This window comes from Amblyomma mixtum, chromosome 10, assembly GCF_055824585.1.
Source record: "Amblyomma mixtum isolate Tamu chromosome 10, ASM5582458v1, whole genome shotgun sequence".
NCBI classification, from domain to species: domain Eukaryota; kingdom Metazoa; phylum Arthropoda; class Arachnida; order Ixodida; family Ixodidae; genus Amblyomma; species Amblyomma mixtum.
Window position 1 is genome coordinate 13092749 of NC_143021.1, and position 71459 is coordinate 13164207.

The window sequence follows — 71459 nt, forward strand, 5'->3', positions numbered from 1 at the left end:
TTGCCTCACTTGAGAGAGAAAGAAAACTTCGCATTGCGTCCCAGGTCCGGATCGCTGGTGAAGGTGGGTGGGTTGAGGCTGCAGGTCAGCGTTGAGGGATGGATGCCCATCACGTCGGTGACGAAGGTCACCAAGAATGGTCGTAATGTTAGGCGTTGTGCGGCAGGGGAAGCGGCCCAGCTCTCCCTGCAGTATGCTTCGGAAGGGGGGGAGGAGGTATGTCGTGCGGTGACTGTCTGCCGCTTGAAACAGACTAAAAAACTACGGGGGAAACTTCAGCTCCATCTTACGGGTATGACACCGTGGCGATAATGATTATTTGCTCTCAATTAGAACCCATTTCTATTTACATATACTGATTAGCATACACCGGAAAGCACGGCAGAACACTTGACACACTACAGGACACACATGATCTCCTCTTAAGCAAGTCGAACGATCGTACCTCAATTGCCTAGGGCTAGTGTTTAAGACTCGCAACCAGGTAAAGGGTTGGGTTCCCAGCTAATTACCCCAATGTTAGTTTCAGCGTGATTGGTTTTCATAACATGCTTACATGTCATAATGACATTTCAGTCATGCTATCACCTCATAGTCACAATTTAACTAGAGTTTCAATCAATCTAGTTCCAAAGCTCAATATGTGACGCCGCAATCCTCTCGACCGATCCTCAATTAGTGCGACAACGCGCATGCATCTATATCCAAACGTTCTCTCTAACGCAGTTGCGTTAATACGCATGCATACTGTCAAGGTACATGACACGTACCTCACAGCTGATGTTGTCAGAGGGATTGAGTATGTTGTACTTGTAGAGATCACAAGATAGGTAATATATTTAATTGGTGCTGTCTGATGGAGGCATTGATCTAGTGAAATGCAGGCCAACGTCCGGCACTGTTCTACCTCATTCCGCACACGTTCTCTGTGGCCAATTTTAATAGGATCCGCTGTTTGTGTCGCGTGCTTAGAACGTTGGAGCAAGATGTCGAGCTAATCCTCCTCTAACGTTTTGAATTTGGTGAGTACGCAACCTAATATTGTGTCGTGTGAGCTTTAAGGATTGACTTGATTGTTGCCTAAGGCTCTACTAGCATTGCGAATGCTTCCGTGAGTTTCTCCGCCGCAGCGCTACTAATTATCAAAAACAAACGTCAGCATTCGTCGCTCGCTTTCGTACACCTCACGAGTCGTGAGAGCGCATCGAAACAGGAATCCTGATATGAGTTGCCACCACTTATCGCTAAGTTCCGTATCGCGGAGATAGGAGAAGGCGAGAAGCCTCCTTCCGAGGTATCCGGTCCAGAGTGGAAAAGCAGCATCTTCTATAGAGCTATGAGACACCTTTCCCCTCATAGGTGGAGTGAGAATTCAGGCACCCCCGCCAGCGTCATGTTCTGAGCAGCCCAGAAGGTGATGTAAATTGCCACACGCACCTCACACGGAACACGACCGAAACAATAGCAGCCCTGTTTTGTGTATCGAAACCAAGCCAAGGGAATCCAAGCCAAGCCCGTTCGTAAGGCGGCGTCTGCTCCGTTTAACACCCTGGCCGCAGTGGGCCGGTAGGGAGGAGACCATAGAGCTCCAAAAAGGTTCGTCACCGTACCTATGGAGTACCACGCGGCAACGTCAGGTCCTTTTTTTTGCATACTCAGCAGACAAATTGTTAGGCGAGGCTGTCAGAAACATAATTGCCCCATACGCCTATATGCGAAAGCCCCGTATGATAGCGGACATCGAATTATCGACTTAGTGGCTTCTGTAGTAATCGCATAGTATTCTGAAAAAATCCTTCCTAGGCAAAGCCATGCTGTAGAATTGGAAGTGATGGCTTCGAGTCGGTAAGTATCAGCATTAGCTGAGCTGGAGAAAATGTAAATTTCCTCGATCCCCCTTTTCCGGTCACTGTATGCAGACACAACTCTGGTAAGCAGGGAAGCACAGGCAGAGTTCAAACCAGGTTTGTCATAGGCGGTTCCGCCTGCTCCTCCAATCATGTTCATGGAGCCATTCCTCGCGTCCTGGAAAAGTATATTTCAACCCCATTTATAAATGCTCAAGCACACCTGGAACGTGCTCCCGCCGCAAGTGTACTCCGCTTTGTTCCCATTTGCGGATGTTCGAAATGCAGTCAAGCGGTGCCTTCGCCTTGGGAAGTGTAGGCCCAGCCTACGAAGAGAGCTGAGAATATCATAGTCATCTGCAATTCGCCTTACTAAGAAACTGAAGGAAATAATTACAAAGCATAAGTAATCTAGACAATCAAAGCAGAACGGTGGGTCTACAACTTAATATGCCGAATACTAAAGTAACCTTCAACATTCTCGAAGGGAACAATTTTTTTGATTAAGTAGCAAAGGTTTAGAATTGGTAAGGGAATACGGGAGGGGTAAGGGATTAGAAAGGGCAGGTTCATGGAGTAAAATAGCCAGGAGAAAAGATTGCGGGGGAGCGCAAGTATCATCATGCGATGACAGTGCGATGGCATTCGGTCTTTTTGCTCGAAAGGCTAAGGCTGCCGGCTTGGCGCATTGATCATCGGAAGCAGATTGCCATTGGCTGATTTGGCCCTCCATCTTCTACTGTAGTCACGCGCCGAGATGTTCCCGTGGATTTCGCATTTCTCTGCATGCGTCAGAACCTCCTCCGTTCGTGGTAGCCGCCCTCTTGGTCAGGGGTCTCAAACTCGTAATCCTATGCGGGCCGCACTGAGAAAATTCCGTCCCCCGCCGGCCAGAAGCCGGAAAATAAGAAAAATAGGGGCAGGGGGTGATCAATGACAATCTAGTTTTTTGGAGGGGTGTCACGAGCGTCAATCTTGCAGTGTGTTAAATAAAATAAACTGCGACTCTAAGTGTTCTTGCCAAGAAGAGGTTTTATTTGTATTGCGAAAGCAATACTGCTCGCAGTTTGAGCCCTTCAGCGTCGTCCCGGCGGTGTAAACACGTTTGACCTTTAGCACGACCTCCGCTGTGACGTCATGCCAGACGGAGAGAGAGAGAGCCCCAACTCGTGTCGTCCCGGTCGTCCCTGCGTAACCACGGTGCGCCGAGCAACAGCTGCGCGCCGCTGCCACGAGGAGGCGCTTGCTATGAAGACGTCACAGCAAGCGCAGATCGTGGTGTGTACAGTGCCGGAGGTACAAGGAAGGAATGTAGAGGTTGCGAACGACATTGTGAATCTTAATCGAGAGATAAAGCAGTTAAGCCTCGAGAAAGGCTTTGAGGTGGTAGACATAAACAAGGAAGTGCACAGAGCAGGTTTGGGCGGAGACTTTCGACGAGATGGCATCCATTTCAGTGGAAGGGTAGGAGAAGAGATAGGCTGGCGCCTGGGAGGCCGAGCGGTAGCTTTTTAGGGGGTCCACGGTGGCTCAGGGCGTAGGGGTAGGCAGAACCGATGTAGTAAATGTAACAATGGCGGCTGAGCCCAACAAATTGGCCACTAGGAGGCCGAGAAAGAAAACTACGAGAAAGAAATTTAACGCCAGGATCAGCTACATAAACATGCAAGGGGGTAGAAAGAGAGCGAAATGGCTAGAAATTGAACAGCAGTTAAAGGACGAAGCAGTAGGTGTGTACGCTCTATGCGAGACACATCTGAGGGATCTAGAAGATCCACCTTTAATCGATGGCTATGTCTGGGAAAGGTGCAACAGAACAACAACAGAGAAGAAGGGAGGAGGAGTAGGTATGCTGATACATCAAGGAACAAATTGGCAAAGAATAAAATCAACTTGCAAAGAACATGTCTGGGTATCAGGTACAATTTCTGGCAAAAGGACATGGCTAGGGTTAGTTTATTTAAGTACCGGGCAGAAATGCAGGCAAGAAAACAAGGATCTAGTTAAGTGCCTCAATGACGATATAAATCAGGTTGGAGACGGTGTCGATATTATTTTGCTTGGAGACATGAACGGCCACATTGAGGATCTGGATGGATACACAGATTGTAACGGGAAGTAGATGCTAGACTTGTGTGGGCGGCACAACCTAGTTATTGCCAATCATCATCAGCAGCAGCAGCATGACTAAACCTACTGCAGGGCAAAGGCTTCTCCCATGTTTCTCCAATTAACCCCGTCCTTTGTCAGTTGCCGTCACTGTATCCCCGAAAACTTTCTGCCGTCCCCTGTTACCTTTGCTTTCGCTTGGAATCCACTCCGTTGCCCTTAAGGACCAGCGGTTATCTTGCCTTCGCATTACATGCCCTGCCCAAGCCCATTTATTCCTCTTGATTTCAACTAGGATGTCATTAACCCGCGTTTGTTCCCTCACCCACTCCGCCCTCTTCCGATCTCTTAACGTTACACCTATCATTTTCCTTTCCATAGCTCGCTGCGTTGTTCCCAACTTAAGCTGAACCCTCTTTGTTAGCCTCCACGTTTCTGCCCCATAGGTGAGTACCGGTAGGATACAGCTGTTGTATATCTTTCCCTTCAGGGATATTGGTAAGCTACGATTAATGATCTGAGAAAACCTGCCATATGCGCTCCACCCCATTCTTATTCTTCTAGTTATTTCCCTCTCATGATCCGGATCTGCGGTCACTGCCTGCCCTAAGTAGACATTCTCTTACTACTTCCAGCACGTCGCTACCAATTGCGAACTGCTGTTCCCTTGATAGGCTGTTGAACATTACTTTGGTTATCTGCATGTTAATTCTTAGCCCGACCGTTCTCCTCTGCCTGTCTAACAGATTGATCATGCTTTGCAGTTCTTGTCCTGAGTGGCTTAGCAAGGCAATGTCATCCGCGAATCGCAAATTACTCAGTTATTCTCCGTTAACTCTTATCTCCAACTGTTCCCATTCCAGTCTCCGCAATACCTCCTGTAAGCAGGCAGTCAAGAGGATTGGCGAGATCGTGTCTCCCTGCCTGACACCTTTCTGTATTGAAATTTTATTGCTGACGTTATGGAGAACTATAGTAGCTGTGCAATCGTTATAAATATATTCCAATATTTTCACATAACACTCTTCTACACCCTGCTTCCGCAAGGCCTGCATGACAGGTGAGGTTTCAACTGAGTCAAATGCTTTCTCGTAATCAATGAAGGCTATATATAGGGGTTGGTTATATTCTGCGCATTTCTCTATCACCTTATTGATAGTGTGAATGTGGTCTATTGTCGAGTATCCTTTACGAAAGCCTGCCTGATCATTTGGTTGACTAAAGTCCAAGGTTTTCCTTACTCTATTAGCGATTACCTTAGTAAATACCTTGTAGGCAACGGACAATAAGCTATTGTGAATAAAGAAACTAAATGTGAGGGACAAATCACGTGGGAATCTCTTGACAGGCAAACAACCATTGACTACTGTATAATGTCGCAGGGCATCTATAGCAAGCTCGCAATAATGGAAATGGACGAAGAGGGGATTTACAGCCTAGGAACTGATCATAAACGTATTAGTCTACAGTTGGGAGCCCTTGTCAAAAGAGAAATGCAGCGAAGTCAAAAAGACAACGCAAAATTAAACGATGAACAAATAACGCAAATATCAGCCGATATAGAAGAAGTAATCGAGAAACGCCAAACGGAAAAGTGGGATTATAATCATTTAGAACTTCTCACCACTACAAAAAAGGAACAAGGGAAAGGAGTAAACCGCTGGAAAGGAAAGAGGAAGCCACGAAGCTGGTGGAATATGCAAATTAACGAGGCCATCGAACAACCACGGGTGGCTTCAAGGGAACACAGAGAAGCAAAGAGGGCGCAGTTATCTGAAGAGGAAATAGGCGAAAAATGGGAATCGTATCGACAAAAGAAACAGCAAGTTCAGGTCCTAGTCCAGGCTAAAATGAAGCACTCCTCTGATAAATGGCTGGCTGAAGTTCGCGAGGCAAATAAACGGGGGCCAAGAAAATTCTGGAACCATATAAGCTGGTTGGGAAAAACAAATCAAAGAACGCAGGAACAGATTATAGATGCTGAGGGAAAATGTTTAGAGGGAGACGATGCTGTGGACTACATTACGTCTTTTATAGCTGCGTCTTTTAGCAACGACAATGGGGTAATCTCCCCAAGTGAGGCGGCAACACAGGACAGCACAATAGAGAACAGCTTACAGCAGACTAGTCTTAACTGGGAAAAGGCGGAAACGAATATTCCTAAAACCACATCCGCAGGGATAGACGAAGTTCCAATCAAGCTGATTAACGAACTTGGCCCAAGAAGCAAGGAAGCGCTGATACAAGCATTGGAGACAGTCATAACAAATCAGCAAATTCCGCACACCTGAAGACAGAGTAAAATGAATTTGATTTATAAAGGGAAAAGAGATAAGATGAACATAAAATCCTTCCGTCCGATTACGATAACATCTGTTACGTACAGACTGGCAATGCAGGTGGTGAAATTAAAAATGCAGTCATGACTAGAAGGTAACTGGATACTCGGAGAACTTCAGAATGGGTTCAGAAGAGGTAGGCGCTTAGATGATATCCTGTTCGTGCTTACCCAATGCATAGAAATAGCTAAGGCTGAAAACAGACCTCTGTTTTTAGCCTATCTGGACATACGCGGTGCATACGATAACGTGAACAGGGAACTCCTGTGGAGCATATTGAAAGATTTAGGTATCGGTCATGAGGTAATTGATTTTCTATAGGAAATCTACTGAGATAATGAAGTTGAAATTACATGGGAAGTGGAAAGAAGTGCCACAACTGTGGGGGTGCAAAAAGGATTAAGGCAAGGTTGTCCTCTATCACCGCTGATGTTCATGCTCTACGTGACAAATATGGAAAGTAGGCCAGAAGAAAGAAATCCAGGTTATAATCTGCCGTACAGATTAGGCGGAAATGTAGTTGAGCAGCGACTCCTGGGTTTAATGTATTGCGACGACAATGTACTATTAGCAGATAGACAGGAAGATTTACAAACTTTGGTTAATTGCTGTGGAGACGAAGGAGACGCTCTAGGATTCAGTTTTAGCGCAACTAAATCAGGTGTGATGATTTTTAGCGATACAACTGATCAGGTGCTTACAATACAAGGCCACGAAATACCCAAAGTGGCCGAATACAAATACCTCGGGATTTGGCTAAACGAAGGGCAGATATACATGGAAAAGCATGAACAGGCTCTTAGGGCAAAAGGACGAAGAGACGCCGGGATAATGAAACATAGGGAATTATGGGGGTACAACAAATATGAAGTACTAAGAGGCATTTGGAAAGGAATAATGGTGCCGGGACTTACTTTCGGCAATGCGGTTCTGTGCTTAAGGGCAGAAGTTCAGTCGAGATTAGACGTAAATCATTGAGCTGTTGGAAGATTAGCACTAGATGCCCACGGCAAGACCACAAACGAGGAAGTACAAAGGGATATGGGCTGGGCATCGTTCGAAGCACGGGAAGCTAAGAGTAATATACTATATGAAGAACGCCTGAGGAAATTGGACGATAACAGGTGGGCACCTAAGGTACTTAAATATTTATACAGAAAGAGCGTTTACTCACAGTAGCGGAAAAGAACTAGAACACTAACCAGTAAGTATGCCGGTCGTGAGGACGGAGAAAGAAAGAGCATTAAACGACAGGTTAAAAACGCGGAAGTTAAGAATTGGATGAATTCAATGGAAAAGAAGCAGTGTGGAACTATATCGATACTGGAAAAGGCAGATCCCGAAAGAATTTTTCTATGATAACTCAAGAGGCAGTGCCCTACTTTTTGAAGCTAGGTCGGGGTGTCTTAGAACGCGCAGCTACAAAAAGAAATTTAACGAAGATGACACATGTGCAGTGTGTGGTAGATCTGTGGAAACAATTGAATATCTCATAATCAAATGTGATGGTATCCATCCGGATGTCGATGCAGGCACAGTCACTCTTTCTGAGTCCCTAGGGTTTAAATATAATCATCATCATCATCAGCCTGACTACACCCACTGCAGGGCAAAGGCCTCTCCCATGTCTCTCCAATTAACCCTGTCCTTTGTCAGTTGCCGCCGCTGTGTTCCCGCAAGCTTCTTAATCTCATCCGCCCACCTAACCTTCTGCCGTCCCCTCCTACGCTTGCTTTCTCTTGGAATCCACTCCGTTACTCTTAAGGACCAGCGGTTATCTTGCCTTCGCATTACATGCCCTGCCCAAGCCCATTTCTCCCTCTTGATTTCAACTAAGATGTCATTAACCCGAGTTTGTTCCCTCACCCACTCCGCCCTCTTCCGATCTCTTAACGTTACACCTAACATTTTCCTTTCCATAGCTCGCTGCGTTGTTCTTAACTTAAGCTGAGCTCTCTTTGTTAGCCTCCACGTTTCTGCCCCATAGGCGAGTACCGGTAGGATACAGCTGTTGTATACTTTTCTCTTCAGGGATATTGGTAAGCTACCATTCATGATCTGAGAGAACCTGCCATAAGCGCTTCACCCCATTCTTATTCTTGCAGTGGTGGTAAATCAGCTAAGTCCAACTTTTGCTGCGCGTAGTATTCGCCGACAGTGCGTTTGTAAGCCCTGAATGCCTGCTGCGTCGGTCAGGCTCGTCCGTGGGACCCCCGGCGCCCGGTGTACAGTTTCGCAGGCAAGCTGGTGAGCCAGCTCATTGCCGGGGATGCCCATGTGACCAGGGATCCACCGAAGGGTCACCGGTCGCGGGCTTAATGCTAAGAGGGAGGTATCTGAGGCCGATCGGGTAGGGAAAGGGAAGGCTCTTTCATGGAAGGCACGCAGAGCTGCCTGCGAGTCTGTATAGACAACGTATTGGGCAGCGGGGGGTAGGGTGGCAAAGTGTGTGATGGCATCGGCGATTCCGTGTATTTCTAGGGCGAGCGTGGAAGGTGGGGAGGTGTATGGACCGGTTGTGTGATTGCTGGTCGTAGAGAGGGAAGGGTGGAGGAAGAAGGCTGCTGTGGAGCCCGCGGTTTCCGTGAGACAGGCGTCTGTTTAGGCCACCGCTGCAGCGTCCAAAGGTGGCTTGTGGTTGTATGCGTATGCTTTGCAGCGGCCTACGTGTGTGTGTGTGTGCGGACATGTTGCGTAGAATGGGTGCGAGGCGGAGGTTAGGGGGTTGGATCGGAGACTGCGGTGGGTATGGGAAAGAGATGGGTGCGTAGGGAGTATGGGATAGTATCCACTGCTCAGCTGGTGTACTGGACAGGCGGATGGTTTATCCGTCCCGGTGCAGGTTAAGGAGGGCTTGAAGAGGGTGGAAAAGGCCTGTTCTGTACAGGGTGTCTGTAGAACCCTGAGGGTGGAGTCCTAGTGTTGCTTTATATAGTGTAATGAGGGCCCGGGTTAGTTTGTATTGTTGGGTACTTGTAAGTGGGCAGTAAGGTATGTAGTACAGGAATTTGTTTAGGGCGAAATCCAATGAGGGTTGGGGGGAGATAGTCGGTGGTCTGAAGATGGGAAGTGAGCCGGGCAAGCACCATGTGCTCCATGAGCTTGCCCATGAGGGAGTTGAGGGAAATAGGACGGAGGTTATTGATGCTGGATGGTTTATTGGGTTTCGGTATGAATGAGACCAGGAACGAAGTCCAGTCCACTGGCAGGGTGCCACAGGTCCAGGCGTCGTTGATGACATTAAAGGGAAGCTGAAATGGTTTTTTGAGAATTCCAGGCTATTCAAGAATTCGAATACAGTCTAGCCCGGTTATAACGAAGTCGGCGGGAATCGGAAATCACTTCGCTATATCCGATATTTCGTTATATACGGACTACGAAAAAAAAATGCTAACATCGGCATACCGATTTATTGCCGCTGAAAGAAGTCGTCCAGCGTCCCCTACAACGCATACAACATCCATACAACAGCATACAACGATCCGCAATAACGATAAAAATGAGCCACGCTTCCAACATGCACAATGCTGCCGCGCTTTCTCCCTGCCTTGCGCACCGCGGCACCGACATAAAACAAAGCGCGCGCTGCCACACCTCCTGCAGACTGCAGTCCAGCCGTGGCGCCGACTGCCTGGGAGAAATAGAGAACCGCGATTGGCCAAGACGGCTGCTCTCTGCGACGTCATCGAAAAAAAAAATCGTCTCTGTTATTTTTTACATTTTTCCCCTGTGCGGCGTGCTCTACCGCTCTACGCCGTGACGCCGTTCAAGGACGGCGCAACACGAGGCCGGCGTGCCATGCGATGCAGTGAAGCAACCTTTCGCTCCGCAGGAGAGCTGACGACGCCACGAAAGGACGCCGTCAGCCGATTTTGCTCTTATTTTCGCGGAAAAAATCGCCTCAAGGAGGCCAAAAATGTGTTGATGGGCAGATTGTTTTTCGGTTGGTATTAAATCTCTTCGTTAAATCCGCTGACGCGCACTTATTTACTTCGTTAAAACCGGACCCAAAATGTATTGAAAATGCAAAAATGGGAATGGGAAATTGAAATCCCTTCGTTATAACCGCTATTTCGCTATAAGTGGCTTCGTTATAAACGGGCTAGACTGTATATCTAGCTTCTAGATAATCCATGCAAAGTATTTCTGCACTAGCATTTAAAATGGTGACATAATCATCGATTAAAACCACGACGATGTTTACGCTTCTCCTCACTACGTTGGAGGAGTGCGGATAAACTCGGCAGTGACGTCATTGTTGCCGAAATTTCAGACGCCCGCTGCTTACGCCTGCATGCTGCTGTGCGTCGTGAGATGGCGCCAAACAATGCATTGTGAGCTTCACCTTCGATGGCGTTTATTTTCTTCCACGGAATAACCGTTTCTTCGCTGTTATTTATATTGCCACATTCCTGGGCACTCTCGTGGCGCCGTCTCCCGGCCGAACTGCCTTAACTGGTATTCTGGCTAGCCTTAGCCATGGTGGCGGGCAGTGCTTCTTCTTCGTCGTCTCTTCTGTGTGGTGCCCTCGGGAGTCCGCTGCTGCCTGGCGCTTCACAGTATAACGTGTCCTGGCCGTCCCGACTGTCTAGCCGTGACATATTTGGTGGAGGTGCTGGGTAACGTCCCATGTACACTGACTCCGAAGACGCCTTTGAAGCCAGTTCTCAGCGCGTAGACACAACCCCCGTCCACAAAGCGAGCCGCCGACTGCTAGGCCTACAGCCAGAGTTCAGCAGCCTGACAAAACCAAGGCAGATGACATCAACCACTGGTATCCAGACCACTCAACGTTTTGTAGCTGACGCTCCGTTCGTGCTCCACGCGCCCCGGTCACCGCCGACGTTCCACGGAGACCGGTTTGAAGACGTTGAAGATTGGTTGGCCAGTTTCGACCGTGTGGCAGCCTTCAACCAGTGGGACGGTGAGCGGAAGTTGAGGAATGTCTACTTCGCGCTAGAGGACTCGGGAAAGATCTGGTTCGAGAACCACGAGACCTCTTTAGCCACCTGGGAGGTTTTTCGGCGTGAATTGCTAGCGACATTCGGCAACAGTGAAAGAAAAGAGAAGGTTGAAGTCACTCTGCACTCCATGTCGCAGCAGCCAAATGAGAGCGTCACCATGTTCGTTGAGGACATGATGCGTCTCTGCAATCGAGCCGACCCTGCTATGGCCGAGGCCAAGAAAGTGCGGCACCTAATATGGGGTGTCAAGGAACAGCTCTTTGCTGGACTTGTCCGCGACCCTCCAAGGACCGTGGCCGATTTCACAAGGGAGGCAATGAGCATGGAGCGTTCCTTGCAGGAACGCGGCGCGCAGTACGGCCGGCAGGCTAGTATGGCAACCGCTCAAATCTGCACGCCCACGGCGCTGCCCACAGAGGATCTACGAGAGCTCGTCAGGAGCATTGTTCGCGAAGAACTAGCGAAACTCCGCTTCGAAGCCCCACAGCCCAGCGTCGCTGCACTGTCGGACGTGGTGCGGGATGAAATCCGCCGAGTGGTGCAGCCAGCACCAGTGGTTCCGGAGCCGCAGCCCTACATCATGACCTACAGCGAAGCGCTTCGACGGCCTGCGGCAGTGGCACAACCTTTTTCACCTGTGCCGGCTGCGCAGTACCCACGTCCAGCTGTGCCCACCATCGTGCCGCAGGAATTCCGGCCCGCCATGCGTAAAGCGGATGTGTGGCGTACGACGAGGAACCGGCCACTCTGCTACCACTGCGGTGAGCCCGGTCATATCCTGCGCCACTGCCCCTACCGTCGAATGGGTTTAAGGGGTTTTGCTTTGAACGCTCCTCGCCCACGCTACGGCGAGCGACCTCAGGAGATTGAACAGTACCTGACTTCTAACCTGCAGGCTCCGACTGTGCCGCAACGTCAGTCTCGATCCCCATCGCCACAGAGATTCTCTTCTCCCAGCGGTCCATCAACCTCTGGCGAATTCAGAGGCAGTCCCCACGGTGGGAAAACTGAAGACGGCGTCCTCGGGGCGTAGGGCCGCCGCGGCTGGAAAGAGACAAGAGCCTCCACTCGACGATTTGCAGCGACGACGAGACCAACGACCACCTGACCCGACGAGCCCACCGACGAAGAGCCAGCGATTGGCTCCAAAGGAAATACCAGTAACCGCCGATAATTTAGAAATAGCCGCACTAGTGGATACCGGCGCCGATTTCTCTGTGGTAAGCAGCCGGCTAGCCACGACCCTCAGGAAGGTTTTGACACCTTAGACTGGGCCGCATATCCGCACAGCCGGCGGCCATGTTGTGACGCCGACCGGCGTCTGCACCTTGCGAATTCAGATCCGCGGCGTCACTTTCCCCGGCTGCTTTGCTGTGCTTCCTGAGTGCTCTAAAGACCTGATACTCGGTTTGGATTTCCTCCGGGAATACGGGGCTGTCATCGACTTTAAGGAGCTCATCGTCTCGTTTGCCGCACGCCGCACTGTTGCCGACGAACCCCAGCAACGCAGGACTAAGTTGCGGGTCTGCGATAATGACGTGGTTATTCCGTCGAGAACCAGCATGTTAGTAACTGTGGATTGCGATGACAGCGCCGACACCCATGGTATCGCTGAAGCCAACATGTCGCTGCTCCTGGGTCGGCAAGTGTGTCTAGCCCGCGGGCTGATAGAATTGAACAAAAAGCGAGCCGAGCTTTTGATTACAAATTTCGGTTGTGAACCCCAACGTTTAGCGGCCAACACAACGATTGCTTATTTTGAAGAACTCGGGGAATGCGCCGGAGAGTACTCGCTGACGGGGACTGCAAAATCGGTACAGTCAACGAATGCTCCTGTTAAACTCGACGTGAACCCGAATCTCCTACCTAGTGAAAAACGCAACCTGCAGACTGTCCTTGACTTTTTCCGGGACTCTTTTGCGTCAACCTCCAGAGTTCGACAAACGCCGATAACAAAACACCGAATTATACTTGACGAAAGCCAGAGACCATTACGCCAGTCGCCGTACCGTGTATCTTCAAAGGAACGGGAGGCAATTCGAAAGCAAGTTAAGAAATGCTCCAGGACTACGTGATCCAGCCATCGAAGAGCCCGTGGGCGTCGCCTGAGGTCCTAGTTGCAAAGAAAGATGGGACCCTACGGTTTTGTGTTGATTATCGACGCCTGAACAAAGTAACTAAGGAAGACTTTTGTCCTTAGCCGCGCATTTATGACTCCCTAGACCGCCTGCGCCACGCCAAATACTTTTCATCACTCGATTTACGCAGCGGCTACTGGCAAATAGAGGTGGACGAACGTGACCGCGAGAAGACCGCATTTATTACCCCGGACGGTTGGGACGAATTCAGGGTGCTCCCCTTCGGTCTATGCTCACCTCCGGCAACTTTCCAACGGATGATGGACACTGTGCTGTCTGATCTCAAATGGCAGTCGTGTCTCGTGTACCTGGATGATGTTGTCATCTCCGACACTTTCGAAGAACACCTCAGCCGCTTCCGCGCTGTTTTCGAAGCTATCCGTTCAGCCGGTCTCTCCCTTAAGCCAGAAAAATGTCACTTCGCTTTCGAGGAGCTGAAGTTTTTGGGCCACATTGTGAGCGCCAAGGGCGTTACGCCAGACCCCGACAAGACTGCCGCCGTCGCTGCTTTTCCCATTCCTGCTGGCAAGCAAAGTGTGCGCCGTTTTCTGGGTCTCTGCGCCTATTATCGGCGTTTTGTGAAGAACTTCTCCCGAATCGCTGAGCCCCTTACCCGCCTCACCAAAGATAACGAACCGTTCTTCTGAGGTCGGGAGCAACAACATGCCTTCGAAGAGCTCCGCACGCGTCTTCAATGTACACCCATACTTGGGCACTTCGACGAGGCAGCTGGCACAGAACTGCACACAGACGCGAGTAACGTTGGCCTTGGTGCGGTCCTTGTACAGTGGCAGGATGGTGTCGAACGCGTAATCGCTTACGCAAGCCGCACGTTATCACGATCTGAGGTGAACTGTTGCACCACCGAAAAAGAATGCCTAGCTATTGTGTGGGCAGTAACGAAATTTCGCCCCTATCTGTTATGTCCGCCCTTTCCGAGTGGTGAGCGACCACCACTCGCTGTGTTGGTTGGCAAACTTCAAGGATCCTTCAGGGCGACTCGCACGCTGGAGCCTCCGACTGCAAGAATTTGATGTCACCCTTGTGTATAAATCCGGGCAAAAGCACAGTGATGCAGATTGTTTGTCCCGTGCCCCACTTCCAACCAACAGCGCGGACCTCGACGACGATTCCCTTTTCCTTGGGGACATCTCCGCGTCCGACTTGGCTCAACGCCAACGAGACGACACTGAATTACGGTCCCTGATTGACTATCTCGAAGGAAGCGCTCGGACACCGCCCCGCATCTTTTCACGCGGCCTGTCATCATTCTGTTTACGGGACGGCATCCTGTACAAAAAGAACTATGGGCCGACGGAGGCTGTTTATCTGCTCGTTATACCTAATGCCTTTCGCGATGAAGTCTTGCAGGCGTGCCACGATGACCCTACCTCTGGCCACCGTGGTTTCTCCCGAAATTTGGCACGAATACGGCAAAAGTATTACTGGCCCAAGCTCGCGGTGGTTGTGAAACGCTACGTCCGAACATGTCGCGATTGTCAACTTTGCAAGACGTCGTCGACTAAGCCGGCCGGACTACTGCAGCCTATTGATCCACCACACGTTCCTTTCTACCAAGTCGACATGGATTCACTCGCCCCTTTCCGGAGTCTTCGCTGGGTAACCGGTACATTGTGGTCGCCACCGACTACCTCAGTCGCTACTGTTAGACGAAAGCTCTTCCCCGTGGAACAGTGACGGAAATTTCCGCCTTCTTCATGCACAACATCGTGCTTCGTCATGGCGCACCCACGGTCGTTATAACTGACAGAGGGACGTACGGCCTTTACCTCGGCGCTGACAGAGGAAGTAATGCGACTCAGCGGCACCAGCCACCGACGAACAACAGCTTATCATCCGCAAACTAATGGACTCACTGAGCGCCTAAATAAGACGATCGCCGGCATGATTTCTATGTACGTCGACGACGACCACCGCAACTGGGATGCAGTACTCCCTTACGTAACTTTCGCATATAACACTGCGCTGTAAGAGACGACTCACTTCACACCGTTTCGCTTAGTCCATGGTCGCGAAGCCACGACTATGCTCGATGCAATGCTTCTTCCTGGTAGTGTAAACTCCGCTCTCGTGGGGGCCGACCGCTTTGTTCACGAAGCTTAGGACACCCGCCAACTTGCTCGGCAGCATATCCGGCATCAACAAGCAAAAGACGCTCACCGTTACAACCATCGCCACAGGGATGTCACTTACCAGCCCGGAGAAAACGCTTGGGTGTGGAGCCCCATCTGCCAACGAGGGCGCTCGGAGAAGCTGCTTCGGCGGTACTTTGGCCCCTATAAAGTGATACGCCAACTCGGCGAGGTAAACTATGAAGTTCTCCCTCAAGTAACTGTTCGTTCCTCTAGACTACCAACGTCCGAAATTGTGCATGTCGCACGAATGAAGCCTTACCACGCCCGCTAGCAACTCACTCGTCTCTACCTGCGGGCGCCGAAGACTACGGTGTTCAGCGTACGCGCCCGTCGAGATGGTGGTCGGCCAGAACCGCCTCATGGAATCCCACACTCGCCCTGCTGTCTAACCACAACACGCTGCCGCTTGAATACTTCGTCGGACAGAATACCCACGCCTCGGTTTCGGGAACGCTCAACGACCGCGTGCTGCTCGAACTGGAAGTAACAAATGTCCAGACGACTGAGAGCTGTCTCTCTCTCCTCGCGTACGAGATTAAGACGGCCGAGACAGTGGATTACGCACCCGTCGACGATAACTGCTACATTCACCAGGACTACTGCCCCTCTGCTCGGGCACCCCATGAACAGCAGGTGTTCATGTGCCAAAATCCCGTGCCCGGGGGAGCCCCCATCGGTCTCCACGACCTGCCGCGCCGAGGGCGGCGCTTTCCAGAGGGGGGGAGCAATGCCACATTCCTGGGCACTCGCGTAGCGCCGTCTCCCGGCCAAACTGCCTTAACTGGTATTCTGGCTAGCCTTAGCCATGGTGGCGGGCAGTGCTTCTTCTTCGTCGTCTCTTCTGTGTGCCCTCGGGAGGCCGCTGCTGCCTGGCGCTTCACAGTATAACGTGTCCTGGCCGTCCCGACTGTCTAGCCGTGACAATATTTATATCAATGATTTATATTTATATCAATGACCTTACTGACCGTACCACCAGCCGTGTACGATTGTACGCAGATGATTGCTGTATCTACCGCGAAATCACTAGTGCGGCGGACTGTCAACATTTACAGAACGACCTGGACTCCGTTTTTTTTTGTGGTGTCAGTCCTGGAAGATGTCTCTTAATATATCCAAATGCAATCTTATAAACACATCCAATTCTTACCAATTATTTTATGGATGGAACCTGCATGTCGGTCGCAAGAGAATAAAAATATTTGGGGGTTGTATTCTCTGCCAATTTGTCATGGAATGCTCATATAGATAAGGTAACTATGAAGGCTAGTCGAATGTTAAATTTCCTCAAAGGAAACTTTAATCAGGCACCAACAAAGCTAAAGGAAACATTATTAATGTCAAATGTGCGTCCTATTCTTGAGTACGCTTGCAGTACTTGGGATCCGTCAACCCAGTGTAACATCGCAAAACTTGAACGCGTACAGGCACGTGCTTCTCGCTTTATATCAGGTAATTACGACTTTTCAAAAAGATCTCGCGATATTTCCAAAAGCCTAGGGTGGCCGCTGCTTGCAACGAGAAGGAAATACCTGCGCTTGTCGCTATTTTACAAATTCTTAACACTAGAACAGGCATCGATAAAGTTAAATATCTAAAAAAACCAACATATGCATCTGCACGAACGGACCATTCCCGAAAAGTGCGTGAATATGCTTGTCGAATAAACTTATTTAAGAACAGCTTCTTCCCTAAAACAGTACATGAGTGGAATGGTATGCCTGCCGAAATTGATTCCGGGACCCCTTCGTCTTTTATCCAGGATCTGAAAAATATTCTTTTTTAATTGGTTTTGGCATCTCTTTTAACTTCTCATACCTGTGTTGCCATTACCACGATACAGTGTGATTAAGTGATGCAAATAGTGATGTTTCATGCTTTTCAATTTGCTGCTGAATTTCTATTATATCATCTGTGCACTCATATTGTTTTTTGTTTCCCCCCTACACTAATGCCTGCAAGGGCGCTGTAGGTATGTAAATAAATAAATAAATAAATGAAAACGTAGTGCCGGCATACGTGACGTCATTATTAAGGTTGAGATCAAAAGTATCTTGTGGCGAGCTAGTTGGTCTGAATCGTTCATGTTTAAAACTGCGCGAACAACAAGGACCGAGCAAGAACACAGTAACACAAACAAGATAACACACACACACACACACACACACACACACACACACACACACACACACACACACACACACACACACACACACACACACACACACACACACACACACACACACACACACACACAAGATAACACAAGTAACACACACAAGCGCTTGTGTGTGTTATGTTGAATTCCAATGGCAGATCGGGATCAAGTTTTTCTGCTCGGTTTGGATCAGTCGTATTCCAATGGTAAAATGGGAGCGCGAGTTGTATGTTCCAATGGCAGATCGGGATCAGGCGTAAATCCCGGATCGCTCCGTGGGGCAGCAATACTTGATCCGCCGAAATCGGCAGATTTGACCGGAACCTCGCGTGACGTTTCTTTTTTTTTCCGCCGCGTCTGCTTCCGGTCGCGACAGGCAGCAGACGCTTCGTTCCTGTCGTCGCTACATGGTGAGCCGGGCGAGCCGGGCACTTTCCAGTCAATAGTGGACGGCAATGATCTTGCTTCGAGCCGTGCGGCACTAATTTTGCTTCACGGAAGTGACAGTTCCGACTCGGGCACTGAAAGCTCAGAGTCCAGCAGTGAAGATTCGCCTGAAACGGACAGCGAGTGTGAAGCTGCCGGCCTGAGCAGACCTGCCGGGCTGCTCGGTTCAAAACCGAGCAGCCCGTTTTATATCCTCAAATTACAATAGACACAGCAGTATCACCAGTATTAAATCTTCACTTAACATCCCGCCACTAGAGCTCCGACGGAAAATCGCACGACTCTGCCTCTTTCATAAGTTATATTACAATTTTCCTGATCTTCGTGACACATTATTACTAGCTCCCATCAGAACATCGCGCCGCCTGTTTAACCTCCTCAGCATTCAACGTATACATGGATCGACCTTGGCATTTAATAAATCTTTTCTTCCAACTGCAATAGAAAATTGGAACCTGCTACCCGACTACATTGTTAACGAGCGCGACGCTACTAAATTTCGACAGGCATTAATTAATCACTGTACTGAATAAAAGACACTGCTCAAACTTCACCCAGTTACACTTATTCTTTTTCTTGTTGTTGTTGTTACCGCCTAATTCAGCCTTGCGCCCTTCATTATTGACCAACGTTGTATTGTGATGTATCGTTTTTCATTTTATTGTATTGCATTATGTTTTGTTGTATTAACGTATTATTCTCAGTTGCATTTGCTTTGTCCCCCCCCCCCTTATGTAATGCCTCAACAGAGGCCTTTAAGGGTAAAATAAATGATGATGATGATGTATATGCCTGCCGCCGGCGTCAGAAAAAAGCGCTAATATTCTTTGTTCGCGTTCATAACAAGCCCTGGAGTAGAGGAATGTAACAAATGAATAATTTTTGAGGATCGTTGGGCAATACCGAGTTGCTGGTAGAAGTGATAACTGCGATACAAGCAAATTTCTTCCTGACGCCCAGTGCGGCTGGCCTGCTGTCTGCTAGCTCCGCTGCTGAAGGCGTCGCAGAAATCGATCATGTCTTTATTTTATTATGAGACGAGGAACACAGTAAAACGGTGACGCGAGTAGCACCTTTACTACAGCGCTGGCCAGTTCCGAAGCGCCCTCAGCTGCGGCATCGATGAAAAACATTTAGGCGTAGCGACGACTACGGCAGCCAGGGAGAAACGTTGTCCGGGGGGCAGCGCAGTTCGTCGCTCGGCGTGTCCGCGGGCGGCGTCGTTGCCGAAAGCTCGACTGTCTCGCTGATTGGTTCAGCGGCTTGCGTCTCGCAGTCGCAAGGCTGGAAAATCGAGCAGCGAGCGACTTGCCTGCGCGTCGTCCGCCACTTCTTTCGTGAACGGTAGGGACAGGCTCACTGGCTCTCCGAAGACCGCGGCCGCATACTCGCGTGTTCACGGAGGGTGGACCATCGTGTACATACGCTTTGGTTTTGGCTTTCCATTCCGGCCTTCGTACTACCTCCTTTTTGTTTCGCCGAGACGGCGTCTGTCAACGCAGAGGTCGCGGCTCGCGCAACTCCTGTCGGACTCGAACACGAAGCTAGCAGGGCGTCCGCTCCAGCGGCGCGCCTAGTTTCGCGGCTCGCCGCTGCGGCGCTGGCGTCGCGCTCCCGATAGGGTGCCTCGATGACACTAGCTCCCGAGAGAGCACTCGCATTCCAATCGCGAAATGGGAGGTGGCGAAGCTAAGCGCTCCGACGCGCTCCGTACGCGATCCTACGGAGCGGTCTCGATCTGCCATTGGAATTCAGCATTACTGTGTTCTTGCTCGGTCCTTGTTTTTGTTCGCGCAGTTTTAGGTATGGTGGTAAGAACCGGCGAACATGTGACCAGGAAGTGTGTCGCACCTTCGCCCGGCGTCGGGGGTGTTGTGTGGGAAGCTTATGGGGGAAAACAATCCATCCTCTCGCTCGTAACGCCTCCCGCGGCTGTGACAACCTCGCGAAATACTTGCATAGACCTCGTGTTTGAGAGCCAGGCATTGGTGCAGCAAGACGACAATAAATCCATCTATTTCTCCGACCACAAAGCTTCCACAATCAAGAACTGTTAGTGGAGTGTTTCTGGAAGAATATGTGTGAAAATAAGTTTTCTGTAGCTTACATACATACCTGGCTTGCTCGAATTCGCTGCCTCAATCTATCGAAAAGTTGAAACAGCGCATGAGCTGCACTCAAATTTCGCACTAGGAATATACGTAATTTTTGGCATTTTTTTTACGCACTTCTACGTTCAGGACCTTTGCAATACTTACGAGAGAAACCGCGTTTCAGTATCGGTTCAAGGTGGCAATAGGATGACGAAGGAGTTGGCATTTTTTATTATTTACAGGTTGGCTAAGCGCGAGACAAACGGGGACAAGAGAGCGACACAGGACGAGCGCTAACTTGCAACTGAAACAAGCCGAAGCAGAATTGCGCGCTCGATCAACTGAATGCGCATGCCCAGTTAATCACTGATTAAGACGAGAGGGCAGGATTAAGACAATCTGAGCCAAGATAAAGTGCGGCTAAACGACGAGATTAAATTGCACGGAAGGTAACAGGAAGGGCCTCATCCAACTTCTAGCAGGAAAACCCAAGAAAATGCGCATAATTTAGAAACATAGATTCGTTTCGCAGCAGAACAACAGACGCTTCACTCACGCACTTATCGCTTCCTAACCTATGAATAAACGATGCCTCAAGAAGCTCCCCTGGAAGTTGTTCTTTAGAATGGCCAATAACATTTGTTTCTCTAAAAAGTGGTTGACATTTGCAGCTCAGACAATACTTAGGCAGGTTATTAGATTGAGACGATTTAAAAGAAGCAGCGTGTTCCCATAGGCGTTCATTGAGGCATCAACCGGTCTGCCCTATGCAGACGCGGCCACAGCTCAGGGGGACTACGTAGACAACATAAACCTTGCACGCAACGAACTTGGTTACATGTGTGATGGCGCAACCCAATTTATTATGACTTCGGCTCGCCAGTGCAGAAAGGCTTGACAGTTTTCGAGGTGCCGTGAAAACTACGTTCACACCAAACTTGCTTGCTATCATCTTTATGTTACGCGACACGCGGGTAATATAAGGCACCACCACATATTTCTTTTATTGCGAAAGCAATACTACTCCCACTTTCAAGCCTTCGCGTGACCCGGCCGCAATTACGTTTGACCTTTAGCGGAGTGAATATGGCCGACCAACTCGCTCCTTCAAATAGCCCGGCTGCAGTTACGCCGCGCCGCGCACCTGTGGCGCTCCTGCCGCTGTGACGTAATACCAGCTGTAGATTATGTCTTCTTTCTCTCAGTCCCAACAACATCAAAAACAAAATATAAAAGAATTACGGAAGACGCTTTGAGTTGTCGCGCAGCGGCGGCCGGTAGCCAAGCGTGACCTGTAGACGCGGCGCACTGCGTTCCAAGACGCTTTCAGTCGTCGCGCAGCGGCGGCCGGTAGCCACGCGTGACCTGTAGACGCGGCGCACTGCGTTCCTTCAGTTGGAGGCGCTGCGCTTTTGCTTTCGCAACCTACCAGGCTTAATTAAAGCTAAGCCCCCGCCCTTTTTTTCTGCCTGGGTTCCATGGCAGTGCTAGAAACAGGTCCTCTCCTTTCTTGCTTACGTAGCTGCTTGAACAGACCTTCCGCGACTGTTGTCAGCACCGAAACAGCATAGCCAGCATTCTAGAGGTGTTCGGCCTGATGTCCGAAACTCTATTCCACTTGGTGATCACACGACGTGGACAGCGCGGATGTAAATGAGAGAAACACGATTTTATGCTTCAGAAGTTTTGAATATGAGGAATGATACGGTAAAGGGGTTGTCTTTGAACGTGGAAAATAGCCCCAACATATGTGGCTTGTCGTGTTCAAAAACAATATTAGATCTAAAAATTGGACCTTTTTTAAGCTTCTGGGAGCTTCTTGAGGCGTCATTTATTCATAAGTTAGGAAGCGATAAGTGCCTGAGTGAAGGGTCTATTGCTCTGTAGCGAAAGAAATCTCTGTTTCTGAATGCTGCGTAATTTCCTGGGTTCTTGCTGCTTGAAAGTGGAAGAGGCGCTTCCTGTTACTTTCCGTGCAATTGTACCGCGTCGTTTAGCCCCACTTTGTCTTTGTTCAGAATGTCTTTATCCGGCCCCCTCGTCTCAATCAGTGGTTAGCGAGGCATGCGCGTTCAGTTTCTCGAGCTCGTAGTTCTGTTTTCGTTTCTTGCAAGTCACCACTAGTTTTCTGTCCCTCTCTTGACCTTGTTTGTCTCGCGCTAAGCCAACCTTTAAATCATGAACCACCAACTGGCCCAAAACTCCGCTCTGCTAGAGTTAGCATTTTAATAGTCATGTTTGCGTTCAGTCTGAATAAGACTTCTACCCAGAAGGATTATTAATTCAGCTACCACTGTTCCAGTAAACCAGAAAAGAATCCAGAAAAGAATCACTGTTCTAGTAAAGAGAAAAGAACCACCCTAAAAGCGTATTACGCTTACGCAGTTGGCCGTGTCAGACAATCTGAGCGTCTGTAATTTTTTTTAGGCCAGTGACCTCTAATCAAATGCCAGAGAAGATCGAAAAGCGCATAATTTTAGATGATCTAAGGCACATAATCCTGCTGGGCAGCTTCATCTTGTCTGCCTCAGTATGAGCATAAGAAGCGCTTTTCGATTTTTTTTTTGCAAGTGAAATATGTGTTTCATTACTGCTACACTCATTCTCAGCCGTGCTGCGTTTTCTGCCGCAGTCGTGGAATGCGGTACCCTGGAGGACATCACGAACGGCTCTGTGATTCTTTCGGGAAAGACGTTTGGCTCGAAGGCCGAGTTCTCCTGCAACCACGGCTTCAAGCTGGTTGGCAACAGCACACGCACCAGTGACGCCGACGGTCGATGGACCGACGAATCTCCGCACTGTGAAAGTGAGTGTGCTGTCTCATCGGAAAAATAGGCTCTTGCTCCAAGTTCATGCAGAGGCATTTTGAAGAAATAATTTTAAATTGCTATTTTCACCTGCTAGGACAAAGATGTTTTCTGTACTCGGGATCGCAAACATGAATACCTAGGCATACCTGTGAAAGACGCGGATAAGCGCTACCCAGGTGAGGAGTGTGCGACCGGACGGACGGATGGAGGGCAAAAACCTTGCAGACAATACCATGGTGCCATTGAATTTGGATATTAATAGAATGAGTGCTGCGCCCCGTTGTGTTACCGTGCATAGAGACAAGCGTAGGCTGTGGGTTTCGCGTTGGAGTTGCCATCCCTTTCTGCAGCAGTTCTCAGCACAGGAGCTCCCATAGCAGCCCACAACTTCTTTCGAGGCTAATTTCTCCGTCTCCAGTTGCATGCAAGTTCGCACGCATGACATAGGATAACCTATCTTCATACTTTGGCTGGCTGCCATGAATGCCGCTTATTTTGTTCGTGGCCATGAGTGTAATGCTCGCATAGAAGACATGTATGCTCTGTGCTGTTACCCAGGAAGGAATTAAGCTTGATTGTTGTCTAGGTGACCGGTCGGTGTGTGGGCGGGGAAAGAAAATTGTGCGAGTATGGTGATGTGAAGATATATACGTACTTAATACAGTCCTCAGTCAACCAAAGGACCAGCTTGAATGCATTTTCCCACAGCATTTCAGCGAGACGCCGGACAGCATATTCAGACTCTATTCTGCGTGTGTCCCTTGAAGGCGTATCTCCATGGGCCCATCCGAGGCGCACGTGCGCAGCGCCTACGCGTACCAGCGTACGCCGGAGCCGGTCTGCGCATGCGCCAGGCGCAGACGCGAGCTGGCGCTGGCGCTTGGCAAATATCTGTCCATGTGAGATATTCGCGCCGGCGCCGGAAGTGGCTCCCTGGATTGCGGTGGGTGTAACCAATCAGAGAACGCAGTTCTCTCGGCATCCGGTACGGCCCTTCGCGCCGTTTTCCTCGCTCAGCTGAGCTGAGCGCGAGTACCAGCGACAGGAGGCGATAGGCCATCGAGTTGCGTATGTGTTCCGACGCTTGCCGTGGCGCGGCGCTGGGTGCGTAGGCGCAGCGCTCGTGCGCCTCGGATGTGTCCATGGAGGTGAGCCATTCTGCTAAAAGACATTCCAACTAAACTCACCAACTAACCCGCCTTTCTGCCTTAAGAAAGGACCAGGCTCGATTATCGGTAAAGATACTGGACGATAGATTCTTTTCACGCCATAAAGCAGATTATATAAATATGAGCTTAATATTACTAGGACCCTTCGCTTCCGGGTTACATTTTTTTTTCGACAATTGGGGGGGGGGGGGGGCTGAAATTCGGGTGACTTTCTTTAGGTTTGGTTGGTTTGGTTTATGGGGTTTAACGTCCCAAAGCGACTGAGGCTATGAGAGACGCCGTAGTGGAGGGCTCCGGAAATTTCGACCACCTGGGGTTCTTTAACGTGCACTGACATCGCACAGTACACGGGCCTCTAGAATTTCTCCTCCAAAGAAATTCTAGCCGCCGCGGCCGGGATCGAACCCGCGTCTTTTGGGTCAGCAGCCGAGCACCATAGCCGCTGAGCCACCGCGGCGGCTGACTTTCTTTAGCTCAGACTAGGACACAAATAAGATTATTCAGGAAAAGTGTTCATAATCCGGGTTTTTTTTTTGTCCCTTTTTGGCGCAGAAGAATATTTACAAGAACCGCTCGTTTTTGTGCGGAGCAAAAATTGCCTGTCTTCTGGCTCAATATTTGAAAAACACGATATGTATACCCTCAAAAAAAAAATTGCTGTTCTAATTAGATTTTTTTTTCAACTTTTGCATCAATACTGTCACGTAAACTGCAAAAATTCTACGCAGCACTTCGCGCACTCGCGACACATGCCTGCCTACCTCGTACACTGCGAAAACATTCAATACAGGCTATATCACTAAACATCACAGGTGTTTTTTGTTGAGTTTAGCGGCGCATAGGCATCTAAGGATGCCATGCGTCAAGCTCAACCTATCGCATGACATCACAGAGGCATGCACCTACAGCAGGACGCGGGCTGCGCTTGATACATGACGCCGCACTTGAGATCCTTCGTGATGCGAATGCGAAAGTATCTTTGACCTAAAGGCCCTTACCAGAACGGCCTTCAACATAAAGGCCTTTATCATTGGCAGTGTGATTATTACTCTTATATTTATTAGTAACGTCCTTCATCATTCCAAAACTACTACTATCACTATACGTATCACTACGCTAACTACTGATGTCTTGTCTGATGTCTGTTTCATTGCCATGGTCACCCGTTGCTATTCTGTGTCTTACTCCTGATGTCATGCCAGGCGATGGCGACGTCACTGGGGTTTACTGACCAATGCTGCTGGACATCAACGCCGGTTTCGTTGCCGATGAGCCGAACAATGCTTCCTCATTAATTAAGAAATGCCTCGAACATATCCTCAAGCCTAAGCCATCTCATGAATAACAACATGGCGGAAAGAAAGTACAAAGCGGGACGTCACGCGGCCAACCCCCGGAACACTTGGGTTTTCCGCGGTTTTTCGGTCTCGAGTCGCTATGGGGTTGAAACTTCCTGCACCTCCCAGCGGCCACGAATTGCATAGGGTAGCGCCAATTCTTCAGTAAGGGATCGGTAGTGCGTGCGGGGTCATTAGTACACTAATTCTTTCTCAGCACCCCCCCGCTGCAGTCTTCAATGCCCCCCCTTCCAGCGGGAGGGGACGGCTGGAGCTGTCGACCTTTGTATCACCTTCTCGGAACGACGCGACCGCGCGCGAAGGCGCCGGGACGTAGACGTACGGTGTTCCTCGCCCGCGGGGCCGATTCGCGCCGGCTGGGCAAAAGTGCGGTGAGAACTACGGTGCTGAAGAGCCGTCACACAACGCCCCCCCCCCCCCCCCCCCCCCCCACTCGTCTTAAACCTCTCGTCTTAACGGACAGCAGAAGAGGCACAAACTCGCAACGAACGTCTGATTCGAAACGTCGGCGGCCTCCTCAAGATTAAGCCTTTTTCAATTCAATTCAATTCTTTTATTTCCTTTTTCAGAGGAGGAGACAGGACAAAAAGCCGTGACAACGGCTTGACGTAGGTCCTGCCCCCTTACAAATTGGCAGTCACACAGATACCTTTGTGGCACAAGTGTTTGACAGGTCAAGACAAAAAAGTAAAGGAATACACAAGTATTAGCAACCTTTGAGCAGTCACTCAACACACAAGTTTCGAAAATGAATGCGAATAGACATAAACACTAGTCATCAAAGACGTTAATTAGGAAAAAAAAACATGCTACACACTTCACACAGATAAAGACGATAGAAATGACTTAATCTTAGATTTCGGGTTAGAAAAAAGATCCAACGACTCTTGCTCCAGCCGATTTAACAAAGAGGGGAGCGTGTATGACAAAGAATCTTGCAGTAGGTTTGCTCGTGGTGTGGGCACATTCCACATTTCAGTATGACGGGTGCGGTGACAAGATTCGTTTATTTCCGCTAAGATGTTATAGTTAGTTTAACAGATGTCTTGAAGCGTACAGTAATTTGTAACCATACATCCTAAAATGGGAGCAATGTCATATCGCAAAAAGAGATCACGGGAAGGATAACGGTAAGGAACATTTGCTATACATCTCAAGGCTCTTTTCTGAAGTAAGTGCAGATTAGACAAGTTTGTGACACCAGTGGTGCCCCAAACGAGGTTACAATATTGCAGTAAAGAGAGCACTAGGGAATTGTACGGCATAATTTTAAGTTTTTCGGGAAGCATGCGTTTTAATTCTGCACAAAAACCCTACTGCTGAGGCTACTTTAGAACAGACATGTTCTATGTATATATTCCGTGTTAAGCGCGTTGAAAAGATTACATCAAGGATCTCACAGATGCTACTAATTCTCAGATATTTGAGCCTTGGCGTATATTAAGTGGCCCGGAAATGCGCTTCTCTTCGACAAATATAACACAATCTTGGTTTCATTTGGATTTATACTAAGACCATTTGCATCAACCCATGTCTGAATATCGGCCAACACTTTATTTGCACTGAGTTCGATGTCACTTTCGAAAGTACCTGGAATTAATACCGATGTATCATTTGCATAGGATATAAATTGTGCGTTGTTTGTGCACCAGATTATGTCGTTGATATAAATAGAAGATAACAGCGGTCCTAGAATGCTACCCTGCGGTACCCCGCACTTAATAGGTAGTGTAGATGACTTCACGATGTTTAGTTCTGTACACTGCGTCTATACTAGAAATATGATTTCAGTAATGCTTGCGCATTCCATGGAAACCGTATTTGTCAAGCTTGGAAAGGAGAATCCTGTGACTAACTGAGTCAAATGCCTTTGATAGTCTATGTATATACCTATTACTAACATCTTTTTCATAAAAGATTCGATGATTATTTCTTTCTGAGTTAGGAGAGCTGTTTCAGTGACCGATGTCGTCTGAAGCCGTGCTGAAAGTCGTGTAGTAATTATTTTGATGTAGGTATGATGTTATCCTTATATGTATCAATTTCTCAGTGCCTTTGGAGAACACAGGCAGTATTGAAATAGGGCGGTAATTATGAAGGTTGTTTATTTCACCTTGTTTAAATATAGAAATGACTCGGGATTTTTGCATTTTTTTAGGAAAAACACCTGTTGAAAGTTTCAGCTTATAAATGTGTTAAGACAGGGCAGATCAAGTCAAGCACATACTTCACAGGACCTATCTGAATTCCATTCGAATCCTTCGATTTCCCGTTTTTAATAAGATCAATAGACGAAAATACTTCACGGCAGTCTGTTGGACGGATAAAAAAATGAGTTCACACTGATATTAGTTGACATATATGCCTTAGAATCAGGTGCCAAGGTGTTAGCATGCTCAAGACTTTCACTACCCTGCAGTACGAAAAGTTTATTGAATGCGTCCGCCTATGCGCTTCCCGAAAGTTGTTGGCCTGTGTGCTCGATAACAGTAGGAAATGTTTTTTGCACGTTAGGATGCAGAAGGCTGTTCAGCTTTTTCCAGATTACATCAGATCTGCAGACTGTGTCTTTGCAGAGCCGATTAATGCCAGCCGGAACGGTGTCCAGCGCTGTTGACGAGGGGGGGGGGGGGGGGGGGGGGGGGGGGGGGGGGGGGGGGGGGGGGGGAGCAATAAATAGACAAATAGCTGGCGACAGCGCGGCTAGCCGTGGGCAGCGAAGGCCTGAGTTGAATGACGCGGCTAACTGGGTGTCGGTGAGGCGCCAGCTAGTAAGCCTGGGGAAGGCTAAGTCGCCAGGGAACGCGGGTCCGAGCTCGCAGTAGCATTTACAGCGGTACCTGCCCGTTTAGGCCTCATAATCCCCAATTCCGAGACGACGCCAAGGTCGGGGGTCATTGGGGAAACCGATGGCACGTGCTCGCACGAGTGTGTTTCTGTGTTTGTTTTTACTTTTATTTTGCGAGGGAGAGAATGTTTTACCTCGCTCATGCTGGCACGACTGTGCGTTTGTCTTTGCTTTATTTTGAGATGGCGAGGGTGATTTACCCTATGGAAGCTGGCGGGCTGGCCATGCTCTTGATGAACCAATCATGTTAGGTGTGTAACATGATTGGATGCTACAAAATGTGGGTCGGGCCTTTAGGTCTTTAAATCCGGCCTCCGGCGCCAGAAAAAGAGTTCTGGGCTAAGGTCAAGTGCTGTGCATCTTCGGCTATGCCGAGTAGGGGCCTCCCCTAGTGTTAGCCAGTTCCACCTTTTTGTTTTTTGTCGTTTTGCCGCTTAATTTGTCTATAGTGCCGAAACATGTACGGAATGTTAATTTCTGTACATACACTTCCAGTATTCGCTTTACCCCTGCATCGTAACTGATCGCAAGACCGTCTCTGACGGGGCACCCCTGGTGCGAAGAAAAGCTTCAGTCTTCCAGTTGAACAAACCGTCTCTGGCGGGGGCACCTCTGATGCGAGGAAAGAAGATAGAGAACCTGAAATTTATTTCCTCCTTCAGTTACGTTCATAGCGAACGGTGTACGAGTTACTTCCATCACTGCGAACGATGGAAACAGGCCGGCGCGGGGGATGTTGTCGTGGCAGCAGCTTGATGCGCGGCTCGGTACCAAATCCAGGCCGCCATGGAATGTGCGCGGATGTAACGTTGTCCGTCTGCTGCGCGCTTTACTTGGGTTTCCGTGCACCCTTGCTTTGCTTCTGCGGCATGTTAAAACTGGTTGCACTGCTGGTCAAAAAAGGTAACCGCAACGCTAGGAGAATATATGGAGAACAGAGAACACATTTTGCAGGGTTTTATTGACACATAAAACCTTCACGTTACTTTCAGACTAAAAGAGATATTTCTCAACATACGCTCTATGTCTACGTTAGAGCATTCCGTAAAATACAGATAATGTGTGTGTACGCACCAGAAGTGTTAAGTTTATCTCAGACGGCGCCGCTCACATTTTCAGTACATCATTTCTTTCGTCATTCACGCAATACATGTGCGTTCATTCCTGCATAGTGTTGCCGGAATTCTGAAGGATTATTCTGTGCACAGTGAGTGCGCGCAGTTTAATGCACGCATGATGTACCTTACAGTCGTGTGTAATTTTTAAAAAAATGTTTGCTGTTTATGTAAGCGCGTTAAAGCAAGCCACTATCATGGAATGCCCCTCACTGTCCTTGCTGATAAGTGCAACCGAAATAAAATTCAGTTAATATACAGTTGCATAACAGGTTCCCAAGATTTGCCTACTCTTTGCGGAGCAAAGGAGATGGTTGCTGCGTTCATAGCAGTGACTCAGTTATCGTTCATTATCCATGGTGACGAAATGAGTGGTGGCTCCAGAGAAAGCGAGCGAGGCTACCGATTCCCGTCGTATCCGTGCGGGTCTCGCTGCACTCTTCGCAGTTTTGAAGGTCTCCAGCGCAAAACCAGACTCTATTGTAGTTGTCGCAGCACCGACATCACTAACACGTGAAGTAACAGGACGCCGAAGTGTTTGTGACCAGCGCCGCAGAGCAGACAACAGCGCCCGAGATAAGGCGACTGACGGAGTTCGCGAAATACGCAGAGGATGCCTGGCAGTTGCAACGGCCGCGCGGGTCAGAGAATCAAAGGGCAGAGAGAGAGGGAGATTTTTCTCCATTCAGAAATTTCGTGAAGTTAGATCTCGCTCTTTATTAAAGACGATTGCGCTAATTCCTCTTCTAGTTGCGCTCACAACGGATGGTATGCGGATTCAGCAGGGGTTCTTCCAATTAGCCGGGACGGAAGTGGCTCGCGCTTTCCTCCCCCAGGAGCCGGTCGCGAATACTTTGTGGTCGGTATGTTTTAGTGCGCACGGCTGCGCGGCCCATGGCTCGGGTGTATTCTGCAAGCTCCGGTCTACAGTCAGATGCTGTCAGGCGATTTAGTATCATCTAGGGAAAGAAAGCAAGGGCGAAAGTTCTCGTCACGCACGCTAGTCTCTCGTCCGGAACTCATATATTCATAGACAATGAACCACACAGGTGGCGAAAACACAAAATGTTCTATTCAGAACAAAAATTGCCTTACACAGATAGAATACGTGTTGATGAAGTCGCACACATCACTCGCACCATCGCACAGTCGAGCGCCGCGCACACACTCGTTCTCGTCCCTCTCCCGTCCACAATGCCGCTTTCAGGGTTTCTCCCATCGGGGCGCCTCAAAGCACTGAAAACAGACAAACATGGACAGAATAGACGCACAAACACACGCAGAGGCATGCATGTGCTTAGGGGCTCATTTTCCAAGAAACGCCGGAGGCTTCGCAGTCCGCGCTTCGGCTGTGTATCGGACACCCCGCTGCGGGGCCGAAAAAGCTATAGCAGCCCGACTAACGAGCAAAGAGGGGACACCCGCCAATACGGCCGTAAAACGCAGGAAAGCCCCATCCCCTCCCCCCCCCCCCCCCCCCCCCCCCCCCCTCGTGCCCCACAAACACACACAGAAACAAATATATATAGACACGAAAAAGACGATGGCTAACAGGAGGCGCCACTCACATTAACAAACATAAATGTAATGGGCGCTCGCTCAGACTCGTAGCCGACGAGGGCCAGCGAGCGCAGCGCCACTGCTCCAGCGCGGTCAAGGCAGCCTGTGGGTTTTCGCTAAGAGGGTGCATCTGGCAGGAGAGGCATTTCCTGAATGCTGGACTAAGAGCATAATACCTCAGGGAGCACATTGGGAGGCCATTTTGGCAGATACCATGCGACCGTGATTGCCCCAAGTTCGAAAAAGCGTGCGTACGATATAAAAGCAAAAGTACACTCAGGGAATCGGAAAGAGCTGAATCGCTGAAGATTAGACCTAAAAATGGTTGTGTGCGACCACTCAGACAGCTTGGCTAATCACTAAAAAGTTAGGTCGTCTGGCGAATGGAAAGGCGACTGAATGATCAGAGACACTTGTTCTTGTTTTCCTTGCTATTTTCTGCTGATGTTTGATTCGCTTTTCTTAAATATTAGTGCATACATTTTATCCACGCGTCATGCATGCTTAAATGCTGGTTGCTCTGTGTTCCTGCACCTTTTCCTCCAACTTTGCTCGCCTGCACCAAATGGGCCCTGAAAACGCACTTTAACTCGCTCTTAGATTCTTACTCTGCGAAAGGATCAGATGACTGGCGCAAAAACGAAAGGAGCCGCATTTCTTAAGTTTTTTTTCAGCTTCACTCCTTTCTCGCGATTTTAAGCAGCGAACATATGCACCGGTAATTGTGGTCTATTATTTTCGTTAGGTACGTGGGATTAGCTCGAGCGGCCAATCAAAAGAAAATAGCACGTTTTTTGATGATGTGCTGCACATAATTCGGTTGGAACGATTCAACTGTTAGTTACTGTGATCATTGCGACAGTTTTTATGCGTCCTCCTCTTTTTTTTTGCGATTGAAATATCAAGCTGCTCCAAACCTGCTGCATTAGCACCCAGCCGATGTTCTCTGGCGCAGTGGAGGATTGCGGCGACCTGGAAGGCATCGCTAACGGTGTTCTGCGCCTTTCGGGAACTGTGCTGGGTGCGAAGGCCAGATTCTCGTGCAACCGAGGTTTCAATCTGGTCGGCAACAGCACACGCACCTTCGGCGCCGACGGCAGATGATCCGGTGAATAGACACTTTTAGTTGCTGCGTACGTAGCGACAATGCGTACGCAACGCTCACTACGTACCGTACGCTGTAAAGGACACCCCCGTCACACTTATAGTTGGCCGTACCGCCGCAGAGCAGTGCGTAGCGCGTTGTGTTGTGTCGCCATCTAGTGACAAACACTGAAAGCGCTGTAGCGCTCGGCTCAACATTTTTCAGTTTCTGACAATATGAATAGTATATTACTGTTTTTAATGGAGGAAAAAATGTATAATGTTTAATGAAGTGCAAAAGTAGGCACATGGCTGAAAAAATTATTCGACCGGTGCGGTTGCTATGACGATAAACGTACACAACGTTAGTTAGGCTTAAAAGGTCAAAAATCGGCTCATTATCTGAAAAACAAGTGGCATTTGTCCCTAATATTTTGGCGTGTGGGTGAGAGTAGACAAAATAAAAGCTAACAGCACAGTTTAGAGCGAGCCATCGCATTGAAGAAAGCAGCGGCGAAGTGAAATCGGTCCGAAGCGGGCGAGATGGTCGCCGCCATGTTCTCTACGCAGCACGTAGCGTCCCGCGTTGCGTACGCTACGTTATGCTTTACAGCGGGCGGGCGTACGCAACGCGCGGCTAGATACGTTGCGTTCTGCGCATGCGCATTCGTTACCCGCGGTGTCGTTGCGTACGCAAGCTCACTGCGTACGTCCAACTAAAAGTGTCTAATCTCGGCATTGAGACGGTAAGTGTGGAGCAAGTAATCGGCGCGGACGCACAAAAAAACTTATTACAAGTTCGCGCAGTGGATCTTTCAACGAAGATGTTAAAGCTTGTTCTTTGGAGGCGCCAGAAGGATAATGTTTTCAATGTTTGGCATTATACAATGTGCAGATCAGGGGTTAGTTTTGAGGGCTTATCTTGTGTGCCTGATTTTGCGCAAGAACTGTGCTGTAGGCGTTAGAACTTACGCTACAAAGCAAAAGCTGATAGTTTTCAACAAATGCTGCTTTAAAGGGCTATGATCTTCGTAAATAAGAACCGGCTTCTTATGATGATAGCGGAGTCACTAAGCGCTTCCGGCTGATGAATCTCTGGTAATGTAGGCGGCGTGGTTGAATTCGCACCGGCTGCAGACGGATACTCTTCAGGCCCTTCTTTTTCCTGCGTTGCAGCAGAATTAGGAGGTTCAAGCATTCTAGCTCTTCAAGCATAATGGTGCATTGTCAGTTATGCCAAATGCAAGAATTCTTGTGACGCTGTTTCGGTCATAAATATGGTGCAGAAGCGAAACACTTTTTTTTTCAGAAGTGTGAACCTTGCATTTTCGCACTCTTTCATTCCTCTTCTTCTGTCCCTTATAAACGGATTCGCTTCGGGACGTCGAAACCTATAAACCATTCTTCTTTTGCCGCGGCCTAATATTCTTCCCGTGCCACGGAAGCGGATCAGCGTGTCAACTTTATCGTTTGTAAAGGCGCTAACTAGTAAGTGTGCTTTGTTCATCGTGTGGTGACCTGACACAACGGTCAGGTCACCACACGATCAAGAACTCCTTAACGCGAATCTTGGCAATATTCACACCTGGTGCGAAAAGTGGGAAATGGCTCTGAACATAAAAAAATGCTCTGTTCTTCGTGTCTCAAACAAGAAGCAAACATTAACTCACACATACAATATTGGCGGGGATGTAATTAACGAAGTATCAGCTGTAAAATATCTAGGAGTCACAATAACATCAACTTTAACCTGGAACAAACATATTGACAACATATGTTGTACCGCACGTAAGGCCTTATGGGGGATTCGAAGAAAATTGGCGACAGCCTCAACACAGGTGACGCTCACTGCATAGAAATCCCTGGTTAGACCGATTTTGGAGTATGCGTCATGCATATGGGACCCCTACACCAAAACAAATATAGATAAGTTGGAAAAGGTACAGAGAATGGCAGTCCGTTTTATTTGCAACCGTTACAGACGAACAGATAGCGTAACACAGATGGTTAATGTCTTGAATCTTCAGACCCTCCAATCCAGACGCACAGGATACAGGCTTAAGTTCTTGTACCTCCTGTACAATAATAAGACACAGATAAACAAGACTCTCTACCTTACGCCTGCACCTCGAGCTAAAACACGGTTTAACCACGGGAAAATCTTAAAAGAATACCGGGCTTGCATCGATGTATTTAAATATTCCTATTTTCCTACGACTGTGTCCGACTGGAATAAGCTACCTCAGAATGTTGTCGATTCTCCTGACGAAGTGGAATTCATTGTTGCTTTGAAAAGTTTGAATGTATGACTTTTTTCTTTGCCTTTGTTTTGTATTTTTGGTATTATTCATGTGTTTCCCACCTCCTGCTTGGACTCCAGAAGGAGTCTGCAGTATTCCTAAATAAATAAATATGGGTGTAATCGCTGAGCGCATCTTTGATCGCTGTCATCGTGCATAACGACAAAAGAAGAAAGCTCTTTAATGGGTACAGTCTTTTTAAGTTGTGTTCTTGAGGATGAATAGAACAAATACAACGTTTTGTATTATGTAGTGTGATCCCCTGTTATGGTAGTCACTGAATAATTTCTTGGGTAACTGCAGAAGCCTTGACAAAACACTCCAGCGAAGGAACGAATTTGTGTGGAGGAAAAGCAAAGAGGCTAATCTTCCCCTTTTTACATTCCAGCCAAATGTGTCATACGCCCTGGGTCCGGTTTTGAGGTTGTACGCAAGACGTCTTGCGGATAATGGGTACGGGTAAACTGTTTTCTGTAAACTGTTGTCTCAAGCTTGTTGTCCATGGTGGTCACTCAGACATCAAGAAAATTTATTGTCGATGGTGAATATGAACATGAAAAAGAGATTTTAGTGTGAGCGGTGTTGAAGTACGAAATAAACTTCTTCAGTTTTTCCTCACCGTGTGTCCAGACCAAAAACATGTCATCGATCAATCTTCTGTAAAATATCAGTTTATATGGAGACCTATTGAGGAATTCCGTCTCAAGTACAGCCATGAATGTTTTAGTGTAATTAGGTCCAATTTTTGTTCCCATTGACGTTCCGCTTATTTGCTCGTAGTGCTGGCTATTAAACACAAAGTTATTTAACTCAGTTATCAGTTTTAACTGCTCGGCAAGCGTGTTGCCGTAGACCGGTTGTTTGGATTCTAAGCGTTCATAAGCTTATACTACTGATTTGATGCCATCAGCATGCGGTATGTTGATCTATAGTGAAGTGACGTCCAGGGTCACCAGAAGGTAATCATTTGGAATGAATAAATCGAGAATTTCGCTAAAAAATGGGTGGTGTTATTAATATAGCAGGGATATAAAAGAGGATATCCCTGATGAGGAAGTGGACACAACTCGAGATGTTTTCAGTGGCGGTTCCAATGCCAGAGACGATTGGTCGTCCTGGATTGTTTTCTTTACGAATTTTTGGACGACGCTAACAACGTCCTGGGCTTCATGCAACGGAATTAGAGCTTGTGCGATCTTGGCATCAATTTTCTTCTTTTTTGGCAAGCTTAAAATAGATTCTGAAGCCTTCTTATTATACTGTGGCGTGGAATCAGTTGGGAGAGGTTTGTAAAATGAGGAATCGCTTAATTGCCTTTGGGACTCATCAAGGTAATCCTTCTGATCCATAAAGGATTACCTTGATTAATCAGCTACTAAGCAATCAATGTTGATATATATATATATATATATATATATATATATATATATACATATTCTTTTTCAGTGGTCGGTGGTGGAATCTGGTACCAAAGTGCCTGAATCGGCAGCAGCCTCTTTGTGGAATGTGTAGACGGGTATGACTTCATACAGGAGTTGCGTCCACGCGCACGCGAACGAGAACTGCCACTGAGATGCTGGTACGGCGTGTTGAGAACATCAGGCCCCTGGTGCACCGAAAGTAGGTGGGTTCATCGAGTCTATCCTTCTGGTATACACGCCAACAGCGCTCAGAGTGCTGCTGATAGTTTGACCCACAGCTGATAAATATTGAAAACTATCAGCCTCTGGTTGGTTGGTTGGTTTGGTTGGTTTATGGGGTTTAACGTCCCAAAGCGACTGAGGCTATGAGAGACGCCTTAGTGGAGGGCTCCGAAAATTTCGACCACCTGGGGTTCTTTAACGTGCACTGACATCGCACAGTACACGGGCCTCGAATTTCTCCTCCAAAGAAATTCAACCGCCACGGCCGGGATCGAACGCGCGTCTTTCGGGTCAGCAGCCGAGCACCATAACCACTGAGCCACCGCGGCTGCTGCTAGAAATGGTTGAAATGAAGTAGTGGAAAACAAGTACCACAAACAACTTGACCTGCACGGTTTTGCCACTCTTGCACGTTTTTAATTGTCTTCGCTGCCCAGCCAGGCGAAGAAGAGGAAGACCGCTGGGAGTGTGCGCAAGGGGAATCGCGCTGGACGTTCTGGGGTCCATCATGCTTTAGGGTTCACTCAGTAAGGCCCCCTTCTAACCGTCTTTGGGTGCAGGCCCGTAGCCCATCCTCAACAATTCCGTGCCTTAATTCTTAAAATATACTTAACCGACCTGTGACGGCAGATACAACTGCATAAAGCAGCGATCGGTGGTTTCAGAGCTCGTCGTTTAAAAAGTAAGAATACTTCGGCTTCGTAAGCTTCGTCTTGCAAGCGACTCAGGCTATCGAGAATTATGTGCGTTTTAAAATTGGTCCCAACAATGCGTGGCTCACTTGAAAAAGAAGTTTACGAACCGTTGTTTTGTGTACTGGGCCATAAATAAGTTTTGATGAGGTTGGGTCAGATGGTATGCACAGCGCAACACTTAGAAGCGGCGCTTGGCAGCGTCAACGAGGGAAAAATAGACACTCCGTAGATTTAGATCTTCGTCCCACAGGTTAAACGCAACAATCCCGTCGTAGCTGTGCTTTCACTCCTCCATGTCTTCAAACATCTCGCCATGAAACGACGGGCGTGCGAGGCGCATGGAGAAGCTGCGGTGTAGAACTGACGGAGTTCTATACGGTCTTGCTTCCCGCCGTGGATGTCATGGTGCGAGTTGGTGTTGTAAAAGGTCGCCACTCGGGATCTAAGCCTCGCAAGTGGCGGCTTGCCTTGGGGGCAGATTCTCCTTTCTACGGGGTGTAACTGGGCGTTGGAGGCTCCCTGGAGCTCTTCGTGCTTCAGAAAATACCAAGAATCTGCACCAAAATGTCCCCGAGAGCCGAAACAGCGCTAGAAAAAGGGCGGAAGGGCACACGAGTACTAGTACGGCAGCCACAAATTCAGAAAGCAACCCCAGAGCAGGGGAATACAAGAAAGACAGGCGGATCCTATCGCACCGGATGGCGGCGCGAGTAAATGACCAGGAGAGCGGCAATGTCTGTCTCATAATGAATTCACATCAAATATATTGACAGAATGCCTAATATGTAAAATGTTCCTGCCAAATCGTTACGCAGTCAGAGTTAGTAGTGACAGTTTTTTCTTTCCTGTTCCGAAATTGCTTTGCCGATGTCCGAGCTTGTTTCATATTCGTTCTCGTTCTTAGTTACAGCGCTCATTTAAATGATCACTATGACGCCATGTAGCTGAAGTAAATAAATTTTGCGGCACTTTACTTGTGCGTCCACTTAAATGTGCCTCCACAAAGCCTTGAGCAATAGCTGCTTTTCTTCTGCCAAGCAAAAATTCAGGGGGGCACTTTGTTCACCTAAAGTGCGGTGAGGCGAAAGCCTTAAGCGCAGTGTTGCTGCTTGTGTCACTGATGTGGGGTTAAGGTGTTAAGCTTCGCCTCTAAGAGTCAAACGCGACAGCGTCTTGCAACGCTGCCAGGGAGTTCATAGAACGCCATCGCCCGTTCGGTTCTACGCCTTGTTCGTCGGTAAATTGGTTTTTGAGGAAAGGAAATGTATCTCTCTCGCATGCCTCGGTCAACATCTGAACCTCACCGTAACGGGAAGGGATGAAGATGGGAGTGAACGAAAGGACTGTATTCACTAGACGCGCCTTTGTTCATTCCAAACCATCGAGCTGGCATAGCGGAGGCGGGGAGAAAGACGAAGACGCCGTTCCGAACAGCCGCGTTTTTGATGCTCTCCGCAGAAATGTATAAATTGGCCCTAGGCCGAGGTGCTGTTGCGGCTTCTGCTGCCAGTAATACTTACCGTACTGTTCTTTCCCGTCTGCCTGCCGGTAAGCTGGTTTTTAACTCCGTATTTCTGCATGCGGACCTTGCTGGCCGTCCCTATCGTGCCCAGGACTTTAGAGATGCCTTACGGGGTGTCATTGACCTCTGTGACATCAGCTTATAGCGCCCGGCGACGCTTTAAAGCGCCGGCGCTGAGATCGGGGTTACAGCGCGCGCGAGAAAAAAATAAAGATGGACAGCGCGTGCTCGGGGCGCACGCCCGGCACGGGCAGTTCGGAACGAGAAGCCTGCCACGCTGGTCGTCTCTGTCTGGTGCTCCGCTGCGGCCCCGAAAATCCTCAACAGTGGTGACCCGGACATTACTGCGGAAACAGTTGCCAGAGCCTTCGTTTCGACGTGGGTTTCCCGCTTCGGCTGCCCCGGCATTGTTACCACGGATCGCGGCCGCCAGTTCGAATGCGCCCTCTTCACTTCGCTCACCCGGCTACTCGGCACTAAACACTGGCGCACCACATCGTACCATCCCTGTGCCGACGGCATGGTCGAGCGGTTCCATCGCCAGCTCAAGGCTGCCCTTACTGCGCGCCTGGATCGCGAGCACTGGGTAGACCAATTCCCTATGGTGCTCCTAGGCCAACGCGCCGTCCTGCGTCGTGACCTTGGCTGTTCGGCGGCCGAAATCGTCTTCGGTACCTCCCTGCGCCTTCCCGGAGACTTGTTCGTACCTTCGGCTCCCTCGTCCCAACCCCTGCAATACCTTCACCGCCTACAGGACTGTCTCCAGCACCTGCGCCCAGTGCCGCCACGCTCAACTGCCCATCAAGTCTTTGTGCACCCGGACCTTGCTTCCTCGACGCACGTTTTTCTCAGGCGAGACGCTGTAAAGGCACCTCTTACCCCCTCATACGACGGCCCGTACCGCGTCCTCACCAGGACGACAAAGTCAACGACAATCCTGCTCGATGGTCGTCAAGAGGTCGTCTCCCTCGACCGACTCAAACCAGCGTACCTCGATTCACCTCCCCAGGAGCTCCCCTCTGATGTTGCCGGCCCATCTGCAGACCTGCTTGCCGCTGTGGCTAATCCATCTCTGCCCCGTCGGCGCGTAAATTTCGCCGTTCCGTCAAGGCGGGGGGCCCTATAGCGCCCGGCGACGCTATAAAGCGCCGGGGCTGAGATCGGCGTTACAGCGCGCGCTAGAAAAAAATAAAGGTGGACAGCGCGTGCTCGGGGCGCACGCCCGGCACGGGCAGTCCGGAACGAGAAGCCTGCCACGCTGGTCGTCTCTCTCTGGTGCTCCGCTGCGGCCACGAAAATCCTCAACAAGCTCTATCGGACAGTTTCAGATGATGCAAAATGGTGCAACACTAATGAAAATGTAGGCAGCGATCGCTACATTATAGAGATCACGCTCCATAGCCAAATTGGCAAACCCTCCCCTAAACACTCAACTATCACGAACTGAGAATCTCTCAGAAAATGCCGAAGCAATCGAACGCACACGTCCATAACGGACATAGAGGCGTGGACCACAAAACTACAACAGGATATACGAGCAGTTACTCGCACTACCCCCCCGGATTGCCCCAGTGAGGCGGTAGACACACGCCTCTTGCGTTTGTGGGAGGCAAAAACGGGCCTTGAGCGCCGCTGGCATAAACAACGGTGGAACCGAACTCTTAAAAGAAGACTTTGTAGACTAAATGCAGAAATAGAGAAGCACGCAACCACTCTGATGAGGCAAAATTTAGGGAACTTATGCACTCGTCTCAATGGAAACATGAGTCTCTCTCAGACATGGCGCCTATTTAGGCATCTTCTAGACCCAACGCAGTCCAAAACGACCCAGAATCATAACCTCACTAAACTCATTCATGGCAGCACAGTTCAACCAGAGGACCTCTTACAAAAGCTTAAAGACCTCTACCTTCCACCATTCCCTGCCCAAACTCACCCCGACTACGAAGGCGCCCCAAACGCATTCTTAGACCAGCCCATTACAGAAGCTGAGGTAAGAGCAGAACTCCACAAACTGAACACATCCTCCGCTCCGGGACCGGAGGGGATCACGAAAAGGGCACTACGAAATCTGGACACCCCCTCTATCGAAGTCTTAACAGCCTATTTCAACGAGTGCTGGCAAAACGGTTCCCTACCTCCTCAGTGGAAAACAGCGAAAGTTGTATTTCTGCCCAAGTCAGGCAAGCCGCTTCACCATACTAATCTCCGACCCATCTCTCTTACTTCATGTGTAGGCAAGCTCTTCGAGCATGTCATTCAGACGCGACTCAGCAACTACTTGGAGGATAATGAGCTCCTCCCTAACAGCATGTATGGTTTTAGACCAGGATTGTCAGCGCAGGATGTATTCCTCCAACTACAACATCAGATACTGGAACCCAAAACAAAGGATACGAAAGCCATATTAGGAGTAGACGTCAATAAGGCCTTTGATCACGTTACCAACGCGGCTAACCTAACGAACCTACAATCCCTCGACGTTGGACAACGCATGTACAACTGCATTCGCGATTTCCTCAGTAATCGCACGGCCCATCTCTCATTCGGCCCGCATTCCTTAAACGACATCAACACCGGAGCACGAGGCACCCCACAGGGAGCGGTCCTCTCCCCGACTCTCTTTAACATAGCCATGATGGGTTTACCTAAATTACTCAAGTCGATACCCAACCTATACTTCAGCTTCTATGCCGATGACATTACACTATGGACATGCCGAGGTAGCGACGCGGAGATAGAACACCGCTTACAAACAGCACTAAATATCATTTGCACGTACGTCCATGATAGAGGGATCTCATGCTCCCCCACGAAATCGCAACTTTTCATATACAAACCCCACCGAATGTCTGGCACACCACCGAATATTCAGCTCGTTTTGGCAAGGAACCGATTCCCACAGTGCCAAAGGTTCGCATACTGGGAATGTTTCTCACTACTTCTGGCTCTCACACTGACACGATCCAAGCGCTACAAACGCACACACAACAAGCCACTAGGCTCATCAAACGTGTGGCACACAGAAAATCGGGCCTACGGGAACCAAACACGCTTCGACTAACACAGGCTTACATCACCAGTAGAATAACATATGCACTACCGTATCTGCCCCTCTTAGCGAAAGATAGAGAACGCCTAGACGGCCTCATTCGGAGCAGTACGCGCACAGCTTTACGCCTTCCCCCATGCACTTCCACACAGCGCCTTCTTCGACTAGGAATACATAACACTTTCGAGGAACTCTGTGAGGCCACCAAAACGGCACAACTAGCCAGACTCACACGCACCCCTGCAGGACGAGCTCTGCTGCAGTCTCTTCGCATATCGCCTGTCGGCGTTATACCCGGCACTGACACAATCCCCATTCCCATAAGAGCTGCAGTTCAGATACCACCCTTCCCTAAACACATGCACCCGGAGCGCGATCAAAAGCGCAGAGCGGCCCGGGCCTTAGCACTACACAGAGCTTACGGAGAGGATCCCAATGTAGCATATACTGATGCCTCGCTCTACGCATCAGGCGCACAGACAGCTATAGTGGCTGTTCTCAGTGACGGCCGCCCCATCACGGCAGGAACCATTCTTATCTCATCCATAACCACGGCAGAGGAAGCGGCTATCGCTCTAGCCATCTCCTCTTCAGCCGCTACCAAAATTATAACCGATTCGCAAACAGCAATCCTAAATTATAGCACTGGTCGTATCTCTCGGCAAGCCAGCAGCATACTCCGACGCTGGAATCCCTCCAGAACCGCAACGCTCATCTGGGCGCCAGCACATGCCGGACTACCCGGAAACGAGGAGGCGCATGCCCTCGCCCGAGATCTTACCCTCCGGGCGGGTGAGCACACCGCCTCCTCCGTCGAAGGGGAGTGCCTGTTAAATTTCAGTGACATCCTACAAAACTATCGTTCCAACAGACAGATATACGCACACTCTCACCCTTCGCTATCAACCACGCAATCAACTTTCTGGCGCAGGCTTCAAACTCGCACACTCCCATATCCGATAGTCATGCACGGACGCTTCCCTGACCTATTCTCCTCCTCCTGCCGACTATGTGGCAAACCAGGCGACTTTCTGCATGTTCTGCTCACCTGTTCCACTTACCCGCACCCCCCTCCCCCAGAGGTGGCACTCACTTACTCGGAACAGCTGATGTCCAGTTCAGCACTCCAAGACCAACGACTCGCCATCACCAGTGCCTCTAACAGGCTGGCCCTCCAGGGTCTGGCACACCATTTGTAAGGGAGGAACCCACTGTGTGGGCCACTCCCACAGGCCATGAGGGGGGCTCTGCCCCCCACCTGTAATTTGTCATGGCCAATAAAGTTTACACCACCACCACCACCTCTCACGTATGGATGATAGCATGCAAGACAGCGTTAGCAAAAGCTAAGCTCGTGAGCACTCAGGAGTTACAAGTGAAAAACCACCGTTGTCTAGTGATTGACCCGGAACCGAAGACAGTAAAGCTCAAGATACTTTGGCTCCCAGATCATCTTGAAGATTTTTACATTCGGGACGCCCTTCGCGCTTGCGGAACGATTACGTCCATCACAGTGGAGCACTGGAGGGTTCCAGAAATTGAGGGCATGCGCACCTTGAATCGAGACGTTGCCTTGACTCTTGCTGATTGCGTCACTGTCAACGACGTGCCTCACATTTTGACAATTTGCGGTGTACAATGTTTGGTTTTAGTGCCAGGAAGGCCACCACTGTGTCTCCGTTGCCACAAGGTTGGCCATATACGCCATCATTGCCGCACTCCTCGGTGTGATGATTGTCGGCGTTTCGGCCATACTACAGAGGAGTGCGTAATGTCCTATGCTGATAAGCTACGCGGTGGCACCCGTGCCATGGACGACGCATTGCAGGAGCACTTGATGGACGCAACAGAAGTTTTAGATGCTGCTGGTGGCACGCCAGCCGTTGCGTCCATTGACTCAGCGACTACTAACCCGCTGTCTGGCCCCGTTCCTGCTGTGCAGCATGAGCCTACCCAGGTAGCCTTCACAGATGGAGCAGCTGTCTGCAGATGATGAGCGTCGATGCCTGGCGGAGCAGGCTCCAGCTATATGCAGTGTCAGTGATGGCACTCTTGGCGCACGTGCCTGTGCTGTGCGTGGGCCAGAGGAAGACAAGGACTACTGCGTGGCTCCGGCGCCGAGTGTCTGCACTGCTACATCTTCTGAGGCTCCTGCCGGATGTGCCACACAGGTAACAGAGTGCCAACGTGGCACTTCACTCCCCGACGGCAACTGTGATGCCGATGAGCAAATTTTAAGTGCGGCCTCGAAGCGCGGTGTGTCTCCGAGTTCTGCCTCCTCTGAGGAGGAAAGTGTCCCCGCCAAGCACAAGTCCCGCCGTCGAAAGTCAAAGAATAAGAAACCTCCTCGGCGCTCAAGATCAAGGAGAAGGCTTGAACTCTAGGGAGGTCTCACCTTCCGGAGTGATGCCCCCGGACATCGTGGATGCCTGATTGAAGCTCAAGTTAGCCACCATGGCGTCTAACCAGCAGTTGACTGTCGCAACACTCAACATATGTGGACTCCGTTCAAGGCAGAAACAGGTACAGTTACGCCGATTGCTTTGGGGCAATCGGCTAGACATTGTCGCTATTCAAGAAACTAAGATAGAAAGTGAAGTAGATACAGAGATAGCCCTGCGACCTTTCCTAACTGATTACAACGTCTGTGTGTCGCACTCAGTGGGTCTTTCGGCAGGTTGCTTTCTTTTCTTAAAGAAGAGTCTACCTATTTATGACTTTAAGTACCAGGTTGGCATAGAGGGGCGTCTGATATGTTGTGACTTTCGACTGCATGGCGAGTCGTGGAGGGTTATCAATGTGTATGCTTCAAGTAATCCGGTGCAACGAGCAGTTTTTTCTTCATGCAATTGCAACTCTCATCGGATGTGATCGTTATGTCGTTTTCATGGGTGACTTCAATTGTGTGTGCGACCCACGCGATCGCACAGGTCCTAACCAAAGATCCGATAAGAGCTCTGGTATATTTTTGTCTATTACCGAAAACGCAGGTTTAATTGTTGCCGGATTGTCATCCGCCTTCACATACATCAGAGGAGCCTCACATTCACGCCTTCATCGCATTTACGTTTCCATAGATCTCCTTAAACGGAACATTTCATGTGATGTCAAGCCTGTTTCTTTCTCAGATCATGCTATGGTCATTGCGTGGATTGGAGAATGCGCCCGTCCCAAATTTCAGCCGCAGTGAGAACTGTGGAAGCTTAATTCCGAGCTTCTAAATGATGAGCATTTTCAGCAGCGAGTGATGACAGCTTTGGAATCTTGCTTGGTCGTGGATGTCCCATTATTTGCAGCTTGGGAGATGTTTAAGCTAGAAGTTCGTAGCACAGCTATTGAGATCGGCTCCGTGAGATCTTATCTTAAGCATGGTGAGGAGAAACGGTTACTTCAGAGTCTTTATAATCTGCATGCGCTTGAATGTGAGGCTCCTGGCTTGTACACAGAGGAAATTGGTGCTGTCAAATGCAACCTTCAAAAGTTTGATGCAGAATGCTATCGTTCGACCCGTGTACGATCCCGCAGCAACCGTGCTCTGCACTCTGAGCAGCCTACTAGACAGGCCTTGCTAGATGAGCGTCGTCATGTGGCTGCCAAGCGAATTTCTGAGCTCTACTGTGGTGGTGCCCTGGTCACAAGTACAGATGTCATAGTTACCGAGTTTGAAAACCACTATAGCTATCTGTTTGCTGCCACGTCTAGCACTGCTGATGATGATCATATAGCGCGATTAGTGTCCATGATTAACCCACTCAATGAGGATGAGTGCAAGGCAATAAGTGGCTCTTTAAGCTTGGGTGAACTGCAAGATGCAATTGTTCAATTGCCGCTTTCGAGAACCCCGGGTCCTGACGGCCACTCAGGAGAATTTTACAAGGCATTTAAATCCGTTCTAGCCTCTGTCCTGCTCCAAAGTTTTGAGAAAAGTATTGATGTTGAATTTCTGCCTCAGTCATTTACGAAAAGTCATATTGTCTTTATACCAAAGACCGAGGATAAGGAAAAACTTCGATTTGTAGATGGCTACAGACCAATCACGCTTTCTAATGTAGATTATCAGATTTTTGCTAAAGTACTGTCTAATCGGCTGCAGCTTGCAATGTCTACTTTGATTGGGCTGCATCAAACATGTGGCTTGCGGGACGATCAATACAATCTAACCTACATGTAGCGCGTACCGTGTTGCAGTATTGCAGTGACGCTCAAGAACAATTAGCAATGCTGCAAATTGACCTGGCAAAGACATTTGATCGAGTGTGCCATTAATTTCTTTTTGCAATTTTAAATCACGTCAATCTCGGTTCAATACTTTCTACTGGCATGCGCCTTTGTTACAAATTCTGTACCACGCGCTTGATTGTTAATGGCTGTCTCTCGCAACCAGGCCCAATTCAGTCTTCGGTGAAAGAAGGGGGCCCACTGTCTCCGCTCCTGTTCGCATTATACTGGGAGCCACTTTGCATAAGTGTTATAGACAGTAGAGCTGTCAATGGTTTCCGAATAATGGGCCACGAACTGAAGGTATTGGCTTATGCAGATGACCTTGCGTTCTTTTGTACTGATAAGCCAAGCATCGATGAGGTTATTCGTTTAACGGAGGACTTTGGTTCGGTGTCAGGAAGTCGGATTAATCGCTCTAAGAGTTGCGGTCTTTGGTTTGGTAGCTGGGGTAAGAGACCTGCTGAATATGCTGGTATAACATGGACATGCAGGCCACCAAAGTACCTTGGCGTCCCTTTGAGTGCCTATAAGCATAGCGCACATTATTGGAAAGACCGCGTGTCAACTCTTCAGCGCTATGCTCAAACGTTTGTCCCCCATGGCCTCTCAATTTTTGGCAGGGCGACCGCCTGTAATCTGTTTCTCGCCACTAAAATATATTATGTACTGTAAATTATTCATTGCGCAAGACTTTCTATCCCGCGTTTTCACAGGGTTCTCGCTACTTTTGTGTAGGATTCGTCTTTTGAATCCATGAGGCGTGACAACCTTTTTCGGCCTGTAAGCGCTGGTGGCCTTGGTCTAGTTCACCTGTATATCCGACAGATAGTGTCACATTTCATGTTTTTCCGTGACACTACACACCCAATAGTACGTTCATTCCTGCAAACAAATTTAGTTCATGTTTTACCCAACCTCATTGTGTCTTCCAATGTTTGTGACCGTCCGTGTTTGTGGGGCATAATGCAAGAAGTGTATTTGGCTGTCCGTTTCCTACTTGTTCGTTTTCCTCCTGAGTTCCTTTTTTTAGTGTCGAGGAAAAAGTTGTATAAGGATTTGATTAGTATGCTCTTCCCTCCGGCCATGTACCGCTCTCTGTATTTTGATTTATCTGGGCATGACGTGCTCAAAAGAGTACGTAAGATGCCAGTCTCGCCGTGTACAAAGACCTTTTTCTTTAAGTTACACACCGGTACGTTGCCCGTTAGAACATGGTTAGAGACAAAGGGCATTTTTGTGTCTAACGTTAATTGCCACCTTTGTGATGAACCAGAAACAATTGAGCATTGTTTCATCAGTTGCAAAGATGCAGTACTGTTCTGGGATATCCTGCAACGCACATTTAAAAAAAAGAATTCATCTGACTCCACATTCTGTTTGCTATCTCACTGCGCTGCCATTTGTTGATGAACCCCTGGACATGTTCTTTCTGATTGGACTGCACAGCCTCTGGAAAACCCGCATGATGGACAGACACTGTGAACCTGTTGTGTCTACAAAGGATCACTTGAATCGAATGGTTGTTCACCTAAGAGACGTGTATGCCCAGACTGAGTACGAACCGGAGTGGCACTCACTATTAGTGATGTGCTCTGCATTGCCCCTTTTCTAGTGCATGGTCTTTTCAATATGTATTGTTTAACACTATTTTCATAATGGCTTGTATATACTTCATGTACATAGATCATTACATCACTGTAACAAATAATAATAATAAATAATAAGTTCGGTTGGAGAAAGGTCAGGCGTGTGTGCGGCTTCCATGACAGAAACAATTCCGCGGGTGTCAGCCCCGTGGTTGCGGTTGGTGTGTTACGGTACGTGAACAGAAATTGGTCAATTCGATGTTGCAAGGGTTTCTGATCCCTGTTCTTCTCTCGTCGAGAACCTGTCTCAAAAGGTCCCGTTTAATGGTCTGTACGTACCTCTCTGCGCTTCCATTTGATGCGGGGTGGTACGGCGGCGTCCTGGTATGCCGCACCCCATACCTGCGGAGAAAGTCTGCGAATTTCTTGGCACAGAACTGTGGACCATTGTCCGTAACTACTTCTTCCGGCAGGCCGTAGGACGCAAAGACACTCCGCAGCTTTTCAATGGTCTTCTCGGTAGAGGTGGATGGCATGACGAACACTTCTCTCCACTTGGAATGCACATCCACTAGGAATAGGAGCCACTGGTTATCGGTAAAAGCAAAGTCCAGATGGATTCTTTGCCATCTGCGAGTTCGCCAACCCCAAGTTAGCAGTCGAATGCGTGGCTGTGGTGCTGAGGAATCCTGTGGCTCCGACGTATCTAAGGAAGCGATCTTAGTAGACGACTCTTCCGGTACAGAATCAGGCACTGAACTAGGCACAAAAGGATACACAGTTGGCCCGGATTCATCACTTTGAAACGAACACGGACGTAGGTTGTCAGCATGCACAAACCTCTTTTCCTGCCCTATTCTAACATTGTAGGTGGATGCACTGCACCGCTGTTCTACAACGCCTCGCAACCACTTTTCCTCCCCTGGACGTAGTCCTTGCACGAACACATGGTCCCCTTCCTCAAATGATCTCCATGACCGCCCTCTCTCGTTAGCCTTCTCTTTCGTCTGGTAGAACCTGTCGTGTGTGTCTCTTAATCTGTACGGCCCAGAATGCCGAATAAACATGTTGCTTAGTCGCTCTGCCTCTGCTTCGCTCGCCGCGGCTACAACATAATTGGCGACGAGGATGGGATCCCGCTGGACTACGTGAAACGCATCGCGGCGTTCGTGATCCTGCTGCACTACGTAAAATCCATCGCGGCGTTCGTGATCCTGCTGGACTGCGTGAAACTCATCGCGGCGTTCGTGGAGAGCGTTCGGGCGAGGCACAGGGATGGCAACGCTTGGAAGTTTCGACCAGTTCGTCGAGGACGGAGACGACGACTTTGGGTCCTACGTGGAAAGGTTCGAGCACTTCCTGGAGGCCACCCAGGTGAGCGATGACCTCAAGGTCTCGATGTTTATTACGGCAATAGGCAAGAGGGCTTACAAGACGCTGAAGACATTGCTAGAGCCTAAAACGCCAGAGGACAAGACTTATGCGGAACTCGTAGAAGTGCTGCGAAGTCATTTCGCACCGGAGCCCATGGTCATCGCAGAACGATTCAAGTTTAATCGGCGGTGCCAGCATCAGGGAGAGTCCATAGCAGCATATGCAGTGGAGTTTAGGCGTTTGGCAGCTTCATGCGAATTCGGGGAATTCCTCGATGGGGCTCTTCGAGACCGCTTTGTAGTGGGCCTCTGCGACAGCGCAACGCAAGCAGAGTTGCTGAAGAGAAGCAAGTTGACGTTTTCGGACGCCTGCGACGTTGCGAAAAGCATCGAGCTAGCGCGGATGGAATGTCGGGAATTTCAACCAACAGGGACGCATGGTACAGTCGACGCCGTACGTCATAAGCCAGGCGGTGGGAAACGCCAGCAGCAGCGTTCATCCTGTGCAGGACTAGCAAGGGACCGAGTGTCTGAATCGCCGGACTGTCTCCGGTGTGGCTCAGCGCACGAAGCATCGAACTGCAAATTTCGGAAGTATCGTTGTCGCGCATGCAAACGTTACGGACACTTGGCGAAAATGTGCAAGTTCAAGTCTAGAGACGCGGCTAATTCGGTAGCTGTGGAGGACGCGGATTGTGACCAAGTGTTGTTGTACAATGTCTATTCTTGTGCAGAACGCCCAGGGCATTATGAAATCTGCCTTAAGGTAGCCAAGAAGAATGTTAACATGCAAATAGACACGGGTGCGTCTGTTTCCATTGTGCCAGAAACGCTATACAGGAAATTCTGGCCCAGTCTACCTAAAGGGCCTTGCCACATAAAGCTGAGGACATACGGTGGGTCGCCGCTAACAGTCACAGGGAAGTTTACGGTTCCAGTCGAACATAATGGTCAGTGCAAGCAACTTCCGCTCATTGTCGTTAAAACCCACAACAATAGCGACATTGCGTTGCTAGGCCGTGACTGGGTGGAGGCTCTTAAGCTAGACTGGTCAAGTGTGCATGGCGTGTGTTTAGACAAAGTTGCGGCGCTACTTGAGAAGTACGGAAAGGTGTTCGAGCCCACTCTGGGGCTGATCAAAGGTAGTACAGTCAGGCTGGTTTTGAAGGAGGGGAGCAACCCCGTATTTTGCAAGGTGCGAAAGGTGCCATTTTCTTTGAGGGAAACCATGTCACTTGAATTGCAGTCTCTTGTGAACAGGGGAGTGTTAGTCCCTGTACAGAAAAGCGACTGGGCGACGCCCCTAGTTGTTGTGCCTAAGGCGAACAACAAAGTCAGGGTGTGTGGGGACTTCAAGGTTACATTGAATCCGTGCCTGCGAACTGACCATTATCCGCTTCAGCAAAGCAGAAATCTGGGCGAGTTGGTAAGTATTCATGATATTGTTCACAGCGCAACAAGAACGGGAAAAACGAAAGACGATGGAGTAACACAAACAAGCGCTGACTATCAACTAGTTTTTATTGCAGAAAAGAAGGGGTACATATAGAAACACTTATCAGGCACACAGACGTTTTCTGGAAGGCACGTGGGAGTTCAGATACCTTAACTCCCTCTCGGATAAGGCAATCGAAGGGCTGCTGATACATAGACTGCCTTTCTGATGAATATAAAAGGCCTCCATGATCTCTCGTGTTACGTTATCGCCGTGTCGGAACAGGATGCGCGTGTTACTATAATCCGGTACGCATTTGCACTCCTTGCACATAAACGTAGACTGTGCAAGGGGGTCACCTCTTTCCCTCCTTTCAGCATGATCTTTCATATGCTCGCATTGGCAGTTCCTGCAATGGGCGCCTGTGTGGGAAAGGGGTTCATTTTTTCTAGTATTTTCATGCTCCAACAGGCGCCTGATAAGTGTTTCTATATGTACCCCTTCTTCTCTGCAATAAAAACTAGTTGATAGTCAGCGCTTGTTTGTGTTACTCCATCGTCTTTCGTTTTTCCCGTTCTTGTTGCGCTGTGAACAATATCATTATCCGCTTCCCGTGATGGAAGATTTGTTTGCAAAGTTGTCAGGATGCAAGTATTTCACAGTGCTTGATTTGTCGACAGCGTATCAACAGCTAGAACTGCATCCGGAGGCACAATCAATGGTGGTTGTCAATACACACCAGGGGCTATTCAAGTACACGCGCTTGCCCTATGGCATCACAAGTACACCTGCTATTTTCCAGTCTGTCATGGATGATGTGTTAAAAGGGCTTGAGCGGGTAAGCTGCTACTTGGATGATGTGCTTATCGCAGGTTCAACATTTGACGAATGTTTCCATCGAGTGGAAAGGGTGTTGGCACGTTTTCTAGAGAGATCCATACGATTGCAAAAGGAAAAGCGTAAATTCTTTCAGACGTCTGTCTCTTACCTAGGCCACATTCTGGACGACAAGGGCGTTCGGCCATCAGATGAAAAGGTGAAAGCGATAAAAGAGGCACCAAGTCCAAAGGATGCGGCACAGTTGCGAGCTTGCCTGGGCTTGATTAACTTCTACGGGAAGTTTGTACCGAACATGTCAGCTAAGCTTAAGCCTCTGTACAATGCTCTAAAAAAAGAAAAGGGATTTCAGTGGTGACAGGAAGCTGAGCAAGCATTTTAAGAAAGTAAGAGTTTAGTTTATTTATGGGGTTTAACGTCCCAAAGCGACTGAGGCTATGAGAGACGCCGTAGTGAAGGGCTCCGGAAATTTCGACCACCTGGGGTTCTTTAACGTGCACTGACATCGCACAGTACATGGGCCTCTAGAATTTCTCCTCCAAAGAAATTCCAGCTGCAGTGGCCGGGATCGATTCGCGTCTTTTGGGACAGCAGCCGAGCATCATAGCCACTGAGCCACCGCGGCGGCTCAAGAAAGTAAGAGCTGGTTGACACAAAGCAATGTGCTGACATACTACGACCAGAAAAAGACGATAGGACAAGTGTGCGACGCTTCGGCTTACGACGTAGGAGCCATTCTTTTTCATAAGATTGGAAACGACGAAAGGCCAATTGCCTATGCTTCCAGAACGTTAAGTAAAGCAGAGCAGGGGTATGCTCACATCGAAAAAGAAGCCTTGGCTGTTGTTTTTGGGCTGAAAAAGTTCCACAAATATCTCTTCGGGCATCGCTTTGAGATTTACTCCGACCATCAGCCATTGGTAGGCTTGCTCGCTCATGGTAAGCCCGTACCAGTGATGACAGCAGCCCGCATGCAACGCTGGGCTTTACTGCTTGCAGCGTACGATTATCGCTGGGTTTACCGCAAAGGTGGAGAGGTTGGAAATGCTGACGGTTTTTCACCGTTACCACTTGCAAATCGCAATGATGTCTCGGATTATGCACATTTCTTTTCAGTTGTTGATGAAGTGCCATTGTCTGCTGTTGAAATTCAGAAGTGCACTCGAACTGACAGAGTATTGTCGAAAGTGCTGTGTTATACGATGAGTGATTCGCCGCCGCCTGTTAAAGATGATGATCTAATGCCTTATTTCATTCGCCGATATGAGCTATCTGTAGATCAGCAGTGTGTTACATGGGGAAATCGAGTGATTATACATCGTGGGTTGCGCAAACAGGTGTTGCATCTTTTGCACGAAGGACACCCCGGGATGACGCGCATGAAAATGCTCGCCCGTAGCTTTGTGTGGCGGCCTCAGCTCACGGAGGACATTGAGCAGATTGTGAAAAGCTGTGACACGTGTCAGTTAACACAAAATGCTCCGCCACGTATTCCACTGCTAACTTGGGGTTGGCCAACTCGCAGATGGCAAAGAATCCATCTGGACTTTGCTTTTACCGATAACCAGTGGCTCCTAGTCCTAGTGGATGTGCATTCCAAGTGGACAGAAGTGTTTGTCATGCCATCCACCTCTACCGAGAAGACCATTGAAAAGCTGCGGAGTGTCATGGCGGCCTACGGCCTGCCGGATCAAGTAGATACGGACAATGGTCCACAGTTCTGTGCCAAGAATTTCGCAGACTTCCTCCGCAGGAATGGGGTGCGGCATACCAGGACGCCACCGTACCACCCCCATCAAATGGAAGCGCAGAGCGGTACGTACAGACCATTAAACGGGACCTTTTGCGACAGGTTCTCGACGAGAGAAGAACAGGGATCAAGAAAACCTTGCAACATCGGGTTGACCAATTTCTGTTCACGTACCGAAACACACAAACCGCAACCACGGGGCTGACACCCGCGGAAGTGTTTCTGTCATGGAAGCCGCGCACACGCCTGACCTTTCTCCAACCGAACTTGGAAAAGCGTATGGACGACCGGTTCTACCAGACGAAAGAGAAGGCTAACGAGAGAGGGCGGTCATGGAGATCATTTGAGGAAGGCGACCATGTGCTCGTGCAAGGACTACGTCCAGGGGAGGAAAAGTGGTTGCGTGGCGTTGTAGAACAGCGGTGCAGTGCATCCACCTACAATGTTAGATTAGGACAGGAACAGAGGTTTGTGCATGCTGACAACCTACGTCCGTGTTCGTTTCAAAGTGTTGAATCCGGGCCAACTGTGTATCCTTCTGTGCCTAGTTCAGTGCCTGATTCTGTACCGGAAGAATCGTCTACTAAGATCCCTTCTCTAGATACGTCTGAGCCACTTGATTCCTCAGCACCACAGCCTGCCCAAGCATCTACGTTGCCGGGACAGAACGCCAGTTCACCTGCAAGGTCCACGCTGCCTGCACCACCGCTCCGGGAGCATGTGCCATGCACCTCCGGACACGCCACCTCTTCGGCGCAGTGCTCGTTCTCGGAAGCCTCCTGATCGTTACACCCCATAGAGCTGGTGTAAAACAGTTAGGGGGGAAGGGAATGAAGTATCATGTGATCGCATTGTGCGCGATTGGTATGTAGTGTCACGTGATGCTGTGACGTGTGTGAATGGCAACGCGCAGAGAGGGAGCCTTGCACTTGTTAAGAAGTCAGCGAGCAGATCGCTCGTTCGTGTCTCTTAATCTGTACGGCCCAGCATGCCGAATAAACGTGTTGCTTAGTCGCTCTGCCTCTGCTTCGCTCGCCGCGGCTACAACATAATTATGTCCTCCACAGCTACCGAATTAGCCGCGTCTCTAGACTTGAACTTGCACATTTTCGCCAAGTGTCCGTAACGATTGCATGCATGACAACGATACTTGCGAAATTTGCAGTTCGATGCTTCGTGCGCTGAGCCACACCGGAAACAGTCCGGCGATTCAGACACTCGGTCCCTCGCTAGTCCTGCACCGGATGAACGCTGCTGCTGGCGTTTCCCACCGCCTGGCTTATGACGTACGGCGTCGACTGTACCTTGCGTCCCCGTCGGTTGAAATTCCCGACTTTCCTTCCGCGCTAGCTCGATGCTTTTCGCAACGTCGCAGGCGTCCGTAAACGTCAACTTGCCTCTCTTCAGCAACTCTGCTTGCGTTGCGCTGTCGCAGAGGCCCACTACAAAGCGGTCTCGAAGAGCCCCATCGAGGAATTCCACGAATTCGCATGAAGCTGCCAAACGCCTAAACTCCACTGCATATGCTGCTATGGACTCTCCCTGATGCTGGCACCGCCGATTAAACTTGAATCGTTCTGCGATGACCATGGGCTCCGGTGCGAAATGACTTCGCAGCACTTCTACGAGTTCCGCATAAGTCTTGTCATCTGGCGTTTTAGGCTCTAGCAATGTCTTCAGCGTCTTGTAAGCCCTCTTGACTATTGCCGTAATAAACATCGAGACCTTGAGGTCGTCGCTCACCTTGGAGGCCTTCAGGAAGTGCTCGAACCTTTCCACGTGGGACCCAAAGTCGTCGTCTCCGTCCTCGACGCACAGGTCGAAACTTCCAAGCGTTGCCATCCCTGTGCCTCGCCCAAACGCTCTCCACGAACGCCGGTGCTTCCACGAACGCCGCGATGAGTTTCACGCAGTCCAGCAGGATCACGAACGCCGCGATGCATTTTACGTAGTCCAGCAGGATCACGAACGCCGCGATGCGTTTCACGTAGAACAGCGGGATCCCATCCTCGTCGCCAATTATGTTGTAGCCGCGGCGAGCGAAGCAGAGGCAGAGCGACTAAGCAAGATGTTTATTCGGCATGCTGGGCCGTACAGATTAAGAGACACGCACGAGCGATCTGCTCGCTGACTTCTTAACAAGTGCAACGCTCCCCCTCTGCGCGTTGCCATTCACACACGTCACAGCATCACGTGACACTACATACCAATGCGCAGAATGCGATCACATGATACTTCAAAGTGTATTTGGCTGTCCGTTTTCTACTTGTTCGTTTTTCTCCTGAGTTCCTTTTTTTAGTGTCGAGGAAAAAGTTGTATAAGGATTTGATTAGTATGCTCTTCCCTCCGCCCATGTACCGCTCTCTGTATTTTGGTTTACCTGGGCATGACGTGCTCAGAAGAGTACGTAAGATGCCAGTCTCGCCGTGTACAAAGACCTTTTTCTTTAAGTTACACACCGGTACGTTGCCCGTTAGAACATGGTTAGAGACAAAGGGCATTTTTGTGCCTAACGTTAATTGCCGCCTTTGTGATGAACCAGAAACAATTGAGCATTGTTTCATCAGTTGCAAAGATGCAGTACTGTTCTGGGATATCCTGCAACGCACATTTAAAAAAAAGAATTCATCTGACTCCACATTCTCTTTGCTATCTCACTGCGCTGGCATTTGTTGATGAACCCCTGGACATGTTCTTTCTGATTGGACTGCACAGCCTCTGGAAAACCCGCATAATGGACAGACACTGTGGACCTGTTGTGTCTACAAAGGATCACTTGAATCGAATGGTTGTTCACCTAAGAGACGTGTATGCCCAGACTGAGTACGAACCGGAGTGGCACTCACTATTAGTGATGTGCTCTGCATTGCCCCTTTTCTAGTGCATGGTCTTTTCAATATGTATTGTTTAACACTGTTTTCATAATAGCTTGTATATACTTCATGTACATAGATCATTACATCACTGTAATAAATACTATTTTGAAGAAAAAAAAAGGCATGGCGGAGTGGTTACCATGCTCGTCTGTCACTCCGGAGACCGGGGTTCGATTCCCGAAGTCGACGAATTTCGTACTCGGTTTTATTTATTTATCTGGCCTGACTACAGAGGTTAATTAGGATAATTGGGTAATTAAGCAATTAACTAAACTCATTCTCACTTACTTGGAGCTTTACTATACGATCCCTTTAATTGGTTGCATGGTTAGTAGCCAAAGTATAATTGGCCCCGTTTGAAATTCGCGCACTGTGACATCATGACCGTTTCGACCAACTGAAAAGCGTGACATTTCTGTCGACAACTTCTGCTTACAGCGATGAGGCATTAAAGGCTTCCGCCTTAAAAATCACTGCTGGCGTGAGCCGCTTGTAAAAGCGAAAGTTCTGCACTCCATCTACTCAGAAAAATATTGCACACTACTGTATGCGCACACTGCAGTCGGCAAAAACCCTTTGCCCGATTGAGGATTTATCCCGTTTGGGATGTTAGCGTATGCGTTTCAGGCGATTTTATTTTACTGCTCGTCATTTTGTTATTGTAACGATCCGCCTGCTACAATGCTTCGGCCCTGCACGGCGTACTGAAAATAAATAAATAATTATTGTCTTTTGACTTTCTGAACTAAGGCGAAAGCAGTCACCACTTCCAACGCAAAAGACTTACATACCCGTTAAGTGGCTTATTTCGCTTTGAATATCTGCCTAGAGACAAGCCGTGATGTAGAATGCACATTGCGGCCGTGGATGTACCAGCAACTTTCAGCACAATCACTAATAAACTTAGGTGCCATAATTGTTGATGAATGTTTTTACTGTGATCAGATCTCGTGATGCGCCTTCAGCTGCAAGTGAGTGCATAAACACGTCGCACAAAAGCCGACATTATATGCGGCGGGTACCTTGACACCGTGTCAATATTGTCGCAAAGTTTTGTCTTCTTTGCTTTGTGAAGCTGCTTTTTTTACGCTTGTGATCTGCACAATCATGTGATATTAAGAATGAAATAGTTTTTAACTTGAATTCAGGGCAATTCATGCAGGACATTGTCCCAAAAAGAAATTGACTTCGAAAGTGAATCCGAAACCAAAGCGAATTTCCATCCGAAACGCTTTCATGTAAGAGAAAAAGAGAGCCTTATTTCGAGCCGGATTCTAACCTACGACCCGACAGAGCTAGTAAGTCAGCTGACTGGCGCCTTAAATCACTTAACCACCGCTGCATAGCGCCAACGCTGCGTTCAACAGGTATTTCTATTGGCGATTTTGGTGTTTTTGGAAACGCTGGTGGTATTGACTACAAGGTGCAGATCAGCGCGCGGCTACTTTTCTTAGTAATGGAATCACCTTCTTTGGGTACAGTGAAAAATATTATGATGTTACAGCAAGCAAGAACTTGCTGGCAAAAGCGTACAAAAGGCTTTCGGAAAAGAACGGATTTTTTATTAACTTTTTCCGCACCGTGACTACTCACATCGTTCAATTTGAACAATGGCGCGGAATGGTCCATATTTTAAGGCGGAAGCGTTTAATGCCTCATCGTTGTAAGCAGCAGTTGTCGACATAAATGTCACGCTTTTCAATTGGTCGAAACGGTCGTGACGTCACAGTGCGCAAATTTCAAAGAGGCCCAATTATACTTCGGCTACTAACCATGCAACCAATTAAAGGGACCGTAAAATGATGCTGCAAGTAAGTGGGCCTGAGTTTAGTTAATTGCTTACTTAACCAATTAGCCTGATTAAACTTTCTAGTCAGACCAGATAAATAAATAAAACTGAGAAAGAAATTGGCCGAGCCCGGGAATCGAACCCCGGTCTCCGGAGTGCGAGACGAACACACTACCACTCGGTCATGCCAGCTTTTTTTTTTCTTTATTGCATTTTCACAACGGGTACAAAAGAGTAAAACATGTCAGCAACACTAGCACTGACACGGCAGGTTAAAATTGTTTCAGTTCAACCAAGTCATCCAACACATTTAACCAAGTTAGCTGATCAGGCAGTGCCTGATACATTTCCCTCAGACGTATGACACCTTCAATGAAATGCTCGCGTGGAGATCTCACAACTACTTCTGCATTGTTGAATTGTGTCCTTGTTTACCATAAACTATGGAGGCCAAGGAGCATAATAGTGTCATAAGGGATGTCATGTTTTCCTACCGGTAAGAACCTGATGCCATTCGGGTGTAGCGGTAAATCTTGCTTTAAGGTTCTTTGAAGCACATCCCAGAAGAAAAACGCATCCCAACAATCTAAAAACACGTGATCTATTGTTTCAGGTTTTTTGCATAGGAAACAATCTGTTGACCAAGGGACAAAGAGTCCTTTATCATGCATCCTTGTTTTGACCGACGGTGTTCCGGTGTGAAGTTTGAAGAAGAAAGTTTTCAAAGATGGATAAACTGGCATTCTTTTAACCCTTTTGAGCACATCTGCTCCTGGGCCTCCGCAGTTTGACAATCGGTAAATGGGTACAGGGAGCGTTGATTCAATTAAATCTTTAAGCCGCCGCGGTGGCTCAGTGGTTATGGTGCTCGGCTGCTGACCCGAAAGACGCTGTTTCGATCCCGGCCGCGGCGGTTGAATTTCTTTTGAGGAGAAATTCGAGGCCCGTGTACTGTGCGTGTCAGTGCACGTTAAAGAACCCCAGGTGGTCGAAATTTCCGGAGCCCTCCACTACGGCGTCTCTCATAGCCTTAGTCGCTTTGGGACTTTAACCCCATAATCCAACCAACCAATTAAATCTTTATACAGATTTTTTCTAGTGACATTGGAGAGGTACTGCATTGAAAATCGCACTTGTAACGTTCTGTACGCAAGCACAACTTCACGCAGATAACCTCTCGCGGTGCCACGCATGTTTTCAACAGAGCATACTACAACTCCTGGTAGCAATCGACATAAACGAACTTGCATGACTGTGCGAAGAAAAATATCGTTCTGGTCGCGAAGAAACATAAAGCGGGACACGATTTGTCGTACAAATAAATGAACAAGACCGAGACCTCCTCTCTTCACGGGCAAGAATAAGTTTGTTCGACTAGTTCTTTCCTATCTCGACGCCCAAATAAATACAGCAAAAACCCGATGGATCCTTTAAATATTGATTCGCGAGGCGCTCAACACATTCATGACATACCATATCTTGGAGATGAGGAACAGGTTACACACAGTCGCGCGCGAGAATATTGATAGTTGTCGCCCCTGCCACCCACTGGCCTTTTCCTTTGTCATTGCCACCTGTTCGTTGCAGTATGGTTCGGGGTTGCTATAAGAGTTCAGCGGTACTCCAAGATATGTCGTCGGAGTTGTGGCCCACCGAAGTCGGGAGTAATAGTCTGGCGTTTCCTCCCAGTCACCATGCCATAATCCATAACTCTTCTCCCAATTTATTTGCGCCCCGGTGCATTTGCAAAACTTCTCAACAACAGCCGTGGCTTCACAGATACTCTGTTTACTTGAGCAGAACACGGCGATGTCGGCAGCATAAGCTAAGATTTTTACATGCGCTGACAGTAACCTGAAACCAGTTATACACTCCGAGTTTAGTATAGCCAGACAAAGGGGCTCAAGATAGATTGCGAACAAGAGGGGTGACAAAGGACATCCCTGCCTCACTGAAGAGCGTACGTGTAGGCTTTCAGTCAGCTCCCCATTAACAATGACGCGCGCTGTGCAGTTCGCGTACGCCATTCGTACGCCCTCCGTTATTACACAGCCCACATTAGCATGATCTAGCAAGCTGAACAGAACCTCATGAGATACACGGTCAAAGGCCTTTGCGAGATCTAGCTGCATCATTGCCACCCTGTCGCCTAGTGCATCGCAGCATTCAAGCACACTTCGCGCTATGTGTATATTAGTGGCGATGCTCCGACCCTTGATACCGCAAGTTTGATGACTCCCCACTAGCATGGTTAGGACGCCCTAAATTCGCTTTACCAGAATATTCATGAATATCTTATAATCTACGTTGGTGAGGCTTATGGGGCGATAAGACCCCACCAACAGACGTTTTTCTGGCTCAGCAAACTTCGGTATGAGTACAGTGTGCGATCTTGTGAATGACAATGGAGTACGCTTTTTCTCGTACGCTTCAACAATAACTTTCAGCAGACTTTGGGCGATTTCTGACTTGAAATATTTGTAAAAGGCGGCTCCTACACCATCAGGACCGGGTGCTTTACCCAATGGCAGTTAATCTATTGCTTCCTCTAGCTCTTTAACGGTTATTGGCTGTTCAAGACGATTTCTGACTTCATCGTCGAGCCTTGGCATAAACGGTAGAAAATCGTTATGGAAACGGCCCTCCGCCCTTCGCGTGTGACCCAGCAAGTCACTGAAATGGTCTCTGATTACGCCTTTGATAATGACACTATCGGCCGATACCTCGTCGCCGTTTGAATCTCGCGTATTTCTTTTTGACAAGCGTATCTTTTTTCATCGCCTAATGGTCGTTTTGTTGGCGATTCCCCTGCCCACAGTTTCTCGCCGCGTGCGCGCACCACCGCTGCTCTGTATTTATGTGTGTCTATTTTTTCCAATTGCACTTTTGTATTTCTTATTTCTTTAAAACAAGTTCCTGGCTGAGTGCATTCTACATTAATGAGCAGCGCAAGCTGCTCACGGAGCTGGATTTCCTTCTGCTTTTCTTCAAATCTTATAACACTGCTTGTTTCAATTGCCCTCATTTTGATGAACTGCTTAAATTCTTCCCACTGAACAGCATAACTTGACGGTTGGTCCATGAGCAGCTTTTCTAGCTCTTTTGCTACTGTACTGACAAAGCGTTCTTGCTCCAATAACTTTACATTGAGTTTCCATAAAGCCCAATTAAACGGCTTGTTAAATCGTATCCTGCCAAAGTTTGCAACCACTAGACAATGGTCGCTAAATGGAACCGATTTGACTTAGTACGAGGTACACAAAGGAACCAAGTCTGACGACACATATAAACGGTCCAGTCGAGCATGGCTGTCTCCCTGAAAGTGCGTGTATTGCGGTCGCGTTCCAGTCATATAAACACTTCCTATATCCTCTAAACAATATTCACTGACCAGAGCATGCAAGAATTCAGCACTCTTATCACGTACGGGCGAAGGCTTGGCCCGGTCGACTGTCTCACAGACAGAGTTCATGTCACCCAAGAACATAACAATCTTGCACATTTTAAAAAGTCTCAATTCGCTCAAAAACAATTTACGTTCCCCTTCTACATTTGGTGCATACACACACATAACTCGAAAAGGCATATCGCAGTACAAAAAGTCGGCGACCAGGAGACGACCGCTTTCACACGAAAAGAGCGATTGCATTGTTATGCCTTTGTTGTTCCTAATAAAGAGAACACAGCCGCCTGACGCACCGACAGAATGACGCACACACACATCAAAGTGCGTGCGAAAGGTAGACACCATTCTTTCAGTCGCTTCTTGGCTTTCAATTTTTGTTTCCTGGATTGCAACTAGGTGAAGGTCGTTCTCAAGAAGAAGCCGACTTAGCTGACATTGCCGCCTTCTCGCTCCGAGGCCTCTAACGTTTAAATTGGCTACACGTAGCTCTTGGCGTAGGTTAGCTGCCATGTCGAAAACAAAGGACGCCTTATTATTTGCTATCTACCTTCGTGACACACATCTCTCACCCCCCCCCCCCCCCCCCCCACACACACACACACCCCGAAGGAAGCTCAGCAGCAAAACAAAACCTAAGGAGGCGGTTTACCCGCCTGCCGTGAGTCGGCCGGCACGTTTCGCCGCCGCTTTAAAGTCGAACGCCTCGTACCTGGCGCTTTGGGCGGAGGCTCGTCGCTACCGCTGGCGTCCAGTTGACACGCGCTACAACCGGCTTCATCATGCGTGCGTTTCCCGGTTGCGGCCGAGAGAGCGTCCATGGGCTCCTCAGAAGGTTGGGTGCCACCCTCCAAAGAGTCCACGTATGTTTCTGTCCCACACTCCGGCGTGGCGGGGACTGTGCAGGAGCTACGGGAGCTCCTAGCAGCTTTCCAGGTGGTGCAGTGACGTTGGGTAGCACCTCTGATTGATCCGTCTGGGGAGGCGTCAACGTGGGTTCTTGCGCCGCTGGCTCACTTGCCGCTTTCGATGCCTCCTCCGCGTCGGCTTCGTCCATTAGCAGCTCCGAGCTGTCCTCGTTGCTCACCCGCCCGGTGACGTTGGCGTAAGTACGAGCACACTGCTCCTCCTCATGCCCGTACCGACGGCAGGAACCGCACCGCGGGATCCGGCACTCCCGGCGGATATGTCCTGTGCCACGGCATCGAAGGCAGAGCGGAGCCCTGCCTGGGACGACCACGAGCGCCAGCTCGCCAGAGACGCTCACTTGATGGGGCAGGTCGTCCAGCTTCACGCCGGCGTTCAACTTCAAAGTCACGAGCCTGGTCGTTGAGCCCTTGTCACACACTCCGTGTACGCGCCACCGCTCCCTCGACACGTCCGTCACCTTTCCAAATGGTGCGAAGGCAAGCCGCACATCTTCGTCCGGAACACTGTGAAGCAACCAGTGCAGCTTCATTCGTACGTCATGGTTAGCGGGGTCGATTACAAGACAGCGGGCACTTTTCACTTTCAACTCCCCGGCGCTGACAATCTTCTTCAGCGTTTCATCGTCTTTGAAAGTCACTGCCCAGACATGATTCATGCGATACGCCCCTAGGGCGACCACTCCCGGCAAGAGCGATAGCTGAGCGAGCGCGTCTCGAAAATCTTCCACCCGGTGCGGGTCGGCCCTGACATCACCGTGCAAAAATACAGAGTTCACAACGAAACGCCCGGTGGGCAGACTCGGCAATACAACCTGGTACTCGGATCCTGACGACGAAGCAGAAGCAAAAGACCTGTTTCCGCGGCCGGGCATGGCCGCTGTAGCCGCTCCAACGGAGCTCGTCATCGTGCGTCCGTAACGCTTGGTGGCCGGAAGCAGACTCCACTCCGTCATGCCAGCCCGATGGTTTGGAATGAACAAACGCGCGTCTAGTGAATACCGTGTCTTCGTTCACTCCCATCTTCCTCCCTTCCCGTTACAGCGAGGTTTAGGTGTCCACCAAGATATCAGAGACAAATACATTTTAGAAGTGTGTGATGAGAGGCTAGTTGGTAAGACATTCTGAAGATATAAAACTACGCAGGAGACAGGACACAGAAAAGATGCAGACAGGACGAGCGTAGACTAACAACTGATTTATTGGACGGAAAAACGACCTTCCTTCAAGAGCAACGCATGCGCAACCAAACTTACGCCCAAAGTTGACTCCGCACCCTACTTTCTTTTGCAGGTTTTGCATGCCGATTAACTAACAATAACCTGCAAAAGAAAGTAGGGTGGGGAGTCAACCACAGACCTAAGTTTGTAGACTGTGAGATGGGAGTTATTTACGAGATCCCATTCAGCTGTGGTTCCGTATATGTAGGGCAGACGGGGCGCTGCATTAATAAACGCCTTTAGGAGCACAATAACCCTTTGAGCCAGCACGGTGGGCAGCATTTAGCAAGGCACTGTCAGTCTTGTAAGATCAATGACAAGAAGAAAAAAGTATTTTGTACGCCGCTTTTCAAGCAAACGAAGATTATAGGCTGCGCGAAGGTCCGGAAGGCACGCGAGATTTTTGAAGCCCGGCAAATTGCTAGATACGGTGCGGGTGGTGGTGGTGGTAAAAACGTTTTTTCCTCTGAAAAGAGGGAGTTACATGGAGGTTGCTCTGGAGTCACGCTTAGTGCTCTTCCCCTCACAAACACTAGGTGGAGTCCCTAGTACGGGACCCCAGTGGCTTCCGCTGCCGCCATAGCTCGTTCGACCATCGCCTTTTGGGCTTTCAGGTCGCAACAGGCGAGTAGGGTCGCCTCCCAGTCCTCCCGGGTGGGGTTTGGGTTTGGAGTGAAAGCAGGGTTGGAGCGGCACGCCCACACCATGTGGTAGAGGTCCGAGGACCTCTCGCCACAGTGCGGGCACTCCCCGGAGAAGGCAGGGTCAAAGTGCTTTAGCGAGGCCGGGCACATCATGGTGTTCGTGACAAGGCGGAGGAACAGGCGTTCTTCCGCTCTCGTTAATCCTTTACACGGGTGGGGGTACAGTTTATGTCTATCTTGGTATAACTGCGTTCTTTCCCTGTAAGTGTAGGTCGGCGTGGCTTCCGCTACTTCTTCAGAGGTGCGGAAAAATGTGTTAGCGAGGCATCAATTCACCTGTATCAGAAGGAACTTGACTTTTTGGGTTGATTAGATAGTTTACTTTTGCTTTGGGCGTTATGTTTGGTTGCGCATGCGTTGCTCTTGAAGGAAGGTCGTTTTTTTTTTCGTCAAATAAATCAGTTGTTAGTCTACGCTCGTCCTGTCTGCATCTTTTGTGTGTCCTGTCTCCTGCGTAGTTTTATAACTACAGATACATTTCCTTTCCTCAAAAACCAATTTATCGACGAGCAAGGCGTAGAACCGAACGGGCGATGGCGTTCTATGGACTCCCTGGCAACGTTGCAAGACGCTGTCGCGTTCCGCTTTTAGAGACGGGTTGGTTGGTTGGTTGCGACTGAGAGAATGACGAAAAGGAAAGTGCACGGGGCCTGCCTGCCGGACTGGCTCAAGCCGAGCCACCACCGCTGCCACGTGCAGATAGAAGAGAGTTGAAAGCGGGGAAGAAAGAAAAACAAAAAGACGCGCTTCGCAACAACCGCGTACGCCGAAGCGGACGCTGGCTGAAAAAAACAGATAAACGGCCGTAGCCCGAAGGCTTTAACCCCCTCTTGGAGGCGAAGCTTAACATCTTAACCACACATCAGTGACACAAGCAGCAACCCCGCGCTTAAGGCTTTCGCCTCACCGCACTTTAGGTCAACAAAGTGCCCCCCTGACTTTTTCATGATCCGGTCCGCTTTCGGAGAACTAGCAGCTTCCAGTGTGTTGCAAAAGAGCCGCACTTGAGTTTCGATTTCGCTTTTCTCGTCAATCGCATGAGGGCACATTTTTTAACTTTCTGCAAAACCTGTCAACGCGGAGTTATCACGGCGAGGATGGCACCCAAGGCTACGCCCTCGTCTCACGCAAAGCCTGCCCAGCAGCGGTGGGGTTCTCGCGATTCCTCGGCTTCGATACTTCGCGTGTTCATCCAAGCGACAGCTTTGTGTGAAACTATGGCGTCTATTCGTCTGATTTTAGTTCAGACAGAGATGACTACTCTGCCCAGCGAGGATTATTCACAACTAATAATAGGTAACGCAATCCTCGCCTTTGCTGATGAGATTCACAGCTTAGCCTCCATGGAGGCACCGGGCATGTTGTGAATGATGCCGTGCCAACCGAAGTGTAGCGCATCGAGTTTTCACCGAGTTTTCGCTGCACTGCGGTGTAGCCCGAAACGTTGCGCGGGGCCACTATTAACGCGACAGCGTTAAGAGCCCCGTGTCGCGGAAGAGCCGGTGTAGTCGTCGGCGGCTTTGGCCGTGATCGAAAAATCCTAGAAGCATTAATAAATAAAACCAAGCAAGAAATTGAGTTGGGGAATCGCACCAGGGCCTCCGGAGTGCGAGACCAGCACGCTAACCACAACGCTACTCCCGCTCGATTGTTTCGAATGAAGTGAGGCACGTCTAGGGAATACAGTGTTGTCTTAGAAGGGTGCTTTAGAGACATGCACTGTGGTGTATATTAGTAATTATGACCATGTAAATTACCAAAGTCGCAGTTAACCGAGGAGAAAAGTATGTTTCCGCAACTTTTCCTCTGCGCTTGGCGCGCACGTAGCGCCATCAGGAGGCGTCCATCAAAACCTCCTCCTCGCAATGTACGCCACTGCCCCAACAGACTGCGCTAGTACAGAGGAAAACCTTCTAGCCTCTGTAGCGCTAGACTGCGCGCTGCGGCAGCGCCTCCTAGCGCCTCCCGCTAGTCTCGTTCGGGCCATGAAGGAAGGAAAGCGTTCGTGCGGCCGTGCGGCAACGCAGGAATCATGTGGTGAGCGACTAACAACGTAGCGCACATCCAAGACGCGTTCAGCACGAAGCTTGCGGCTTGTTGCCCGTTCGTTCAGCGCGGAAGCTGTGTTGTCGTTCGTGGCATCGGGTTTGTCGAGGACGATGTGCGGACGAACTACGACTGCAACTTGAGTTTAGGTGAGAAGAGAGAAAGAAAATGAATGAGAAGACGAAAAATGAGGAGAACGGGCTACGCCTAAGGCGAAGCTTAAAGGGATACTGAGGCGGTTTTCGAATCTGCTAATTTTTTAGGGTTCTGAAGTAGTGTCATTGCTGATCACGTCTGTGAAATTATTTTTTCGATTTTGGCTAAAACAGTGGCGCAATCACCAATTAAACACGCGATATTCAAATCTCCCGCGCCCCGCGCGAGCGTAGGAGAGGAGAACAGCGGAGAGGGAAACCTCGTCCATGTCGGCCAACGTGACGTCACGTTGAGGAGCCGGGGATACTTCGGCGCACCCGAGCGAGCTTTCAGCGCGCGTTGTTTCTCGTGCTGCGTGCGTTGTGACGTAGCAAGCGTGTCAGCCGACCTTCAGAATCAGATTCAACACGAGGTACTACTCTGCGTTCGTGTCCATGAACAAATACGGCCGAGACTGTGTCGCCTTCCACTGTTTCTAGCAAGATCAAAAGCTCGCAGCGCAAGCGCTCGCTGCTGTGACGAAGAATTCAAGCTGACCAAAGCAAGCCTACTCTGCTTAAAGCACTTTCGTAAGAGCGGCTACATGCAGAGCTTGTCCCTAATGTGACCTCTGGAGATTTCTGTCGAAAAGGCGCGGCTGAACCATGACACAGTTCCTTCGATTTTCTCGCGCATGAGAGGCGTGTCACCATTCCGAAGAAGCGCCTCTTTTAAAAGTAGAAACATGCTCACTTAGCCCCTGAAGAAACCTTATACAGGCTCAAGCATGTGTCGCTCTCCTCAGCTTAGGTACGGCCAGACCACCTGAGACGTGCTCAGCAAGGCTCGGTTTGTGATTTTATATTCGGTTCGACGTGTCCAAGCAAGCAAGCAGAGCAAAGCACAATAAAGCAAAGCAAGCAAGCAAGCATCGAAGCTCTTCATATGCGGCATGTCGTTTATTCTTAGCTAAGCAATTAAAATGAAAGCGTTCGACGTTGATTTCGGATGCAAATTTATGATAGAAATGAATGCCAACCGAGTTTTTGCAAAAAAAAAAAAACACCGCAACCTTACTCGGTTTCTTCAAGTTGTGGTTCGACGTGTCCAAGCTAGCAAGCAGAGCAGCGATTAATATTTTCTGGCATCTGCTGAACGCGCCAGGAGTGAAGCAGCAGCCTTGTGCTTGTATTGGCTTGGTTTCCAGCGCGCAATGATTGCGTCACTATCTTGTGGTCATGTGCCTCGCAATGCTTGGCCATTGCGCTTCGCTAATTTTGACACCAACTTTGTGCTCCTTTATCGTTTCCTTGAAATACTTTCTTGCCCCAACCTGCAACGCCGGGTACTGAGAACAGGATTTTTGTACACAGTGCTTTGGGCCTTTTCTTTAGGATGACGCTCTTCCGGGCGAGCCAGGAGGAGTCTGGTGGTGGCAATTGACTTGAGTATTGTTCGCACCCCTTCCTTTCCTAGAATACGAGCCGAGGTTGTGCTGGCACCTTTTACGCATGGTCTGCAGCGCGTCTTTGACGCTGGCGCATGCTTGTGCTAGGGGTAGAAATTTTTGCTTGTCTTTTTTGGTTTCAGGCGATACGTGGAATGAGCAAACTGTAGTATCCTTTTCTTCGGAGGTCAGTAAAAAAAATAGTCGCCGTATATTCGCTTTTACAACGACACGGAAAGCTGCGATCTGCACTCAACGCAGCGCCGGATCCGCATCGGCAGCTTCTCCAGTCCTCAAAGTGACGTCACGACCTCTCTTGACCAATCACGGGCGGCGGCGCGCCGCGCGGCGTGCCCCGCGGCACAGGCCGCATATTTCGGCTAAAAAAGGCAAATCGCGCTTGTTTCTGCCTTATGTGGATGCGATATTCCAGTATACAGCATGAAAAACTATAGGATGCCGCTGCCAGCCCGATTTCCAAAAAAAGTGGTTCAGTCTCCCTTTAAGCGTCCTCCTAATTTTTTTTTTGTTACTGGGCGGGAAGTTTTCACGGAGTTTTCACTGCACTGCGGAGTAGCCCAAAACGCTTCGCGCGAGTAATATATAAATAATTTTTACTGATCCGATAGTTTATCATGAAGATTTCGGTAAATTCGAATACTCATATTTCACGTAGTTACGCAAAAAACATGCATTCTATATATTTTATTTCTACTTTTTCTATTTCCTGACCGAATATAGTAAATAATTTTTTTAATGCTTGTGCCATCTCTCCCAAATTCTGCAACTGAAACATTTTTGTCTGCGTAAGCAGTACATATACCGCTTTTTTTTTTTTAAAAAAAACTTCACATCTCTTTACTACGGTCCCCTTAAATATTCAAGTGATACATGAGCGTGAACAATGGCGCGCTTACCGGTTCCAGCCAATGCAAGGGTACGGAAGGTGCGCCGTGGCCTTGAAATGCCTGCCCTAGGCGAAATAGGAGAAGCAAGGAAGGGGACGGGTACACTAAGGAGGATTTCGCTACTTTCATATATCAAGCAATTTCAATCGTCTATGTACGGAGAGGGCTGAACTTGGGTAGAAGGCGTGCACAAGGACGCGTAAGCGAGGGTCCACAGAGAAATGTTGAACGTTCGACGGCAGGTTGGCAGTATCTCACTGTGTTGAATGCAAAGCCGAGGCCGAAACAATGGCGCCGTCAAATAGTGCGCACATGGCTTTGGCTGCAGCCGCCTAATACAGCGCCCACTCTTTTTTTGTGTGAGGATACGAGGCGTAGTACGAAGTGGTAGCGGCCAACTCCATTACTGGGAGAGTAAAATGGGCAAGCAGAGTGTGATCACTTCTGAAAATTCCATCTCCTTGTCGGCAGATGCATTTTTTGTATGTCATAGCAGCACTGCAGCCATGCGTGAAGCACACCGTAGGGGTGTGCTCCGAATTAACTTCGCCATCACCGAAATCCCAGTGCGAGAGGGATTTTTTATTGCCTTTCCAGAGAAACAGAGCTGCAGCGGTGGCCGCGCCGAACCTGCGACCTTGGGTTCTGCTGTTCAATTTTACATCGGAACAAATGTTCTTTGTGCAAGCCAGTTTCCGGAACGCTTTTCGCAATAGCCTCGGTAACGAAGAAAAAACAAACAGCCTGGTGCCCTTGTAACAAACGTTAGTGATTTAATTTGTACTCGTAAAATGCATTCCTGTGCGCCTAATATCATTCATTGTATTATCATGAAAAGAAAGCAACGAAAAAAACTTGCAAACACAAACAGTTGCACACGATACGAATAATGCGTTTGCTTGTGTAACACAAAGCTGCGCGACGCGGTCGGTATCTGCTGGCAGGCGTATAGGATGTAATCAGCCTCCAACGTCCGCCACCAGCAAAGCCTAAGGAGACTAGCAAAATATTAGAACAAGACCTTCTTTCTTCCTGCAGATGACTGTCGCATTGAGGACCTGCCTTCCGTGGAGAACGGGCAGCCCAGGCCATATCAGCCCGTCTCTCATGGGTCCATCGCATCCTACGAATGCAACCCCCCGATGGAACTTCACCAGCGAGGATGGCTTCGCTGCCATCTGGGACAGTGACTGGGCACTCCGCCATGATGTATTCCGAAATGGGGTTAACGCGACCTGCTTTTCTGTGGGTGTTCAACAGCTTTTTTTACATATATCTTGCATAGTATACATCCATATGTCATTAAAAAAATATGCAATAAAGGCTTTGAAAACACATAATTCGATGACTGCATCATGTCACGGGCGCTACAACCTCTTAAATTCCTGTAGTCAACTATCCTCTTTCCACTGCATGATTTGTTCCTACTACGCATGTCCTGTGGTATTAGAAGCATGAATTCGTTTAACGCCATCTTAAGACCTCCAGGTACGTTATAGTAATAAGCGCATTATAAGAACTGTAATCCCCCCCCCCCCCCCCCACTATACAATTTAATTCTTCAGTATGAAAGTTTACTTCTGTTTCTGCTCAAATTTCATCTCCTGGACCGAGCAAAGCCCATTCGGAGTATCCCTTCAATATGCGGAGCAGACCGTATCTGCGCACTGTTCGCTTTTCCAGCAGCGCAGTAGCAACAACGGCGCTTAATACCACAGAAGAGCAATATTTCTCACTGAGACAAGAAGCGCGAAACCATTAGCAGAGCCAAGCTTGCCGGCATACCGCAGTATGCAGCAAAAGCTGGTTGGAATTAGCGGCGTTTCCAGCAGGTAAGTTCGGTCTGGTGCATGCATGCGACGAGGACCGCAGCGCTGGCACAAGCATACATACTGACATTTTACGCACATGACGAGAAAACTTGACACACAAACAGCTACTTGCTTTTGCTTTTCTATTTCGCGCACTTTCAGCTACTTGGCTCCGCCTCACTTTGTTCAAGCATGTTTGACTACTTTGGTTTGGCCTCTTTGTTTCGAGCACATTTAAGTACTTTCCTTAGCCTCTCTGTTACGGACTCTTCTGGCCACTGGGTTTCGGCGCTTTATGAGTCAGCCCCAACATTAGCTGTGTGGCCTTTCACGTTCAGTTCGGATAGGAACATGCGAACGACTTTCTTCTTAGAGCGGAGGATATTCCATTCAACCCGCGTGGCGAATCTACGAGTATCCCTCGGCGCACACTTTGCGCGAACATCCGCCGTGGACTGCTGTTCTTTGCACCTCGTCCACGCACCGTCGAACTCCGCAGCTGCGTCTTTTCAGGAAAGGAAATGACGCAGGAAATGTCTCATCTCTCGGTGGACACCGTAGCTGCAGCCACAGCTGGCGTGGCGAGGAGGACAGGGAGGAAAGGAATACAATGGCAGGGTATTAAGGTAGTTAAACCGTGTACTCTTGAGAAAGCATGTGTTTAGCCTGGTTCGTTCGGGGTTGTGCATTGCTTTGTTGGGTTGCCGGCACGTCTTGCGACAATGCTCAGTCTTAGTCACTTGACGAAGACGACGATGTGCAATGCAAAGCGCGAGAATGTGTTGCAGTTTGACGCCAAGCATATTCGGCTGCGGCGATAGCATAGTGCTCTCGTGCAGTTGCCAGCGAAGCTGATCTGTTCGCGTCGCCGTGGGTTCGAGTTTCAGTCGCGACAATATTTATGATTTATTTATTGTTTCCAAGGTCACCCTGAAGGTCAAACTTCACTCAAACTCGGTGAACCGGTTAGACCTTGTGAAATGTTGTTTTGGCAACAAAGCGCAAAACAGCGCCTGGTGTGTAGGCAGGAAAGTGGAAGTGAATAAAGAGAGAACAAGCTTACCGAGGCTCCAGCGGAGCCCTCCACTACGGCGCCTATTTCTCCCTTCCTTTCCTCACTTCCTCCTTTATCCTTTTCCTCACGGCGCTGTTCTGCGTCGTTTGAAAGCTTCATGGCTGACTCCAACCGAAGTTCTGAGTATTGGAATCGAATTAGTTTTTCTCCGTGTATCCGGTTTCGCAATGTAGTTATAAGTGGTATTACATTTATGCGTACAGTTGCCAAAGCCAACCTCGCAGGTAGCGATAACGGACACTTAGAATGAACGGCAAACTCTAGTTTTTGATACTAGTTTAAACAACATCTCGTGCATGTAGCGTGTCCTGGAGGAAAGTTCCGATGCATTAGAGGCCCCCCCCCCCCCGCTCTATGGAAGGTGCCTGCGAATGATGGTGTTTGCTAGTTTGGTAAGATATTACCGCTAGTCTCCGCGGTGGTTCGGCGGTTAGTAAACTCGGCTACTGAGATGGAGTGCCCGGTGCGAACCTGATCGTGGCGGCCGCGCTAGGGTTGAGGCGAAAGGCTC

At 49.0% G+C, this 71459-nt stretch overlaps 3 protein-coding genes and 1 pseudogene across 3 annotated transcripts; 2 read left to right on the top strand and 2 right to left on the bottom strand.

The window, feature by feature from the left end:
- The first annotated feature begins 12821 nt into the window (after positions 1-12821).
- Positions 12822-47239, top strand: LOC149325162 (uncharacterized; annotated as a pseudogene).
- A 1242-nt stretch (positions 47240-48481) lies between these two features.
- On the top strand, positions 48482-51216 carry LOC149325163 (uncharacterized). Its single transcript, XM_089564197.1, has 3 exons — positions 48482-49281; positions 49663-49728; positions 51014-51216. The coding sequence occupies exons 1-3, from the start codon at positions 48489-48491 to the stop codon at positions 51214-51216; spliced, it is 1062 nt and encodes a 353-aa protein (XP_089420323.1). The 5' UTR covers positions 48482-48488.
- A 2433-nt stretch (positions 51217-53649) lies between these two features.
- LOC149325164 (uncharacterized) lies at positions 53650-54450 on the bottom strand. The gene has a single exon (XM_089564198.1). It carries the CDS (start codon positions 54448-54450, stop codon positions 53650-53652), a length of 801 nt encoding a protein of 266 aa, XP_089420324.1.
- Positions 54451-56425: 1975 nt separating this feature from the next.
- On the bottom strand, positions 56426-62510 carry LOC149325165 (uncharacterized). Its single transcript, XM_089564199.1, has 2 exons — positions 61557-62510; positions 56426-56449 (listed from the first exon to the last, which is right to left on the bottom strand). The coding sequence occupies exons 1-2, from the start codon at positions 62508-62510 to the stop codon at positions 56426-56428; spliced, it is 978 nt and encodes a 325-aa protein (XP_089420325.1).
- Between the last annotated feature and the right edge of the window lie 8949 nt (positions 62511-71459).

Excerpts from the sequence above, each read along its gene's own strand:
- LOC149325163 (XM_089564197.1), top strand. The coding sequence starts at position 48,489 with ATGGCAACGCTTGGAAGTTTCGACCAGTTCGTCGAGGACGGAGACGAC. Across the intron at positions 49,282-49,662 it reads AGCTGTGGAGGACGCGGATT|ACAAAGTTGCGGCGCTACTT; the intron begins GTGACCAAGTGT and ends GCGTGTGTTTAG. Across the intron at positions 49,729-51,013 it reads CACTCTGGGGCTGATCAAAG|GCCACATTCTGGACGACAAG; the intron begins GTAGTACAGTCA and ends TCTCTTACCTAG.
- LOC149325164 (XM_089564198.1), bottom strand. The coding sequence starts at position 54,450 with ATGGCAACGCTTGGAAGTTTCGACCTGTGCGTCGAGGACGGAGACGAC.
- LOC149325165 (XM_089564199.1), bottom strand. The coding sequence starts at position 62,510 with ATGACGAGCTCCGTTGGAGCGGCTACAGCGGCCATGCCCGGCCGCGGA. Across the intron at positions 56,450-61,556 it reads AGTCCCCGCCACGCCGGAGT|CTGAAGGCGCATCACGAGAT; the intron begins GTGGGACAGAAA and ends ACTCACTTGCAG.